Here is a 70773-nt window from a genome sequence, read left to right as displayed (position 1 = left end):
TTTTTAGCTAGGCAAGAAACGTTTCTGGAGCTGAGTTAAAAACAAAAACTTTCCAAGGGGCTCTTTTCCTCGCTATCTGCCTAAAATAATTTCTTAATTAACTTCTCCCACATCATCACCTCCCATAACTTGTCTCCAAGACAGCCCCACACTCCTCTTCCCTTCTGTAGCTCAGGATGTGTACGCCTCAATCACCTGACCCGTCTTTGAGTCTCATGTTTCATGACTCTCCCGTGTGTATACAACTAAATATATTTTTCCTCCTGTTAATCTGTCGTATGCCAATTTGACTTGAAGCCCAGACAAAGAACCCAGGAAGGTGGAGGGAAGCCACTTTTTTCTGCCCTGTACCCCTCACCTCACTCGTGGAGGCTGTGAGGGAACAGGACCCTGCTGAGTGTCACGTGAGAATCTGCCTCCACTTGGAGTTTTGTTAATGCATGACTGACAGGAAGGGCAGCGCAGTCAGTTACTCCGTGGACCTCATCCCCAGTTGATGGCCTGTACTTTGAGGCACTCAGTCATTGGTTATTCACTGTTCATTCGACAAATACTTACTGAACGCTCTGGAAATAAATGAAGACCAACCAAATAAGAAAATCAAAGGCTATTTACCCAGAGTTCCCTATAGTAAAGGAGTCAGCCACCGCCACTTGTACTTCGTCAGAGAAGAGGAAAAGCTTTCAAGTGGGAAAAGAAGCCTCAGGTGTGCTCTGAGGGGAGGCTGTGGCTGTGGGAGTGCTGGAGGTGGGCTAACTAGGAGCAGGTGTCCCATCATGTTACGGTAAGGGAGGAGACCAACCCTCATATCGTCTTATGCCCAATTTCTGCCTCCAAAGAAAGAAGAAGTAAAAACTAAAAGGCAGAAATGAAATCCACAGGCACACAGCCTGGTGCCGCTAAAACTACCTTTAACCACTAAAGATCAACCCCTGACCTAATCAGTTATGTTTTCTATAGATTACAGACATTGTACAGAAATGCACTGTGAAAATCCCTATCCTGTTTTGTTCTGATCTAATTACCGGTGCATGCAGCCCCCAGTCACATACCCTCTGTGTTATGCAGGAATCTAGACCTAACGTGGTGGCGTTACCCAGCATAGCAGGCCTTTTGTTAAAGACTCCCTTCACCCTTGTACACACCCGCAGACTTACATGCGTCAGAGTTCCGGCTGGGCAACCACTCCCCCATGACCTGCAGCTCACCTGCATTCCACAAGTTCGTAAACAGCAGTTTCGGTTGACAGTTTCCAAAGACCCCTTCCTCATGACCCTTACTCAACTCCTGCCCTAGTAGTTTCAATACCCCCCAGGCCCCATTTGCACAACCAGCTTCCCTACCTCTCAGGCTATAAGAAGCCCCTACCCTCCTCCCTCAGCGCGACTTGCTCGGCCCAAACCTTTGGACTGAGGAACCTCACCCGCGAGTCCTAATAAAGGCTATTCTCACTGCCATTTGCCTTGTGTCTTCGTTCCCGGTTTGGCTCCAGCCTCAGTTTACGTTTATACCCTGCTTGCTCAATCAATCACGACCCCCTCACATGCATCCACTTAGAGTTGTGAGCCCTTAAAAGGGACAGGAATTGCCCACTCGGGAGGCTCAGCTCTTGAGACAGGAGTCTTGCTGATGCCCCCGGCGGAATAAACCCCTTCCTTCTTTAACTCAGTGTCCGAGGAGTTTTGTCTGTGGCTCGTCCTGCTACAGTGGGATCTCCGGGGTGTCAATGAGTGATGGGAGCTTTCGCAGCAGTTGTCCTGCATCCAGGAAGAATGAGGTACACAGACAAGTGAAGAAGGAAGAACAGTTGTATTTGGTATTAAAACACCTCAAGAGGAGTGGGTAGCTCCTCACTGTAGGCAGGTCATCCAGCCTTGTGTTCAGCTCTTAGCAGAACGGAGGCCCTGGATAAGGTGGCTCGGAGGAGGCCCTGGATAAGGTGGCTCGGAGGAGGCCCTGGATAAGGTGGCTCGGAGGATGCCCTGGATAAGGTGGCTCGGAGGAGGCCCCGGAGCGGGTGGCTCCTCTGCTCTCCACAGAGAGGGTGCTCCTCGCTGCAACCAGTCCTCATTGTCAGTCCCATCGTGGGTCTGTCTGCCCTTTTCCTCCTCTGGCCGTCCTCTACCCAGCTCTGGATGAGCCCAGGGCTTTTAGAGATCTCAAAGGGGAGGAAGTGTGTGCTGATTGGCCCATGGGCAGCCATGCTGGGCCCAGAAGAGGCACCAGGAGTCCCTACTCTGGTCTGCTGGACTGGCAGCCTGGGCTCCCAGCCTTTGGGTGCTCCCTGGCCTGGAGGTGGGGCCTTACTGGGGACATGCCCCCTTCCACCCAGGATTCTGTCTGCCTCCTGCTGCCATGCATGGCCCCAGTGCTCGGCCCCAACCCGTGCTGAGATCAGAGCAGGCACCAGGAGTGGAGAGAGGCCAGGCAGACACTCCTGAGCCTGCATGGATAGGGGATCCTTCCTGGGGCCCCCAAGGTTACAGGCTGCAGAGACACCCGGCTCCTGCACCTAGGAGGGCGGCTAGAGCCACACCCGACCCGGAAGGCAGATCCTGACTGCTCCCGGCCCTTCCCAAAGCGCTCAGGGAGGCTTGGATCCATAGCTGCAGTGTGGGCGTCTGTAGCCCGCACAGGAGGGTGGGGATCCTGCCTGCTCCATAGAGCATTTTGCAAATATATCCATTTGCAAAAATATCCATATTTGCATATACGCAAAAATCCTCAATAAAATACTAGCAAACCAGGCCAGGTGCAGTGGTTCACGCCTGTATTCTAAGCACTTTGGGAGGCATAGGGAGGAGGATTGCTTGAGGCCAACCTGGGCAACATAGTGAGATCCTGTCTCTACAAAAACATTTAAAAATATAAGCCATATACAGTAGCATACGCCTGTAGTCCCAGCTAGTTGGGAGGCTGAGATGGGAAAATTGCTTGAGCCCAGGAGGTCAAGGCTGCCATGAGACACCTTTGTACCACTGCACTTCAGCCTGAACAACAGAGCAAGATGCTGTCTCAAAAGAAAAAAAAAAACCTGGCAAACCAAATTCAGAAACATATCAAAGATTATACACCACAACCAAGTTAGATCTATCCCTGGAATGCAAGATTAGTTTAACATGTGCAAAATAATCCATGTGATACACCACAGTATAACCACATGATTAATTTAATTGATGCAGAAAAAGCACTGGACAAAATTCAACATCCATTAATGGGTTTTTTTTGTTTGTTTTGTTTTATTTTTTTTTTTAGATGGAATTTTGCTCTTGTTGCCCAGGCTGGAGTGCAATGGCACCAACTTGGCTCACTGCAACCTCCACCTCCCAGGTTCAAGTGATTCTCCTGCCTCAGCCTCCCGAGTAGCTGGGATTACAGGCATGCACCACCACACCCGGCTAATTTTGTATTTTTGTAGAGACAGGGTTTCTCCATGTTGGTCAGGCTGGTCTTGAACTCCCAACCTCAGGTGATCCGCCCACCTCAGCCCCCCAAAGTGCTGGGATTACAGGCGTGAGCCACCGCGCCTGGCCTATTCGTGATTTTTTTTTAAAGGCTTTAAACAAAATAGGTACAGAAGGGAATTTCCTAAACATAAAAAAGTCATTCATGAAAAGCCCACAGCAAATATCATAATCAGTGAAGGAAAACTGAAATCTTTTCCTCTAAGATCTGGTACAAGGCAAGGATGCCCATTATTGCCATTCTATTTAACACAGTACTGAAAGTACTAGCAAAAGCAATCAGAAAAGAAAAAGAAGTAAAAGTCATCCAAATTGGAAAAGAATAATTAAATTATTCCTATTTGCAGAGGACATAATCCTATATGTAGAAAACCTTAAACATGCTACTAAAAAACTGTTAGAACAAATAAACGAATTCAGTAGAGTTGCAAGATACAAAATCAACATACAAAAATTGGTAGCATTTCTTTACACTAACAACAATCTGAGAAAGAAATCAAGAAAAGAATCCCATTTGCAAAACCATCAAAAATAATAAAATACTTAGGAATACGTTTAACCAAGGAAGCAAAAGAACTGTACACTGAAAATTCTCAAACACTGATGAAATAAATTGAAGAAGACACAAATAAATCGAAAGATATGCCACGCTCATGGATTGGAAGAATTAATATTGTAAAAAATGTTTTTTGTTTTGTTGTATACATTTTTTCTTTTTTTATCATCATCTACCCAACTAGATGAGGTAAAAATGTTTATACTACCAAAAGCAATCTACAGATTCAATGCAATTCCTATCAAAATTCCAATGGTGTTTTTCACAGAGGTAGAAAAAACAATTCTAAAATTTGTATGGAACAACAAAAGACCCTGAGTAGCCAAAACAGTCATGAGAAGGAAAAACCAAGTTGGAGGCATCACATTTCCTGATTTTCAATTACATCACAAAACAATAGTGATCAATACAGTATGGTACTGGCATTAAAAAAAAAAAAAAAAAAAGACACATAAACTAATGGAACAGGATAGAGATCCCAGAAATTAACTTAAGCATACATGGTCAACTAATTTTTGACCAGGCCACCAAGAAGACACGGAGAAAAAAGGATAATCTCTTCAATAAATGATGCTGGGAAAACCTAGTATCCACACTCAAAACCATGAAATTGGACCCTTATCTTACACCATACACAAAGTTAACACAAGATGAATTAAACACCTAAACATAAGACTTGAAACCATCAAAATTCTGGAAGAAAATATAGGAGGAGAGCTCTTGGTTATTGCCCTTGTCAAGAACTTTTTGATATCTCACCAAAAGCATAGATGACAAAAACTAACATAAACAAGTTGGACTACACAAAATCACAAAGCTTCTGTACAGCAAAAGAAACCATCAACAACATGAAAAGGCAGTCAGCAGATGGAAATGAAATGCTTAAAAGTCATACATTACATAAGGGGTTGATACGCAAAATATATAAGAAGCTTAAACAACTCAATAGGAAGTAAACAAATAGCTTGATTAAAAATGGGCAGGGACCCATATCGACGTTTCTCTAAAGAAGAAATAAAAATGGCTAAACAGTATATGAAAAGATGCTCAACATTACAAATCATCAGAGAAATGCAAATTAAAACCACAATGAGACATCACTTGGCCTTTTACGAAAAAGTCAAACAAGGGTTGGTAAGGGCGTGGAGAAAAACGGACCTTTGTAGACTGTTGGTGGGGATGTAAATTGGTACAATCGCTGTGAAGAACAGTTTGAAGGCTTTGTCTTTAAAAGATAAAAACAATAATAATAGGATGAGCATTAAAAATCATTTCTAACAAAGAAACATCAATATTGACATCTCATAGACATTTCTATGACTGTTACTGCTTTTATTATACTGCTAAAATTAAAATGCCATTAGCCAATCAAAAAATTAATTAGACTTACACATTAAAATAAAAGAGAATGTCTCTATTATGCAAGGTAGTCTCCAAAATAAAAAGAAGGCATCAGTTCAGACTTCCTGGTAATTTATTTGTGAAAAGTTGACATTCCAAAAACACCTCCCCTGTCTTTAAAATCTTAAAGGATAAATGATGTAATTGTTATTAATAGACTATTCTTTTCCTACTGTGGGTCTCCAAAGTCCAAGCGGTGTTGATTTAGGCTGAGTCAAGGGGAAAAACATTGAATAGAATGTGAAATCCAAGTTTTGATTTTCAATGACCTGGTCTTTAGAATGCACAAATAAGCCTTCATCTTACCCCTCAAAGTGACCAAAAAACTCTTAAATCTCCATGAGATACCATGAAAAGATGGAGAAAGAAGAAGTGGGATATCATATTTAAAAACAGTGTGGTAAGGCCGGGCGCGGTGGCTCACGCCTGTAATCCCAGCACTTTGGGAGGCCGAGGCGGGCGGATCACAAGGTCAGGAGATCGAGACCACGGTGAAACCCCGTCTCTACTAAAAATACAAAAAATTAGCCGGGCGCGGTTGTGGGCGCCTGTAGTCCCAGCTACTCGGGAGGCTGAGGCAGGAGAATGGCGTGAACCCGGGAGGCGGAGCTTGCAGTGAGCCGAGATCACACCACTGCACTCCAGCCTGGGCGACAGAGCGAGACTCCGTCTCAAAAAAAAAAAAAAAAATTAAAAACAGTGTGGTATGGGTTGTTTCCTTGTTCGCACATGATCAAGTTCATCCTGTAAAATACAATGATGTCAGTAGAGGAGCTGTCACAAGGCCATCATGTCTCCAAAGGTACAGATGATAGGTCTGCAGGGGTTCATGGGAGGCTGAGGTCACCATGGATTGAGTTTTGGAAGAAATTTTGAATGGAAAAGATGACTTTAGTCATCTAAAAGACTTGAAGCTTAAAAAATAAAAAAGATGGACTGGACTGGGTGCAGCGGTTCACGCCTGTAATCCCATCACTTTGGGAGGCTGAGGTGGACAGATCACCCACGCCCAGGAGTTCGAGACCAGCCTGGGCAAAATCGTGAAACCCTGTCTCTACCAAAAATACAAAAATTAACCAGATGCGGTGGTGCACGCCTGTGATCTCAGCTACATGGAAAGATGAGGTGGGAGGACAGCTGGGGCCCAGGAGGTCCCGGTGACAGTGAAGCGTGATTGTGCCACTGCACTCCCGCCTGGGCGGCAGAGCAAGACCCTGTCTCAAATACAAAAACAAAAACAGGCCGGGTGGCGTGGATCATGCCTGTAATCCCAGCACGTTGGGAGGAGAAGACGGCCCAATTGCCTGAGCAGGTGGCAGAGTTCCAGGGAACCTTCAATGCATTTGTGTATCCCTGTGCCTGAGGGCGCTGTGGCCCCCTCCCTTCCTGTATTTCCTCACACGACTCCCAGTGGCCCTAGTACTAGTCCTGTTCCTAAGCTCTGTTTCTTTGAGGTTGAAGTCTATGGGGTCCCCTGAGAGCTGAGGTCTGAAGTCAACTCCTCCTTCTCACCCCGTGTCTGTGTTAAGTACCTGTGTGGACATCGGGAGGAGGTTCTGCCAGCACAAGCTCCTTCCCTGAGCCTGTTTCTCCCTCCGAGAGGAGGCTGTGGTCTGTGTGAACCACACTCCCTGAGCCTGAGGGGCCACTGGAGGCCGGGGGTGCGGTGAGCTCCACAGCTTGGCAAGGAGTCAGCAGGGGCTGAGGAAGGAGGTCAGGGCTGGGGCTCCTCCTAACCCCCTGACCCAGTGGGAGCAAACACAGGAGGATGAGTGCATGATTCTGACGCTAGGATCTCCTCCGCAGGCGTCCCTGCTGAGTTTGTTTCCCTGCAGGGGACCCACCCACAGGTGAGTGAGGGTCTTGTCCTGTTCCCTCCTCTCTCTTCCCTGCAGCTTCTGCTCCTGTTGCTGGTTCACGTCCCCATTTCTCTTGTTCATCGGCACTTGCTCTTCCTCCTACTGTCTGCCTCCATCAGGGTGTAATTGTTTGGGTTTTTGGAGGGGCATCCCCCTTCTGGTGTGGGTCTCTCCTCACTCTTTCTTCTCGTCCTCTTCCTTTGACCCACGTCTCTCTCTCCTTGGTGTCTTACTCCCCTTGTCCTGTCCCCCTCCCTCTGTCTGGGTTGGAGACTGGACTCTGGGTTCCCGGGGTGGAGAGTGGTCCACAATAGGAAGACAAGGACAGATGGGTGGGGAGTGCGAAGGTGAAGGGGTAGGAAGGAGGGGGCTGACGTGGGATGGGTTCCTCCCGTCCCAGGGAGAATATTGCAGAGACGCGGTGGCTTCTTCTGTGTTGTGGTTTCTAGGAAGAAAAGTGAAGCCATTAACTAAACACCCAACGGAAAGGTCTGAAGTTAGAGAGCACGAAGATGAGACAGTGAGATGCAGGAATAAATTCTGTTGTATTTCATAGTACATTTTTATTTTTCTGAGACAGGGTCTTGCCGTCTGTGTCCTGAGAGGTGCAAGTGGCTGGTGCCTCTGGACATGGTGGTAGGGCGGGGAGTCCGTTCTTCTCCTGGGGGATCTGGTGTATTTTGCTGGTTGGTGGAGCCTGTGGCTGATATGGCTGAGAGGGTGCTTGGTCGCTGTGGGAACAGATTTGCTCCTGTAGAAATCCCCTCCACATCACACAATGTCATAGCTCTGTCACTCAGCTGGAGGGCAGTGCTGTGATCGTAGCTCACTGCAACCTCCGCCCCCGAGTTCAAGCAATTCTTCTGCCTCAGTCTTCCAGGTAGCTGGAACTACAGGTGCACACCACCATGCCCAGCTAATGTATCATTTTATTTTTATTTTGGAGACAAAGTCTTCCTCTGTCACCCAGGCTGGAGTGCAGTGGCGTGAACACAGATCACTGCCAGCTTGAACTTTCAGGCTCAAACCATCCTTTCACCTCAGCCACCTGAGTAGCTGGGCCTACAGATGTGTGCACGATAGCCTGGCTAATTTTCTCTGTTTTTAAAATACAGATGAGGTCTCGTTTATGTTGCCCAGGCTGGTCTCAAATTCCTACCTCGAGCTATCTTTCTGCCTCAGCCTTTCGAAGTTTTGGGGTTACACGTGTGAGCCAGGGTACCTGGCCAAAATAATTTTTATTCATTCAACAAATATTGACTAGCGCATAACAGGTGTGGCAGGCACTGTTCTAGGAGCCAGGGATCCCGCCACGAGCACCCGTGGCACTGGGGAACATGGGTTCTAGTTGGGAAAGCAGAGAACAGACACCTGCATGAGCAACCTGGGGCCCGCCTTGCCCATTGACCTGCTGTGGGAACCAAGGCGGGGAAGGGAAGCAGAGGAAGAAGGTTTCAACTCTGAACGGGTGCTGAGGGAAGGCCTTGCTGAGAAGGTGAGGAGGAGGAGGTGAGGGAGCAAGGCAGGGCCGGTCTGGGAAGAGCCTTCTGCACGGAGGTGAGAGAAAGTGTCCAGGCCCCGGGGCTGGCCTTGTCCTGCAGCGTGGGAGCAGCTCCAGGAGGCTGGGGAGATGGGCAGGGAGGGAATCCCGGGAGAGTGGAAGGAAAGGCGTGGGTGGTGGTGGAGGGCTGCTGAGGAGTCTTGCATTTCCTTTGGAAGTACTTTGGCTTTATTCTTGTAGAGATGGGTCCACCCCAGGGCTATGTGACAGATAGACCGGGACAGGCTGGGGCGTGCCAGGGTAGACTGGAAGGCAAATGCAGTCGGGATCATTGCCACCCTCCAGGGATGCTCTAGAGGAGGTGGGGCCAGGCGGGAGCTGGCAGGGGTGCGTGCGGGCCGGGGGGGAGCTGGCAGGGGTGCGTGCGGGCCGGGGGGAGCTGGCAGGGGTGCCTGCGGGCCGGGGAGGAGCTGGCAGGGGTGCGTGCGGGCCGGGGGGAGCTGGCAGGGGTGCGTGCGGGCCGGGGAGGAGCTGGCAGGGGTGCGTGCGGGCGGGGGGGAGCTGGCAGGGGTGCATGCTGGCCGGGGGGAGCTGGCAGGGGTGCGTGCGGGCCGGGGGGAGCTGGCAGGGGTGCGTGCAGGCCGGGGAGGAGCTGGCAGGGGTGCGTGCGGCGGGCGGGGGGGGGAGCTGGCAGAGGTGCGTGCGGGCCGGGGGGAGCTGGCAGGGGTGCGTGCGGGCCGGGGGGGAGCTGGCAGGGGTGCGTGCTGGCCGGGGGGGAGCTGGCAGGGGTGCGTGCGGGCCGGGGGGGAGCTGGCAGGGGTGCGTGCAGGCCGGGGGGGAGCTGGCAGGGGTGCGTGCTGGCCGGGGGGGAGCTGGCAGGGGTGCGTGCGGGCCGGGGGTGGTATGTTTTGCAAGAGGAGCCAGCGGGGGTTTCCGATGTCTGGGACGTGTGTGCAGAGGGAAGGACGGGAGTCCTGGATGACGCGAGTCTTGTGACCTGTGAACCTGGACAGATCTGCCACTCACTGAGCTGAGAGGGGAGAACAGGTGCTTCTCTGGGGGAGAAGCCACTTCGGGTGGAACAAGCCCGTGAGGCAGCCGAGGGGAGATGCTGAGTGCACAGCGGGTGTGAGTCTGAGAGCAGGGGAACCACGCAGGAGGGAGGGAGAAATGGCATCAGTCAACCACGCAGTGCTGTAGTTTAAGAGATTTGGGGAGGGGGAGTGGGGAGTGCACGTCCTGGGAGGTGCCTGTGGCTGGTGCCTCTGGACACAGTGGCAGGGCTGGGCATCCCTTCTTCTGCTGGGGGATCTGGGGGGACCTGGTTTGTTTCACTGCTTGGTGGAACCTGTGGCTGATATGGCTGAGATGGTGCTTGGTCGCTGTGGGGACAGATCTGCTCCTGTAGAAATCCCCTCCACATCACTCCAGGGGTCATCCATGGCAAGGACCCCTGGGCACACCCTCCTGGGCACGAACCAGGACGAGCTCCCTTACCTAGGGACACAGATCAAGCAGCCAGCTGCAGGGTCCTGGGCCTGGGCAGGCCCATCCCAGTTTAGGAAATTCCCCGGGGTCTTGGCACAGAGAACGTGGTGTCCCGTGGAGCAGCCGCATTAGCCTTGCAGTGAGGTAAGGTGGACATGGATACACCAGCATGCAGAGGCCTCACAGATAAACGGCCGCCCGTATTTGGAGCAGGTCCTCCTCTTTGTAAGCAGCTGCGGATGTTTCCTCCATTTTCACTCACTGTCCCTGGTAGAAACGATTCAAACAGCAAACTCCTGTGACACTCAGACCAAGGGCAGTGAAGTAGTGGCTTTTCTGCAGAAAACGGAGATTGCAGCCACAGGTCACTCCATCATGTCTTACTTTATTCAGTCACCACGTATGGGTTGAGGTCCTGCTCTGAGCCAGGCACCATTCCGGGGGCTGCCAAGGTCACGGCGAACGGAAACGGTGCCTTCACTCTGGTGGATCTCACAGACGGGCACAGTCCAAATACGGGAGCGTGTGCGTGTCAGATGGCGCCGGTGCCCTGGAGAAACGGCAGCAGGAAGGGGCTTGGGAGAGCGAGATGTTCAGCTTTTTCATCCTGCTTCCACAGAACAGCTCTCTATGAAGACCAGCATTTGAGGAAAGACAGGAAGCAGGGAGGGAGGGAGACCTGGGAAAGGGCATTCCACGGAGGAACACGAGCAAAGCACGGAGGGCGTGGGCACCCAGGCCAGGAGACCCGCCGGAGCTCTGTGAGCAAGGGAGGGGCCACAGGGGACCTCAGAGGGACGTGCGGGGGATGCGTGTTTCCATGTGTCTGTGTGTCTCGGTGTGCAACTGTGTCTATGTGTGCCTGTGTATATGTCTGTATTTGTGTATAACTGTATGTGTGTGTGTCTCTGTGGTTCTGTATATGGATGTATGTGTGCCTATGTGTTTCTATGTGTGTGTCTGTGTGTATATTTCCATATCTGTATGTCTCTGGGTATGTATCTGTGTGTGTGTGTGTCTTTGTTTCTCTGTGTGGCTGTGTGTGTGCCTCCGTGTATCTATGTGTTTCTGCGTGTGTATTTTCATGTGTATGTGTGTCTGTGTGTCTATGTGTGTCTGTGTGTGTATATTTCCCTGTGCCTGTGTGTCTGTATGTCTGTGTCTGTGTCTGTGTATTTGTGTCTGTCTGTATCTCTGTGTCTATGTGTGTGTCTGTGTTTGTATCTGTATGTCTGTGTCTGTCTCTGTGTGTGTGTGTGTGTGTGTGTGTGTGTGTGTGTGTGATGTAGGACTTTACTTTCTACTGTAAGAACTGGGCTTTATTTGGAGTAATTTGGGATGTCATCGACATACTTTCACTAGGAAAGTTGCACAAATGCCTTACAGTTTAGCAGACTCTCTGCAAATGCTGTGACAATAGACTCAAGGGTTCAAGGATAGAAGCTGGGAGACCAGGCAAGAGGTTACAATAACCCATTGGAGAGAGGAGGGTGGCTGGGACTGGGGTGGTTTTGGTGGGGGTGGGAAGAGCGAATTAGATTCTGAGAAACACTGAGGGTACAGCCAAGGGGCTTTCTGATGGTTTGGACCTAGGGAATTAAAGAAATAGAGAAATTTAAAATAGTCCCAGGATTTTTGACCTGAACAAAATAAAGACTAAAGAACATCTCATGTTGCCATGATCTTTCCTTTTTTTTTCGAGATGGAGTTCCGCTCTTTTTGCCCAGGCTGGAGTGCAGTGGCACGATCTCAGCTCACCGCAACCTCTGCCTCCCGGGTTCAAGTGATTCTCCTGCTCAGCCTCCCGAGTAGCTGGGATTACAGGCATGGGCCACCATGCCCAGCTAATTTTGTATTTTTAGTAGAGACGGGGTTTCTCCAGGTTGGTCAGGCTGGTCTTGAACTCCCAACCTCAGGTGATCCACTCACCTCAGCCTCCCAACGTGCTGGGATTACAGGTGTGAGCCACTGCGCCTGGCTTGATCTTTCCTTTTTGTAACACATGTAAATGATCTCTTGGGTGTGAAATAGTCCAAGGCCTGTTAGAGACAGTGGACCAAACCCATGTGGCCCCAGCTATGTGGAAAGCCTGGGCTTTCTGGCTGAAGGAGAATTGTCCAACAGTCCTGGGGCACGTGAAATGATCCCATTTCTACCCTCTGGGTTTGGACGTGCACGAATAACCATGTGGAGTCCAATTCCAGAGCTGGCAGAGGTCCTGTCACCTGTGTCACAGGAAGACGAGAATGTCCTCCTGCATGTCTCGGAGCATATGCTGTTGAACGGAAGAATTTGGAGCACGATAGAGACATGTCCCTCAATCTCATAATTTCTCTGTGTTCTCAGGTGACTGTGAATGACTAAGCCATGGGAAGATGGTGAACCAATCATACACAGATGGCTTCATCCTCGTGGGCATCTTTTCCCACAGCCAGACTGACCTTGTCCTCTTCTCTGCAGTGATGGTGGTCTTCACAGTGGCCCTCTGTGGGAACGTTCTCCTCATCTTCCTCATCTACATTGACCCTCAACTTCACACCCCCATGTACTTCTTCCTCAGCCAGCTCTCCCTCATGGACCTCATGTTGGTCTGTAACATTGTGCCAAAGATGGCAGCCAACTTCCTGTCTGGCAGGAAGTCCATCTCCTTTGTGGGCTGTGGCATACAAATTGGCCTCTTTGTCTCTCTCGTGGGCTCTGAGGGGCTCTTGCTGGGACTCATGGCTTATGACCGCTATGTGGCCATTAGCCACCCACTTCACTATCCCATCCTCATGAATCAGAGAGTCCGTCTCCAGATTACTGGGAGCTCCTGCGCCTTTGGGATAATCGATGGAGTGATTCAGATGGTGGCAGCCATGAGCTTACCTTACTGTGGCTCGAGGAACGTGGATCACTTCTTCTGTGAGGTGCAAGCCTTATTGAAGCTAGCCTGTGTAGACACTTCCCTTTTTGACACCCTCCTCTTTGCTTGCTGTGTCTTCATGCTTCTCCTCCCCTTCTCCATCATCGTGGCCTCCTATTCTTGCATTCTAGGGGCTGTGCTGCAAATGCGCTCTGCTCAGACCTGGAAAAAGGCTCTGGCCACCTGTTCCTCCCACCTGACAGCTGTCACCGTCTTCTATGGCGCAGCCATGTTCATGTATCTGAAGCCTAGGCGCTACCGGCCCCCCAGCCATGACAAGGTGGCCTCTATCTTCTACACGGTCCTTACTCCCATGCTCAACCCCCTCATTTACAGCTTGAGGAACCAGGAGGTGATGGGGGCACTGAGGAAGGTGCTGAACCACTGCAGGATTGGCAGCCAGCACTGAACCCCAGAGTCTGGTGCCTGCTGTGCCACTTCTTGCCTGTGTCACATTGCTAAGTCACTCAACCTTTGTGAGTGTCTGCTGCCATTCACCTGTTGATGGTCACTGGGTGGTTTATAGGTTTTGGCCATTGTAAGAAAAGCCACTATGAACATTCATGTACCAAAAAGAAAAAGAAAAAAGAAAAAAAGAAAAAAATCATGACGCATGCACTCTGAGGGATTTTGTAAAGATCACAATGTGTCAATCTTAAGCTCCATGAAGAAGCAGTGCCTTGCTATTATTGTCATTGTGGATTGTTTATAACCTCCTTGGACTAAATTTACTCTATTTTTTATTTTCTTTATTTTATTTTTTGTGTCTTTCTGCTATTTAATGCTATATTTCTTAATTTTTGGTAATAGCGGTCTTTTATCGGATGCGTGCTAAGTTCTAGGTTCCTGTTCCTTTTCTATTCTTTCTAAATTATTTAATTGATGACTTAGGCTAACAAATGTGGATATCTTAAGTGGAAACTTTCTAAACGGCAGAAATTGAGTCCATATAACTCTTCTTGGACAGTTCTTTGCCTTTTTCTGTGTTCAATTAGAGGCTTTATAAAACCTCCTTTAAGTAATAAAAATAAATCCCTGCAGTTTAGTAGTTATCCTCACAGGGGGAATATCTTGTTTTCTGTGTGTCATGAAAGGAAAATATCTTGGGCCCCCAAAATCACTAGGATAAAGGGAGAACTCAGGCTGGGAACGGCTCAGGGCAAACCTGCTTCCCATTCTATTCAGAGTCACCCTCTGCTCCCTGAGACAGATGTGTCTTCTGATGGCCTCCTTTGGAGACGCTCGTCAGAAACTCGGAGAATGCAAGCACTTGTCTCCCACCTACCTGTGACCTGGAAGCCCCCTCCCTGCTTCGAGTTGTCCCCGCCTTTCTGGACGGAAACAGTGTATTTCTTACATGTATTGATTGATGTCTCATGTCTCCCCAAAATATATAAAACCAAGCTGTGCCCCAACCACCTTGGGCACGTGTCGTCAGGACCTCCTGAGGCTGTGTCATGGGCGCATCCTCCACCTTGGCAAAATAAACTTTCTAGATAAACTGACACTTGTCTCAAATGTTGGGGTTCACAGTGTATTAACAGTACCAGACCCTGTGCCTTATAAATAGCAGTTGCTCAATAAAACATTATTGAATGAATGCAAGAAGAGAGCATCAAGTGAGGTAATATAAATGGAAGCATTTAAAAACTTGACACTGTTCACATGTCAAGTTTGCTGTGGCAGCTGTGATTCATTTTAGTACCTCAAGTTCTTTAACAGTTTAAAACTATCTCTCTCTTGGAGGATGAAGACTGGAAGAGAAATAAGGAGAGAAACTGAGTCATTATTTTGAAACTTGTGTATCAGTCAGGGTCCATTTAGGAACAAAATCACATCAGTTATTTTAACAGAAAGTTTAATGTAAAGAATTGCTGGCCGGGTGCGGTGGCTCACGCCTGTAATCCCAGCACACTGGGAGGCTGAGGCAGGAGGATCATGAGGTCAGGAGATCGAGACCATCCTGGCTAACACAGTGAAACCCTGAGTCTGCTAAAAATACAAAAAATTAGCCGGGCGAGGTGGCGGGCGCCTGTAGTGCCAGCTACTCAGGAGGCTGAGACAGGAGAATGGCGTGAACTCAGGAGGCGGAGCTTGCAATGAGACCAGATCGTGCCACTGCACTCCAGCCTTGGCAACAGAGCGAGACTCCATCAAAAAAAAAAAAAAAAAGGAAGAAGAATTGCTGTCCAGGCACGGTGGCTCACACCTGTAATGCCAGCCCTTTGAGAGGCTGAGGCAGGGGGATTACTTGAGGACAGGAGTGCAAGACCAGCCTGGTCCTAGCTACTGTAGTCCGAGCTACTTGGGAGGCTAAGGAGGGAGGACGGCTTGAGCCCAGGAGTTCAAGGCTACAGTAAGGCAGGGCTGCACCACTGACTGCACTCCAGCCTGGGTGACAGCGAGACCCCATGTCTAAAAAACACAAAAATTAAATAAAATTGCTAACCAGATATTGGAGAAGTGAATGGCCAAAACCAGAACACTAGGGATCCCTGGAGCTCAAACATCCGGGGGCTCGCGGTGACCACGGCGTTCCGAGAACAGCAGAGACCCTGGAGAGGCGTCTCCCGGGCCTTGGAGGGCTGCCTGGCCCTACCCTGTGGTACCTCCGGAGCACGGGGGAGAAGCAGCGGCGTCCAAAGCTGGGCCCAGGCTCCCGAGGAGCAGCTGCTGTGTGGTTGCTCCCGACACTCCAGGTGTTCAGAGGAGGGCCTCAGGTCCCGGCTGCTGAAGTGTGGGGGCCGGTCGGCTGGTGCTTGTTTTCCTAAGGGCAGGATGAGACGAGTACCAGAAGTGTGAAAGCAAAATCTGCAAAGTGGAGCCAGCTTCCAAGATGAAGAAACATTGCTAGGACGATTTGGACAGGAGAACACAGGAAGTCATGAGGACTGGTTTCTTTCCCCTCTTGCTGGCTGACAGCCTCCTTCTAGTGCCCCTCCTGGCAGAGCCTGACGGGGTCCTGACAGCAAAGCAGCCCCAGCGTCACAACTCAGAGGACAGGAGTGTGGGCTGCGGGCTGAGGCAATGGCTTAAAAACGGGTGCAGGACCCTCGCGTGGCCATTCAGTGTCCACACAGCATTTCACTCACATCTGAACTTCCATTAAACAGCAGGGACATTTTGCTTTTCCTAAGAACGTGTTGGTGTCCACACAACGCTGGCCTTCAGCAGCCATGGCACCGCCTGTGGGCACTGTCATCCCTCATGTATAGTCATGATCTTGACTGAATGGCAGCCTCCACCACCAGGGGTATGTAAAATGATCAGAGGACAGAGAGAGGACAAATTAGCTTCCCCACAGGGACATACACACCCCCAACATGGCAATTGATCTTGAAGACATCACTGGAATTTAGAACCTTCTTCTTCATTTTTGATTCCCTGTGTCTTTTGCCCCCATCTTTCCAGGGTCTGGTTTCTGAATTGACACCTGAAAGAATTGGTGTCATAATGAGAACACCTGCTTCTGGGCAACGGAATAACACAGGACCTGTCAGCTCCACAGACACCAGCCCGTCACTGCCCTTCTCCTGCTAGAAAAGAAGTTGCTTGATCAGAAGCGATGCTATGCAGAATCCTCGGGGTATCTGAGGCGTTCTGCGCACAGACGGCGGTGCTGTCAGATGTGCGTGGGCAGGGAAGGCAAATTCAAATCTAGAAAAGGTGTCCATTGCAGTGAGGTCAAATTGCCACGCCGTTCATGACAAAAGGGATCCGATCTAAAAACCTGCTTCTAGGAGGCTGGTAGCAAAAGGAAAGTTGCCATGTTGGAGCCCAGAATGAGTTTCTGCTGATGGAAGATTGGCCACTCAGTGGTGGTGGTAACCAGGTCAGCTTGGTGAGGGTACAACCGTGTTGGTGCACCTACGCATAACCTCTATGCCTACAACCGTGACCACGTTGTCCACAGTCCATCGAGCAAGCATCCGAGCTGTTGCACAAAACACGATGTTCTGTGGCATGTGAAGTTGGTTAAGATCTCTGTAGATTATATTATGCAGGAGGAGAAATGACGGAGTCCTGAGGCAAGATTGTTGAGATGCACTGTTGTGGCCCTGGAATGTACACAGCCGCTTTTTGTGGTCCTTGCAACTTGTTACAGAGAAAAAAACACTTTTTCCTATCAATAAGTGCATATTAGGGCCAGGCGTGGTGGCTCACACCTGTAATCCCAGTACTTTGGAAAGGCCAAAGCAGGTGAATCACTTAAGGTCAGGAGTTCGAGACCAGCCTGGCCAATATGGTGCAACCCTATCTCTACTAAAAATACAAAAATTAGCCAGGCATGGTGGTGGCGGGTGCCTGTAATCCCAGCTACTCCGGAGGCTGAGGCAGGTGAATTGCTTGAACCTGGAAGGCGGAGGTTGCAGTGAGCAGAGAGTGCACCATTGCACTCCAGCCTGGGCAACAGAGAGAGACTCTATCTCAAAACAAACAAACAAACAAACAAACAAAAACCTGAATATTATGTATAAAAGGCTATGCCGATTTGTTACACTAAGGATGAGCACGTCTGTAACAGCCACTGTGGTTCGAGTCACCATCTGATTAACTGCACAATAATGCACAATAATTTTCCATCTGGGTCATGGGTGACAATTAATTTTAGAATTATCTTTAAATGAATATATACGTCAGTCTTCTCAACCTTCACCCAGATGCACCTGTGATCATCTACTAGAGCGACCATGCATAGGAGAAGAAAAAATATTCAAAGCTTTTAGGAATTAAAATTATTCTCTATTGACTTTTTCAAAAAAAAGACCACCTGGAGAACCTGCTGATCGAACAAGGCCAAGTTTATTCCTTTGCAGTAAAGGTAAACACCACCATGACCACATTTTAGCAGGATTTCAGCAGTGGAAGATCGAGGGTAGATGTGTAGGAGTGTTAGAATCTGGATTTGAGAAGCTGGAAGTGGCTTGGTGGGCATGAGACGTGAGGAGTCTTAATGAGGAAACAGTTGCCTGATAAGCAGTATTCTGGTTTTGTGCCACCACACTCCAGCCTGGGTAACAAAGCGTGACCCTGTCTCAAAAACAGACAAACAAATTACAGGATTACAGGTGTGAGCCATCCTCCCCAGCTGAAACTTAAAATATTTTAATTTTTACAGATTGGGTCTCCGTCTGTTGCCCAGGCTGGAATGCAGTGGTGCAGTTATAGCTCTCTGCAGCATCAGACTCCTGGGCTCCAGCGATCCTCTCACCTCCACCTTCCAAGTAGCTGGGATTACAGGCATGAGCCACCATGCCTAGCTTAAAGCAATTTTTCATATTCGCACAGGCAGGAAACATTGACCTACCTGATTGGAATGAAGATTTGTCACACGTATGACGCAAAATCTCCCCGTAAGTTGAATGAACAACTTGATGGGAGGAGATTTGGTAAGGAAGTTGGGGGGGGGGGGGGGAAGAAACTGGCCTGTGCGTATTTTAAACCATTATTATAGAAAATTTCAAGCACACACAAAAGGGAAGCAAGTATCACAAAGTCCCATGTCGCCTCACACGCAAAAGGTTCCCGGTTCAAAACCAGGCAGAAACGGCTCCTTCCACTTTTTCCTTCATTACTTCGAATTTATGACATTAGGGACTAGAACATCCCACCGCTATCTCCACCTGGTTACAGAGGCGCAAGGAGAAAAAGTCATCTACACCATCGCCTTCCCACATCAAGCATTAGCACCTTTGAAGAACTGAACCCACCTCACTTGCTGTGGACACTGCACAGATGACCTGGGCCCAGAGCCCGTCCACTCCACAGCTGCAGGCTGCCAGATGGAATCCCGGACCTGCTCTGCGACTGCAGGTGAGCAGGGATCTTAGAGATCATCTCATTCACCCTCTCATTTTGTTGACATGAAACAGGTTCAGAGATGGGAGTGGCTGGCCTGTGGTCACAGAGCAGGTCCCTAAACTGTGCCCAGGACCCAGTTGGCACAGCCTCCAGGCCCAGGCAACAGTGGAACTGAATCCAAATGGATTTCCAAAGGGCAGAGGCAGAGCTAACCTGGTTGCTTCTCCTGGATTCATTGGAACAACCAGCTAAGCAGCCCCAGAAGATCACTTCCTTCCACCTTCTGCCTAAAATGGCACAAGATGGTCCCACTTGTGAAAGCCTCCAGAGCCTCCCTTTGCCTTCTGGACTCTGCCTCGCTGCTCAGCTGGAGTCCTGAGGCCTGAAAGACCTTGCTAGTGCTGAACTGTGTCCCCCTGAAAATTCATATCTCAGAGCTCCAACCCCTAGGACCTCGAAATGAGACTGTATTTGGAGATAGGGTCTTTAAAGAGGTGATTACACCACATGAGGTCACTAGGGTGGGCCCAAATCCAATTTGACTGGTGTCCTTATGAGAGGAAATTTGGACAGAGCCACTCCACAAGAGGAACCAGGACTTCCAGGGGTTGTGAAACTCAAACCCTGAGAGCCAGCAGAGGAGCTGACCAGCCCCGGCGGCCCCTGCAGAGGGCCCGGACACTCAACACCACAACCCTCCTGCAGCCCCACGTGCTCATCAACAGAAGCTTTTCTCCCCTTAGATTATAAAAGACAGCTGTAGAAAATAAAAGCCAGTGCTCCATCTCCTCAAACACCAGGACTTTCCACATCACACAACACAGCAGCACACACTGAGGCCTCCTGCAGACACAGAGTTGGGGGGATGTGTCCATGTTGACCATAAACTGGATCTTATGGTGGGTCCTCATTTCGTTTCTGTAAAACACACTTTTTGTTTTTTTAAACCCATCTATTGGCGAGGTCTCCATTCCAGCAGTTTTGGGGTGAATGACTTCCATCACGCCCCTCCCAGCTTCAGTCTTGTGGTGGCTGCTCACCTCCTTCATTTATTTGGCATCTCCTTAAATTTACTCATATCTGTATTAGTTATATAACTACTTAACTTAATTACAAGAAACACTAGCAAGAACTTCAAGTTTCAAGGTACAAGTTACCTGCCCTCCAAGGCTGCAGTAAAGCATTACCCAAACATTAAGTATGTTCTGGTCACAGGGATCACTTTGCACAATGCAGCTGTCACCTGAGCTGCTCCCTGGGAAACACTGACTGCCTCGTTGCTGTGTTTGGGGGTTTGTTTTTATGTTTTAGCATTCCATAACTGCTTTATTGGGGCACAATTTAATACCAGAAAAAATCTACTCATTGTAAGTCTACAGCTCAGTGATTTCTAGTCACTGTATACAGTTCTGCAACCAGCACAAAAATCCACTGTTAAAACAGTTCCTTTGTCAGAAAAATGTCCTGCATGCCCATGTGCAGCCAACCCTGGCTCTCAGCCTCCAACCTAGACAACCTGCTTTCTGTCTGTACTGATCTACCTTTTCTGTAAATTTCATATAAATTCCACTCATAGAAACCATGTGAGTGGAATTGCTATGTTGTAAGTTTCACTTTGCTACACCAAAAGGTTAAACATAGGGTTACTATACAACCCAAGACCTCCACTCCTCAGTATATACGCAAGAGAACTGAAAACGTGTTTATGTGAAGAATTGTACTCAAAATGTTTACAGTATCATTGTTCATGATAGCCAAAAAGTGGAAACAACATAAACGTCCATCAGTCGGTGAATGGATAAACCAAATGTGCATTGAAGAGGCCTCGTTGTCTGGGGTAATACTTGAGGTCCGTTGTCTCATGGTCATGAAGATCAAGGAAGTGAACACACACAGAGTGAGATGAAAAGCAGAAGTTTTGTTTTGTTTTGTTTCTGAGATGGAGTCTCACTCTGTCGCCCAGGCTGGAATGCAGTGGTATGATCTCAGCTCACTGCAACCTCTGCCTCCCGGGATTGAGCAATTCTCCTGCCTCAGCCTCCCAAGTAACTGGGATTACAGGCATGTGCCACCACGCCTGGCCAGTTTTTGTATTTTTAATCGAGATGGGTTTCACCATGTTGGCCGGGCTGGTCTCGAACTCCTGACCTCCTGCCCGTCTCGGCCTCCCAAAGTGCTGGGATTACAAGTGTGAGCCACCGTGCCTAGCCAAGAGCAGAAGTTTAATAGGAGAAAGAAAGATAACTCTCTGCTACAGAGAGGGGTCTCAGAAAAACGGGTCGTGGCTCCACAGTGAAATGCAGGGGAGTTACTGAGGAGCTGGTGAGCAGGTGGTGTCTGATCTACATCGGGCAAGAAAAACTGATTGGACCAGGCATGCCATTTGCATAGGCCACGAATCTCAGGTAGTCCCCACCCTAATCTTTTACTATGCAGATGGGTTCTCTGCCTGAGCTGTGCCATGTTGCCCATTTCTTTTTTTCTTTTCTCTTTTTTTTTTTTTTTTTTGCTAGTTTGTAATAATTTTACTGCATAAGAAATTACAGAGATTGTGTAAATCATTAGGTCAACAGCGCACAGAGAAGAACAAAACAAAAATACAGTTTGGATCAAATAAAAAAACAGCAGGAACAACTCAATTCTTAAAAATATCACAAATTCCCCGAATGAGGCTCCATTTGAGAGAAAATTTTGCATTTTCTGGATAGAATAATGTCTATAGTTTCATTAAGCAAAATGGAAAATGGCTTTTCAGTTTAAAACACTAAAAAGCAACTTACACAGATGTGTTGCCCTCTTCACCTGGGATGTAACAAAAATAAAGCTGTGAGGCTGCCTGCCCTTGCCTAAAGCATGGCTTGAACTTTCTATTGATAGTAATCGTTTATGTAAAATATTACATTACATAACCTCCTACGTATTGAAATTGCCCAAGTCAGAGCATTCAAAAACTACTGCAAGAGTCAATTTCTTCCTATGGGGAAAAGCAAATAGATGTGCTACATGTTAAAATTTCCATTCCTCATTCGATTATTTGTCCCATTCCAAACATAAAAATACGAATAAATATTTCCTTACAAACGAAGTTCACAGTATATTGTTTTTTTAAAAAAAAGAGATAAAAAAACAAGAATCTTCATTTGCTTTGTCATTAGATAAAAATGCTAACATATAGACACGTTCAATATTTATACAAAGTGTAGGAGTCAGTCTATCCTTTCTTGGTCATAATTGAAGTTTAATAGTGCTAGTTCATACCTGACAAGGCTCAGATCCCAAATGTACGTTCAATTCTACTAAAAGTTGCTCAAGATAATTTTTTCTCTTTTTCTGTTTAATTAAAAAAGACAATTTTGGAATTTTAGAATTACACTTGAGTTGTCTGAAAAAATACAATTTCAATGAAAAATCATATCAAGCATTCAAGAGTATATTGCTAGTGCCATAATCTTTTTGCATGTCTTTGTTTTCATAGAAAAAAATCAATAAAATAACTTGTCTAAGACTTTTAAATGGTTAAATGTAACCACATACTATTAACGATATGCCTCATGCACACACACACTCAAACTCAAAACATGAAGGAAAAAGGATCAGACGTCTTTCTTCTGCCTTTGTTCTAGCTTTCTTCTTAGCAGACCGTAGTTCTCCTTAGTTCCTAATGTCCTGGGGTCAAGCTGCAATGAGATTTCACAGTGTTTCTTGGCCAAGTCTAGGTGTCCCCAGCGTGATAAGGCACAGCCACGTTTCCACGGTAACCTGCAGAATCTGGATTTGCTTTCATTGCCTCGAGGAACAAAGCTTCAGATTCCTTGTATTTCTGGGATTTCCCCAGCACCTTTGCCAACGAGAACATGACAGAGGGATCATTAGCTGTTCATTCCAGTGCCTGTCTTCCAACTGCTTCAGCTTGAGCTAAATTACCTGTATTTTCGAGCAGTGTCATCACGTGCTCCAGGCCAGGCTGTGCTCTGGTGTCAGCTCCTCTCTCCTCGCATTCAAGGCATCCACGTGGTGACTGAGATCAGCGTACAGAGCCCGAGGCTGTGGTAACAATCTGGGTGTTTCCTTCTGTGTTTAATCGCCCTCCGGTAACTTCGCTCAGGCTGTTCTGCAGGATGCCTGGATCCGTCCACGCAGCGGCAAAGTCTGGCAGTGTTTGAACAGCCAAAGACGGCAGCTCCTCAGCTTCCTGTAGCTCGTGCCTTTCTTTTAAGCTATTTCCAAGATTATTCACGGCACGAACATACTTGGGAATTCATCTTACCGCTTCCTGGTGGCACCTGCTGGCTGCTGTCTGGTTGCCTTTCTCAGCCAGGTTGTTGCCAGTGTTGTGGGGAACTGAGGACGCAGACCGGGCCTCTGCACAGCCGCTCCCCCTCCGCCCCTGGCCCCTGCACCCCAGCGCCTCGCTCAGATTCCCAGCGCCTCGCTCAGATTCCCAGCACCTCGCTCAGATTCCCAGCACCTCGCTCAGATTCCCAGCACCTCGCCCAGATTCCCAGCACCTCGCCCAGATTCCCAGCACCTCGCTCAGATTCCCAGCACCTCGCCCAGATTCCCAGCACCTCGCTCAGATTCCCAGCACCTCGCCCAGATTCCCAGCACCTCGCTCAGATTCCCAGCACCTCGCCCAGATTCCCAGCACCTCGCCCAGATTCCCAGCACCTCGCCCAGATTCCCAGCACGTCGCCCAGGTTCCCAGCACGTCGCTCAGGTTCCCAGCACGTCGCCCAGATTCCCAGCACCCCGCCGAGATTCCCAGCACCTCGCTCAGATTCCCAGCACCTCGCCCAGATTCCCAACACCTCGCTCAGATTCCCAGCACCTCGCTCAGATTCCCAGCACGTCGCCCAGGTTCCCAGCACGTCGCTCAGATTCCCAGCACGTCGCCCAGATTCCCAGCACCCCGCCCAGATTCCCAGCACCTCGCCCAGATTCCCAGCACCTCGCTCAGATTCCCAGCACCTCGCCCAGATTCCCAGCACCTCGCTCAGATCCCCAGCACCTCGCCCAGATTCCCAGCACCTCGCTCAGATCCCCAGCACCTCGCTCAGATTCCCAGCACCTCGCTCAGATTCCCAGCACCTCGCCCAGATTCCCAGCACCTCGCCCAGATTCCCAGCACCTCGCCCAGATTCCCAGCACCTCGCCCAGATTCCCAGCACCTCGCCCAGATTCCCAGCACCTCGCTCAGATTCCCAGCACCTCGCTCAGATTCCCAACACGTCGCCCAGGTTCCCAGCACGTCGCTCAGATTCCCAGCACGTCGCCCAGATTCCCAGCACCCCGCCCAGATTCCCAGCACCTCGCCCAGATTCCCAACACCTCGCCCAGATTCCCAGCACCTCGCCCAGATTCCCAACACCTCGCTCAGATTCCCAGCACCTCGCTCAGATTCCCAGCACGTCGCCCAGGTTCCCAGCACGTCGCTCAGATTCCCAGCACGTCGCCCAGATTCCCAGCACGTCGCCCAGATTCCCAGCACCCCGCCCAGATTCCCAGCACCTCGCCCAGATTCCCAACACCTCGCTCAGATTCCCAGCACCTCGCCCAGATTCCCAGCACCTCGCTCAGATTCCCAGCACCTCGCCCAGATTCCCAGCACCTCGCCCAGATTCCCAGCACCTCGCCCTGATTCCCAGCACGTCGCTCAGATCCCCAGCACCTCGCCCAGATCCCCAGCACCTCGCTCAGATTCCCAGCACCTCGCTCAGATTCCCAGCACCTCGCCCAGATCCCCAGCACCTCGCCCAGATTCCCAGCACCTCGCCCAGATTCCCAGCACCTCGCTCAGATTCCCAGCACCTCGCCCAGATTCCCAGCACCGCAGCATCCGTGAGTCTCTTCCTCGGTGCATTTGCTCAGGGCTCCGAATCCCAACGTCAGCAGCACGCGGCGCCCGGCGCTGGGGAGGGACAGGACTCGCTCCGTGACCAAACCACGAAGCCCACTCGGAAGAGCAGGTTCCTTGCGGAGAGAAACGGGATGACGAGAAATCCCAGGCCCAGAGTGAGGATCCTTCGCTTGTGGCCGCGTTCAGAGCCCAGGGCGAGGCATGTTAGGCCGACGAGGCAGAGCCAGAGGGCTGGTTCCGTAGCAGGTGCAATTACCCTCCAGTCGCTGAGGACTTGGTGAGGGGGAGGCAGCCCACGGACCCATCAAAACACAGTCGCCAGGGACACAGCCTGCCGGGCGTTCAGTGAACGGCAGTAATTGTAGTTTACGGCCCCCCCCGCAGGCTGTCAGCAAAGGAGGCCGCGTTGTCCACCTCGGGGAAGGCCGGCGGCCGTGCCTATGATCCTCCCGGGCACGTAGAGCATCCCAGCCCCTCGGCAGGTGAGCAAGGGTCACTCTGAAGAGGAGGCCCCGTTCCTGAGCTCCGAGTTCTCTAATGACTTGTCCCTTCTGGACAATTTCCAGAACACTGAATTCGCCCACCACCAAGATGTCAAATCCCGCGTTCAAACCCAGCACGGTGATCCCTCGCTCTTTGCAGGGCAGGGCCACTGCTCCCGGAAAGATAGCAGCCCCCGGAAGGTGGAAGAACGTGCTCCCTCCCTGTGACTTTCTCTAAATGCTTTACAGTAGCCAAGGAAAGATAACAAGAACAGTATGTTGCCCATTTCTTTATTACTGTACGTGTGGTAACGAAAAAAGGGAAGATGGAGCCTCCGTGTGGGACACGTCTGGCCCTTTTCTATTGGCAGGGCTGCCAGCGTTCCCCGGTGCAAGCTTCCGGCTGGCTTCTCTCGGTTTCAAGCTCCGTTTTTCAGGCTGCTCTTTGTCAGAAAAGAAATGATTTTGGAGGCTGCTTTTTGTTGGAAGGGAAATTCTGCCGAGAACTCTTTTGCCCTTACTATCTGCCTAAATAATTTCTTTCTACGTTTTATACCAGTATATTCACACAATGCAACTTTTTTTTTGAGAGAAGGCCCCACTCTGTTGCCCAGGCTGGAATTCAGGGGTGGACTCACAGTTCACTGCAACCTTAAACTCGTGGGCTCAATGTTCTTCCCACCTCAGCCTCCCGAGTAGCTGGGACCACAGGTGGGAGGCACCACACATGGCTGTTTTTTAAATTTGTTCATAGATGCAGTGTCCTCCACCTTGCCCTGCCCAGCAGGCTTAGTGACAGGAGCCTCTCCAGTTCCCACCCATGAAGGGGTCCAAAATCAAGGGAACAATCCCGTCTAATCGGCAGGTCTGAGTTTTTTCCCCGATTCCAAATTAGATCAGCCCCTTTGTGGGTGAGGCTACTGGTGAGGCTACTGGTTTTCAAGGCCGGCCCAGCCTAGGACATCAAGGCGGGGTGTCAGAATGGCAGCAGCTCCAGGCAAGAAGGCTGCAAAGTCCTGCTGTTCTAACTAGAGTTCTGGCAGCTTTTTATTATGAGTATATGAGCGTATATTATGAATATATACTCACATTATTATGAGTATATATTATGAGCTATCATCCATTTGATGATTTGCTTTTGGTCAATTTTGAGAGCTCTGAAATGACTGCTCTTGACAATTGTGTCCTATTTTATACTTTTGGGTGTGGGAACAGATTTGCCAGCTTCTGCCCTCTGCCAGGCCTAGAGGCCCACACTTCACTATTTTTGAGTGTATAAAGTGGATGGACCATGTGCTGTGTAACCACACTCCTAGTGATCACATCTGATTGTTTCCTTCTAGGTTTTCTACAGTACAGTGATGTAAGGAACAACCACACATTTCTTGGAGTATATATATAGATGTTTCTGCCATGAAAGCATAATCTTTGAAACATTAACAACACATATACAAACCATGTATCTCATCAATATGTCATGTACATGTACAACAAACACATCAAAAGCATATAGCTGATTGATGAGGGAATTGTCAGGATGGTGAGTCTGAGTCACAGGGAGTTGGAGAAGTGGGGTTACGCACTCAGGGAGGAAGAAGGATGGATATAACTGCTAAGTTTGATACAAAACAGGTTAATAAATCCCAAGGCAATAAACCTGTAGCTTCTGGGCTATCTTTTATACACAACGAGAATCATTTGGATCTCCACCACACAAGGCTACACCTTATCATCCAATGTCTCAGTGAATTTTAATAAGTAGTAAACAGCAAGTCACAGAAAGCTACCTTCCCCTGTGGCTGAGGTTCTGCATGCAGCAGCAGCAGCATCTCCTGGGAACTTGTTAGAAATGAAAATCCCTGGACCCCAGCCCAGACCCAGCAAACAGACTCTGAGGATGGACCCCAGAGATAGGTGTTTTTTATTTATTTATTTTTTTTTTTTTTGAGACAGGTTCTTCTCTGTCGCTCAGGCTGGAGTGCAGTGTCACGATCATAGCTCACTGCAGCTGTGGCTAAGGTTTTTTTTTTTACTTTACTTTTTGTAGAGTACTAGGGTTTCCCCTTGTTTCCCTTGAACTCCTGGCCTCGAGGGATCCTCTGGCCTGGACCTTCCAAATTGCTGGGATTACAGGCATGAGCCATCGCACCTGGCCTGAGATTTTAAGTATCTTAACACACTCTCAGCCAGGTGTGTGAGTCATGCCTGTAATCCCAGCACTTTGGGAGACTGAGGCAAGTGGATCACTTGAGCCCAGGAGTTCAAGACCCACCTGGGCAACATGGGGAGACACCCGTCTCTACAAAAAATACAAAAATTATCCAAGTGTGGTGGCAAGCACCTGTGGTCTCAGCTACTGGGGAGGCTGAGGCAGCAGCACTGTTCTATCGCATAGCAGTCCAAACTGGAAACTTCCCCAATGTCCATCTGTGGGGAATGGATACATAAGGTGTGATGCTGACAATAGTAAACGTCCACCTGAGCCTTGAGCTCCTGGGAAACGGCGACTGTTAAGAAATCCTCCACCCTCTAAAGCAGTTTGGAAATTTTTCAAGGAACTTAGAACTACCCTTTGACCCAGTAATCTCATTACTGGGTTTACATCCAAAAGAAATAATTGTTTTACCAAAAAGACACATGGCACTTGTGTTTTCATCGCAGTGCTATTCACGATAGCAAAGCCATGGTGCTCATCCATGGTGGATTGCATAAAGAAAGTGTGGCACATATACACCATGGAATACGACACAACATAGAAAAGAACAAAATCACGTCCTTTGCAGCAACATGGGTATAGCTGGAGGCCATCATTCTAAGTGAGTTAATGAAGGAACAGAAAATCAAATACTGCATGTTCTCACTTGTAGGTGGGAGCTAAACACTGGGTAGTCATGCACATAAAGATGGCAACAAGGGCTGCTGGGGACTACTAGGTGGGAGGGAGGAAGGGAGAGGGGAGGGTTGTGTAACTAAACGGGGTGCTATGCTCAGTACCTGGGTGAGGGAGTACCAAGCCTCAGCACCACACGGTATACCCAGGTGACAAATCTGCACATATACCCCTTGAATCTGAAATAAAAGTTGAAATTATTAAAAATAGAAGAAATGCCCCACCTTCCTGTAGGCCTTTGCCCTGCCACGTGGATAAGGCTCATGGTGAACCCCTGTTGACCAACGATGAGGCCAGATCCAGACCCTCCAAATTCCTGATCCTCAACTCATGAGTGACTAGCTGAACTGTTTGTCCATACTGAACAATCTGGATAACCTGTTGAACCTGTTGTTCAATACTGAACAACCTGTTGACTTGTCCGTACTTTAGTCAGGCTTCCTGGTTCCCCACAGGCTGTGACCTTGGCCCACCTTGAGCAGCACAGAAATCCCCCTAACAGCCCCTCCTCAGAATCTCAATTTCAGGAGAGAACACTCCCCCATCCACTGTCCCATCTGTCACTGCTCATCCCACCCCACCTGCCCCAGTCTTTCTAGCTGTGCTGACTCCTCCCTGCAAATGTGAAGGCCTCTCTGTAGCCTGGGATAGAGGTTCTTGCTGTCAGAGGAGTGGGCCTCCTACTGCAACAGCCCCCTCCCTACTGCAGTGGGCTGTCCTGAGGCTGGAGTGCAGTGGTGCGATCTCCGCTCACCACAGCCTTGACCTCCTGGGCTCAAGCAATTCTCCTGCCTCAGCCTCCCCAGTAGCTGAGACCACAGGTGCTTGCCACCACACTTGGATAATTTTTGTATTTTTTTGTAGAGACCGGGGTCTCCCCATGTTGCCCAGGTGGGTCTTGAACTCCTGGGCTCAAGTGATCCACTTGCCTCAGCCTCCCAAAGTGCTGGGGTTACAGGCATGACTCACGCACCTGGCTGAGAGTGTGTTAAGACACTTAAAATCTCAGGCCAGGCGCGGTAGCTCATGCCTGTAATCCCAGCAATTTGGAAGGTCCAGGCCAGAGGATCCCTTGAGGCCAGGGGTTCAAGACCCACCCGGGAAACAAGGGGGAAGGTCCTTGTGCGGGTCTTTGGTGACCATAGCAGGGTGGGTGCTGTGGTGCCCCGTGCAGATCCCTCCACCCAGACCAGATGCACCCCTGGATCCATCGATCGGGAGCACAGCCTGCACTGAGCCCCTCAGTAGCCACTGCCCTGAGGAAGGGAAATGCCTCACCCAGGGCCACGCCTCCTCCCTGGAAGCAGCCAGAACCCAAAGACTGATTGGAACGGGGCACAGAGGCCAGGCCCTCCCACCTCAGCCTCACGTTCCTGCAGGCTCCTCCCAGAGCCCCTGGGGTGGGCTGAGGCCTCAGTGGTAACCGTCTGGCCGCTCAGCTCCTCCCTCTGCCCAGTCACACCTCCCTCCCTCCCTCGAGGATGTGATCCCAAGAGCACTCCCCCAAAAACTTCCTGCATAAAGCTCTGCTTCCAGGCCGGCGCGATGGCTCACGCCTGTAATCCCACAACTTTGGAGGGCCAAGGCAGGTGGATCGCTTGAGCCCAGGAGTTCAAGACCAGCCTGCGCAACATGACAAAACCCCTTATTTACGAAACAACAACAACAGGAAAAAAAAAAACACACACACAGAAAAAAATTAGCATGGCGTGGTGGTGTGCACCTATAGCCTCAGCTACTGGGAAGGCTGAGGTGGGAGGATTGCTTGAGTCTAGGAGGAGAAGGCTGCAGTGAGCTGTGATCGAGCCACTGCATTCCAATGTGGATGACAGAGCAACATGCTTCCAAAAAACACAAACAAACAAAACGAAAAAACCAAGTCTCCACTTCAGAGGCATCTGCTGGGAGCCCAGCGAGCCCAACCTGAGAGTCGGCGTGAGCTTCCAGGGGGCGTCACGCAAGTCATGGCGCTGGGGCGTTGTCTGCGTGAGGTTCCCATTGTGTCAGAGCCAGACCTGAGCATGCGTCCGGGTCAGCCCCAGCACACCCTAGGAGCCTCGGTGTCTTCACCAGGAAACAGACAACAGAACCTACCATGCAATGACCATGAAGAGTCTAGGAGTTAGCACCTGCCGGCCCAGGGAACAGTCATTCAGGACAGCTGGGGTTAAGTAGGGACACTGTCCCGCAGAGACAGGTGGCCGTGGCCACAAGGGGTGCGTGGGGGTGAGGGGCACTAGTACCTGAGTGTCTGTCTGGTGGGACCCTCCCACTTCGTACCCTGCCTGGTTTCCTCATCTGCAAATGAGCTGATCTAGAATCTTCTTTCTAGGTCTAGATTGAGGGCCAAGCACATGGAGACTGGGAAGGAGTGTGCGGAACTGGGTGGGCTACTGAGCGCTTGGGAAAGGGCGGCTTCCTCCAGGGCAAGCCTGTCTCCCAGGGTCTGGAGGGCCTCAGGGCTACAAACCGCCCCTCAAATCAGCCTCCTCCTATGGGCTCAGGAGACACCCAGTGCTCCACCCAGATCGGGCCTTCTGGGAGAGGGATGACCCCATCTGGCAGTTGAGAAACTTGCAAAATGTCAGCCTACAATGAAGTCTTTGGGTCTCAAATCAGAAGAGATCATGTAGCTGGTGGAAGGCAGTTGAGTTTTGGCGTCAGGACACCTGCACTTGAATCCCACATGGATTTGAGTCACCTCTTGGCTGTGTGACTGAGGGCAAGTTAAATGCCTCTATCGTGGGCACAAGGATAATGAAGCCTGCCGCCTGGGGTTTTAGTTAAGATTAGAGTTTGGAAGTTCACTGTGAATGCCTGGCATATAGCAGGTGCTTAAATAAGGAGCAGCTAGCATTAACAAGCACCAGGATTTTTTTCTGTAGGATGTAAATTTTCAGATCCAAATGCCAGCACATTCATTCTGGCCAATGGAACAAAAGGAAAACATTTTACATTGAGGCTGTACTAGGAAAGCCAGGACACAAGGTCACAGGGATCCACCAGGGGCCACAACAACTTCTGAAAAAAATAAGCTTTTTTTTTTTTTTTTTGAGACGGAGTCTCGCTCTGTCGCCCAGGCTGGAGTGCAATGGCCAGATCTCAGCTCACTGCAAGCTCCGCCTTCTGGGTTTACGCCACTTTCCTGCCTCAGTCTCCCAAGTAGCTGGGACTACAGGCGCCCGCCACCACGCCCGGCTAGTTTTTTGTATTTTTTAGTAGAGACAGGGTTTCACCGTGTTAGCCAGGATGGTCTCAATCTCCTGACCTCGTGATCCGCCCGTCTCGGCCTCCCAAAGTGCTGGGATTACAGGCGTGAGCCACCGCGCCCGACCCAAAAATAAGTTTTTAAAGAGCAGCCCTGACATTGGGAAGCTGGCGTGGCACTCACAGCCACACCATACTGTTCTCCTGCTGGACATAAGCAGCCCCACAGAACGCCAGCCCCAAACAGAGCTACTTGGAGACAAAGATGAAAGGAGACCAAGCCAGGCCACTTCATCACTTCGTCTAAGCACAGATGTGAGAAGTTCACTGCACCACCCACAAAGCACCAAACACTCCCAGCCAAAACCAGTGGCTGTTTCTTCTTTGTCAGTTACAGCTTATTCTTCCCTCTAGTCTTCCCTTCTCATAGATTAGGTATCTTTTATCAAGACACCCAGTCATGGAACCACCCTCACTTTCTAACAGCATCCAGTTTAAAGCAAACTCAGACATTGCCCTCAAATCCCCAGCTAAAGACCAAATCCTATTAATACCTTCTAAGACCCCGTTCCCGGGAGACACCCACAATTCCCTGAAGTGTGTGTTCTCCTGCACTGCAATAAGCAATAATCCCAACTTGACCAACTGCCTGTGCGTCCTTGGTGGTCTTTGGCTGGAGGGCATCGATGGTTCCTAAGCTTCTGGAAGTATTCTATGTTCCTGCTTTTGTCATCCCTTATCTGTTACTCATTAATGATCAGTTGTTCAAAATGAAGTGCAAACAAGCCAGTGGGGTGGGGTGGCACGTTCCTGTACTCCCAGCTATTGCTTGAGCCCAGGAGTTAGGGTACAGCATGGGCAATGCAGCAAGACCTCATCTCTAATAATAAACCCCAACCCCACCTTACTCAATGAGGTCCCATAGACTTGTCCAGAGCACTGAAGAGGCTGTGTCCTCTCAGAAGGGTGGGCTGCAGCTTCAGAAACAGACAGAAAGGAGGTGGAGCTCCTACAGACACCCATGGAGGCAGGCACAGCAGTGATGCCCCAGAACCAACACCCCAGGAATCCTAAGGAAGGAATGAAGGATCTGCTGCCCCTGCCGGGTTCCCTGCATGGTCTTGTCCATCACTTGACATTCCTGTGGAATTGCACCAAGTGGCCCATCTAAACCTTGGTCACAGACTGTGGCTTTTGTGGCAGCCACGAGGAAGGACAGACAGGCTCTCGGGGTGCAGTGGTGAGCAGACAGGTGAGCAGCAGGTCATAAGCTTACAGCCAAGGGCAGAAGACAGTGACAAACCAGGTGTTACAGTTTAACTTTATCACTGTTAAAAATTAAGGGATGTCCAGGCGCAGTGGCTCACACCTGTAATCCCAGCACTTTGGGAGGCCAAGGTGGGCAGATCACCTGAGGTCAGGAGTTCAAGACCAGACAGCGAATATGGCGAAACCTGTCTCTACTAAAAATACAAAAATTAGCTGGGCGTGGTGGTGGGCACCTGTAGTCCCAGCTACTCAGGAGGCTGAGGCAGGAGAATCTCTTGAACCTGGGAGACAGAGGTTGCAGTGAGCACAGATCACACCAGTGCACTCCAGCCTGGGCGACAGAGCGAGACCCTATCTCAAAAAAAAATTAAGGGACAACCTCAGTGAAAATATTTGCAACACATATAATGATTAGGAGATAATATACACATTACATATAAAATATAACAAATGTCTGGAATAAGTAAATATTTATATTTACATATTAAATACAGGTAAAGAACTCCTAAAAATTGGTTAAACCATTAAAACCTGCATGGGGGAAAATAGCAAAAGATATGAACAGGCGATTCACAGAACAAAGTAAGTGGATGTATAAGAAACATACTCAATTAAAACAATAGTAAGACATTTCTTGCTTAGCCAATTGCCAACGTTGCAATGATTTATAGAACCCACCAAGGGCAAGAAACTGGGGGCCTAGCACCCTGCTTGTGGGAGCACAAGGGGTTCACCTTCTAGAGGGCAGTTTGGGAGGAACCAGAGAGGAAAGAAACCTTTCTTTTAAACCAGCCTTCCAGGGCTAGGAAAGTCTTCTGAAAATCCCGGTACAAAGAAATCTGCACAAAGACTTTGGTTCTGGGGCAGGAAGAACCACGAAGATCAATGGAGTGGAACTGAATCCACAGAACCCACAAAGAGACCCAAATGTGTTTGGGAACTGAGAGAACAGTGACCTATGTAATAGAAAACCAAGTCAAAAGTGAGAAAAATTAATGGTGGGGATAATGGTGTGGTTACAACAAAAAAAAAGGAAAGTGGGACTGCATGGGACTGGAGGGAGAGGTGGGTTGGAGCAAGTTTGGTTTTTTCCCCTTTCCCTTGGTCAGCAAACTACCCTCCAGCCAAATCCAGCTTACAAGCTATTTTTCTACTGCCCAGTGAGCTAAGAACATTTTTTACACTTTTTACCGCTTAAAAAGATTAAAAGAATAATATTTCATGACATGTGAAAATTAGATGAAATTCAAATGTTGGCGTCTGTGAGTGAAGTTCCGTCGGCACACAGCCTCTCCCTCTCGTTATGTGTCACCTTTGCCGGCTTTGGCACTAAAAGGGCAGATGTGGGTCCTTCCGACAAAACCGAAAAGTTTCTGTATGTGGCCCTTGCAGAGAAAGCCTGCAGACCCAAGCCTTAGAGAGAGGAGGTATGAGATTTTAGGCTTTGGTGTGGGTGGCTGGGGAGGTCCCTTGGTTCAGGAAATGGTGATTCCAAAGGCTGTTGCTGTCTGAGCGCCGGTGCTGTCCTCCTCCTCTGTCCACCCCATATCTAATGCATTCTGAGCACTCGCTGGGCAGTCAGTGCAGGGCGGGACAGTAGTCACGTGTGGCTTCCCAAGGCATACAGTCACGGGCCCCTTAACAAGGATGCAGTCCGAGTCCGAGAAATGGTCGTTAGGTGGTTCCTGGCGTGAACATCCCAGAGTGCCCTCACACCAGCCTAGACGGTGTACTTCCTGCACCCCTAGGCTGGGTGGCATAGCCCATCACTCCAAGTGACGTCTGTTCTACGACAGTACGGCTATGACATCACGAGGCCATAGGAGTTGTTCAGCTCCGTCATGATCATGGACCACTGTCTCGCATGTGTCCCTCCTTGCCTGGAAGGTCGCTGTGCAGTGCATGATGGCACTCCCATGTCAGGGGGCGCCTCGCTGGACCATCTCGTGCCACTGCCCACTGTCTGCCACTTTCCAACAGCTCCCTGCCCTAAAGCCATCCTGTTACTGCTTTTCCACCATTTCTTCCTCTGTGCATGTTACCCCAAACTCTGCAGGGACTACCGCTCGCCCAACATGCATTCTGGAACCTTCTGCAATCCTGTCCCACTGCCCCTGAGCAGAAGCGGCAAGCAAGGGTCACCGCAGCCCAGGCGCTGCCTCTGTCCTGACCCTCTGTCCAGGTCCACAGGCATCTTCCCCTCCCCGGGGTGGAGTGCAGGCTCCAGATCAGTGTCTGTCTCCCCTGTCTTGGTCCAGGTTGCTATAACACGATACCATGCGCTGGGCGGCTGAAACAATGAACACTGATTTCTCACAGTTTTTCAGGCTGGAAGTCTAGATCGGGGTGCAGCACAGTGGAGTTCTTGGTAGGGATCCTCTTCCTGATTTATGGCCAGCTGCCGTCTCACTGTGTCCTCACGAGAGAGGGAGAGGAACCAGCTCTCAGTCTCAGTTCTGTCTCCCCATGAATCCGAGAGTGCGCTGAGGCCAGGAATCTTTGTCCCCAGGCACAGCTACTCCAGAGGCTGAGGTGGGAGGATTGCTTAAGTCCAGGAGGTTGGTGCTGCACTGAGCTGTGATTGCATGACTGCACTCCAGCCTGTGAGACAGAGTAAGACCCTGTCTCAAAGGAAAAGAAAGAAAGAGAAAAAAGAAAAGGAAGTTTTCATGCCCAATGTGGTAGCATAAGGGGGCATGGGAGACCTGACGAGAGGGTGTGGCAGACAGAGGAGACGGCGGCAGCGGAACTGTCTGGGGTTTATGGTGGGCATGGGGGTTGAACAGCAGGGATGCGCTGGCACCATTTCTGAGGGAGGGGACATTTGGGGGAAGCTGCTTGAGGAATGGGAGGCCATGAGTTCGGGCATGGAGCTGGAGCTTCAGGGCCTGGAGAAATTGGAGTGGAGATGACAGAGGAAGTATCCATATCATATCCTCGGTTTGCCGAGGATATGATGTCTGTGCCGCCGTGTTGACTGCAGCACTATTCACAATAGCCCAGATAGGCGAGCAAAGCAAGCAGCCATCAGAGAAGGAGTGGGTGGAGACAATGTAGGGGATGTGCACAACAGAGCACCACCCAGCCTTAAAAAGAAGATAGTCCTGTCACTAGTGACAACATGGACGAGCCTGGGGGACGTGTTAAGTGACATACCGCATGACCTCACTCTTATGTGGAGACTAAAAAGTGTAACTCACAGAAGCAGAGAATAGAATGGTGGTTGCCAGAGGCTGGGTGGTGGGGAGGGGTGGATAAAGGAAGATGGTCAGGATACAGAATTTCAGTTAGACAGGAAGAAAAGATTCAAGAGAGATCTGTTGTGCAACATGGTGAGTATAATAAAAATACTGTATTCTTGAAAATTGCTAAGAGAGTAGATTTTAAGTGTTCTCACCACACATACAGACAAATAATATGTGAGGGAAAGGAAGAAATAAAGAAGGAAGGTAGGGAGGGAGGAAGGGAGGGAGGAGGTCAAGTGAGAGACGGGAGCTAGGGATAACAGGGAGAGCCACGGATAGTCTTTGCAGCCATGGTGGTGGACGATGCCGCCCACGGAGAGAGCGCACATGAGAACAGAGGTCAGGCCCGTGTCTGTGGAATTCCAACATTTAAGAAAGGTAGGCCACGTGCGATGGCTCATGCCTGTAATCCCAGCACTTTGGGAGGCCAAGGTGGGCGGATCATGACGTCAGGAGATGGAGACCATCCTGGCTAACACGGTGAAACCCCGTCTCTACTAAAAATACAAAAAAATTAGCTGGGCGTGGTGGCAGGTGCCTGTAGTCCCAGCTACTCGGGAGGCTGAGGCAGGAGAATGGCATAAACCCAGGAGGCAGAGCTTGCAGTGAGCCCAGATGGCACCACTGCACTCCAGCCTGGGCAACAGAGTGAGACTCTGTCTCAATAAATAAATAAATAAAATAAACAAAAGAAAGGTAGAGGAGGAGGAGAGTCAGACTGAGGCTCAGGAGGCGGGAGGGAACTGGAGGAGGTGTCATAGTTCAGGTCCACTCTGTTGAGGCTTCAGGGAACTGACAAAGGTGGGAACTGCAAACGCTCATGGCTTTAGAAGCACGGAGGCCACCTGCGACTGTGGCGAGCGCTGCGCTGCGTCCTGTCCCTCTGTCCCTCCGGAGTCACTCATCAGCTGATAAAGGCGTTGCCCCGGCTCTGCCTGGAGCTGGCACTGAGCAGCACTCTCGCCAGCATTCCAGGGGCACAGCGGGACCAAATCAAGCAAGCTCCCTGCCCTCCACCCCAGGGGAGACGCAGGCACCGAAAAAAGAAACAAACACATGACGTACGTGATCTCAGTTACTGATCAAGGTCAGTCCAACATTTGAAAAACCTATCAATGACATTCACTATATTAACAAACTAAGAAAAGCCATAGGATCATCCCAGTAGTCGCAAAGCAGCATTTGACAAAATCGAATATCCATCCGTGATAAAAGCTCCCAGGTAACAAGAAAGAGCAGTGAACTTTCTCAACCCAATAAGGGGCGTTAATGAAAATCCTACAGCTAACATCACACTCAATGGTGAAACACAGGGCGCTTTTCCCCAAGATCAGGAGCCAGCCAGGGATGCTGACTCTCGCCACTTCCAGTCAACATAGCACTAGAGGTTCTAGCCGGTGCGATAAGTGAGAAAAAGAAATTAAAGGCATCTAGGTTAGAAAGAAGTAAAACTGTCATTATTCACAAGGACATGATATCTATGGAGAAAATCCAATGGAATCTATGAAGAGCTACTAGAACTAATAATACTAGAGCTAACAGATTCCAATGGAATCTACAAAGAGCTACTAGAGCGCATATTATGTGTGTGTGTGGTGACTTTAGCAAGGTTGCAAGGTACAAGATCAATATGCTAAACTAATTTGTATTTCTGAATACTCCCTGTGCTAGGCTGTTCTTGCATTGCTATAAAGAAATACCTGAGGCTGGGTAATTGATAAGAAAAGAGGCTTCATTGGCTCATGGCTCTGCAGCCTGTGCAGGAAGCATTCCGCCAGCATCTGCTTCTGGCGAGGATTCAGGAAGTTTCCAATCACGGCAAAAGACAAAGAGGGAGCAGGCACATCACATGGTGAAAGTGGGAGCAAGAGAGAGCAAGAGGGGAGGTGCCACACACTTTTAAAAACCATATCGGGGAGAACTCATAATTGGGAGGACAGCACCAAGGCCATGGTGCTAAACCATCCATCAGAAATCCATCCTCATGATCCAATAACCTCCCACCAGGCCCCACCTCCAATATTGGGAATTACATTTCAACATGCATTTTGATGAGGACATAAATACAAACTATATTACCACCCTTAAACAACTGGAAATTGCGTTGTGTTTGAGAAATAAAAGAAACTGCTGAATTCTGTCTGTAGCTTTGGTTGTACACTTGAGCGAAAATCAAAAGGTTATGTTAATTTGTGAATAATTATAATGATAAAAAATGGTGCAGACACAACCTTCACTTTGCAAGCACTGCAGAGTTAAGTATTTTTGGGGAAATTATAAACAATTAAATCGTTTCCCAATGAGCTCAACCAGCCCATTCTGGGCAGTCCCCAGACATAAACTTGTGACAAACTCTAGCCAAGCAACTTACCCACAGGAGAAAAAAGACTCCCTGTTTCAAGATGGGCTGTGGTGCTTCTCTCCTTTCTCCTCTTTTTCTTTTATAAACCCTACATTCGCCTGTATTCAAGAAAATCAGCCAACTAATTGGTTTCTATGTGTTTGTGTTCAAGTGAACGTCCACGTTCACTTAGCTATGCTGTGTCTCTGAGCTACTCTCTGACTCTGCAACTCTCTCCTTTCCAGTGGTTGCACTGTACTCTGTATTCTTTGGACTGGCTGTGTGTGGGTAAAGGCAAAAAGTGCAGGTTAAAAAATCAATTGGAGTGGTTATTTTGTAACATATGATAATTGAAATGTGGCCGTGTAGGAAAAGGTATCTTCTTCTTCTTCTTCTTCTTCTTCTTATTATTATTATTATTATTATTATTATTATTTTTGAGATGGAGTCTCACTCTGTCCCCAGGCTGGAGTACAGTGGCATGATCTCAGCTCACTGCAACCTCTACCTCCCAGGTTTAAGTGATCCTCCTGTCTCAGCCTCCCAAGTAGCTGGGATTCCAGCGTGTGCCACCACTCGTGGCTAACTTTTGTATTTTTAGTAGAGACAGGGTTTCACCACATTGGCCAGGCTGGTCTACAACTCCTGACCTCAAGTGATCCGCCCACCTCAGCCTTCCAAAGTGCTGGGATTACAGGTGTAAGCCAAGGCACCCTGCCTATATCATTTTTAAAGATGCTATACTGAAATATTTAGGGATGAAATTATATAATGATTATATTTATTTTTAAACATTTCAGCAAAAAATATACATGTAAAGCTAAATTCACAAGATTTTACTGATTGTGAAATATTGGTGGTTTATATTTGCTCATTATACTAACATCCATGTGACTGGTATATTAAAAATCTTTTTAAACATTTATTTATTTATTTATTTATTTATTTATTTATTTTTGGAGACATGGCCTCACTCTGTCACCCAGGTTGCAGGGCAGTGGTGCGATTATAGCTCACTGCAGCCTTAGACTCCTGGGCTTAAGCAATCCTTCTGCCTCTGCCTCCCAACTAGCTGGGACTACAAGCATGTATCAGCATGCCCAGCTAACTTTTTTTCCTTTTCTTGTAGAGATGGGGTCTTGCTATGTTGCCCAGGCTGGTCTCCAACTCCTGGCCTCAAGTGATTCTCCAGCCTCAGCCTACCAAAGCACTGGGATTTCACAGGGCGGCCACTATGCCTGGCCTATTTGAATTTTTTTTAAGGGATAAATAACTTTTATTTAATTTCTAATTTAAGCTATGGTATTTGAGGTCTCTTTGTTACGGCGGTTTATTTTATTTTTATATTTTGTTTGTTTGTTTGTTTTTTTGTGACAGGGTCTCACTCTGTCACCCAGGCTGGAGTGCAGTGGTACCATCTTGGCTCACTGCAATCTCCGCCTCCCAGTCTCAAGTGATCCTCCCACATCAGCCTCCCAGGTAACCCGAGTATCTGGGACCACAGGTGCACACTACCATGCCCATCCAATTTTTTATGTTTTGTAGAGATGGGTTTTGCTATACTGCCCAGGCTGGTCTTCAACTTGTGAGCTCAAGTGATCTGCCTGCTTTGGGCACCCAAAGTGTTGGGATCACAAGAGTGAGCCACCATGTCTGGCCTATTTGAAATTTTTAATTGAAAAGCAAAAATGAACAAAAACATAATTTGGGCCCACAAATACACAGTTATTTGATTTTCACCAAAGGCACCAAAACAATTCAACATGGAAAGGAAAGTCTTTGCAACAAATGGTTCAGAAACAACCATAGGGGAAAGAAATTAACATTAATCCCGACCTCACACCAAAACAAAAAAGTTATATAAATATGTATTCTTTGGACTGGCTGTGTGTGGGTAAAGGCAAAAAGTGCAGGTTGAAAAATCAATTGGAGTGGTTATTTTGTAACATATGACAATTGAAATGTGGCTATATATATAACAAAAAAGTTACATAAAATAGAATTTACACTTAAACATAGAAGCTAAAATTTAAAAGTTTCAGGAAAAAAAAACACACAGAAGAGTGTCTTTTTTTTTTTTTTTTTTTTTTTGATGATGGAGTTCCGCCCTGTCACCCAGGCTGGAGTACGATCTCGGCTCACTGTAACCTCTGCCTTCCAGATTCAAGCGATTCTCCTGCCTCAGCCTCCCAAGTAGCAGGGATTACAGGCCCAGGCCATCACGCTCAGCTAATTTTTTATTTTTATTTTTTTTTTTTTTTTTTTTTTTTTTTTTTTTTTTTTTTTTTGAGACGGAGTCTCACGCTGTTGCCCAGGCTGGAGTGCAGTGGCGCGATCTCGGCTCACTGCAAGCTCCGCCTCCCGGGTTCACGCCATTCTCCTGCCTCAGCCTCCTGAGTAGCTGGGACTACAGGCGCCTGCCACCGCGCCCGGCTAATTTTTTGTATTTTTAGTAGAGACGAGACGGGGTTTCACTGTGGTCTCGATCTCCTGACCTTGTGATCCGCCCGCCTCGGCCTCCCAAAGTGCTGGGATTACAGGCTTGAGCCACCGCGCCCGGCCCAATTTTTTATTTTTATTTTTTGTACAGATGGGGTCTCATAGAACTCCTGAGTTCCAGGGATCCTCCCTGCCTCAGCTTCCCAAAGTGTTGAAATTATACAGTTTAAACCACTCAGTTCTGTGTGTGTGTGTGTGTGTGTGTCTGTGTGTGTGTGTGTGTGACAGGGTCTCACTGTGTCACCCAGGCTGGAGTGCAGTGGTGCAAATTTGGCCCAATGAAACCTCCGCCTCCCAGGCTCAAGCGATCCTCCCACCTCAACCTCCCCAGTAGGGTAACTGGGATTACAGGGGGACTACCAGGTTTTGCCATGTCGCCCACGCTGGTCTCAAACTCCTGAGCTCAGGGGATCAGCCCGCCTCAGCCTCCCAAAGTGTTGGGATTACAAGCTGAGCCACTATCCAGGCCAGTTCTTTTACTGGCGGTGGAGGGGGTGGGGGGGATTGTTTGTTTAATGGACAAAATATTTGAAGAGATACTTCACAAAGGAAGATAAACAAATGGTCCATAAACACATGAAAACGTGCACATCGTTATCCCTCATCAGCTAAATGCAAATGTAAACCATAGGAAAATGCTACATACCCACAAGAACATCTAGAAGTTAAAAAAAATAACCAGAATGCTTGGACATTGTTGATGGAGGAAAATAGTACAACCTAGTACAACCACTTTGTGGCAAAAGTTTTTTGTTTTTTTTTTTTTTTTTTTTTTTTTTATTGAGACAAAGTCTGGTTCTGTCGCCCAGGCTGGGAGCGCAGTGGCGAGATCTCGGCTCACTGCAACCTCCGCCTCCCGGGTTCACACCATTCTCCTGCCTCAGCCTCCCGAATAGCTGCGACCCTGTAGTCCGCCACCACGCCCGGCTAATTTTTTTGTATTTTTAGTAGAGACGGGGTTTCCTCGTGTAAGCCAGGATGGTCTCGATCTCCTGACCTTGTGATCCGCCCCCCTCGGCCTCCCAAAGTGCTGGGATTACAGGCGTGAGCCACGGCGCTCGGCCAAAAGTTTTTTTTTTTTTTTCCAACTAAACATACACATCTTCTGCGACCAGAAGTCCTACTCCTAGGCATTTACCAAAAGCATATATCCATGAAGACTTGTGCACACATGTTCGTAGCAGCATTATCCATAATTGCAAAAGAAAAAAACTGGAGCAAGCCCAAATATCTATCAACAAGAAATGCAGCCTGGGGCCTGGGAAACATGGTGAAACTCCATCTCTTAAAAAGAGACAGACAGAGAGAGAGAGAGAGAAAGCGCGAGCGGTGGGCACTCACCTGTAGTTTCAGCTCATCAGGAAGCTGAGGTGGGAAGACAGATCCTCGAGCCCGGGAGGTCAACGCTGCAGGGAGCCTTGGTCCTGGGCCCTGCACTCCGGCCTGCGTGACAGGGTGAGAACTGATCTCAGAACAAAAGAAAGAGAGAGAGAGAGACAGAAAGAGAAAGAAAAGATAAGAAAAGAAAAATAAAAGAAGGAGGGAAGGAAAGAAGGAAGGACGGAAGGAAGGGAGGGAAGGAGGGAGGGAGGAAGGGAAGGAATTGTGGGATACTATTCCCAACTAAAAGGAGCAAACTTAATCCCGGCTACTCGGGAGGCTGAAGCAGGTGAATCGATTGAACCTGGGAGACAGAGATTGCAGTGAGCAGAGATTGCGCCACTGCCGCTCCAGCCTGCACGACAGAGTGAGACTCCGTCTCAAAAAAAAAAAGAAAAAAAAAGAAAAAAAAAAAAAAAAAGGCGGTGGGGGCGCGGACAAGCTGCCGGTAAAGTCAACAACGTAGAGGAATCTCAAAAACATGCTGAGTGAATGAAGCCTTACTCCAGAGTAAGTGGGAAGATAAATCACTATAAACTGGTAATACCTTTCTGTAGAGTAATTTGCTGTAATTTGCTGATGTGTATCTTTAAAAGTTACAGGAATTTGACCCATTAATTCCACTAGATATTTCTCCTAAGGAAATCATTATGATGTTATACAGAGATTGAGCCACAAGGATAATCTTGCAATATTATTTACAATTGGGAAAAAAAAGAAAGAAAAAAAAAAACCTGGTAACAATCCAAATGTCCCACAAGTGGCTGCTTATATAGGTCAGAGTTCTTCCAAACAATAGAACAATGAAAATGGTGTTGTAGCATATTTCCTTTTGCATTTCCACTCCATTTGCTCCAGGCCCGCAAGCTCCAGCTCCACACCCGAACTCATGGCCTCCCATTCCCCAGGCAGCTTCTTCTGAACGTCCCCTCTCTCAGAAAGTGGTGCCAGCGCATCCCGGCTGTTCCACCCCCATGCCCACAGTCAACGCCAGACCGTTCCGCTGCCACTGTCACGTCTCTCCGAGGTCCCTCTACACCCTCTCTCGGGACTCCCATGCCCACTTATACCCACTTATACTACCGCATCCAGCGTGAACACTTCTTTTCTTGTTTCTTTCCTTTCTCGTTTTGGAGACAGGGTCTTGCTCTGTCTGTCTCCCAGGCTGGAATCCAGGGCTGCCATCATAGCTCAGCGCAGTCTCCACCTACTGGGCTCCAGCCATTCTCACGCCTCAGCCTTCCAAGTGCTGAAACGTCCTTTACCAAGATCAAAGGGACCCACGGAAGAAGCTCAGAATTATCATGAGAAATAAAATACAGCCGTGTGTGCTGACTAATTACGATAGCAAAGACGAAGCGAGCCGGTTTCCGTAGTGTAGTGGTTATCACGTTCGCCTCACACGCGAAAGGTCCCCGGTTCGAAACCGGGCGGAAACACTTCCTTCTACTTTTCACCTCATCGCTTCAAATTTATTACACTGAAGACTAGAACACCCCACCGCTATCTCCACCTGGATAAGGAGAAAAGGCTATCAAGGGTATTTAAACCATTGCCTTTCTGCCTCAATCATTGATTGGCACCTGGGAACAACTGAACCCACCTCGCTTGCTGTGGGCACCAGCGCGACGAACTCCCCACAAAGCCCGTCCCATGGGTAGATGCACCCTGCTAAACGGAATTCCCGATGACGAAGAAGCGTGCCCGAGAGAGTTTCCCGGGCCCGAGAAAGCTGGGGCCCAAGGGGAGTTCCTTCTTTTGTAACCCATGAAGGGGCAAAAATGGAGAAACCACAACAAACTGGCAGCGGTGGGACTCGAACCCACGCCTCCGAAGAGACTGGAGCCTTAATCCAGCGCCTTAGACCGCTCGGCCACGCTACCTCCGTTCTAGGGTCCGTCTACACCTTTTCCTTCGTTACACAACACCCCCAGGGTCCCTGGGCCAACAAGGCGTTGGGGCGAATCCACTGGGCATCTCAGAACCACCGCCTTCCAGCAGGATTCGCTGGGCCAGAGGCACCGACTGGGAAACGGCTCGACCAGCGCCCTGGCAGAGAAGATTCGCGAAGCGCAGGCCTCGGGATATGCTTTGGGGGCCACTCAGAAAGTCACCCACATTGGCCCTCTTCGGGGAGCCGGGGTGAGAGGAGGGGAAGCCTCCTACATTCTCACTTTAAAGAAAGATAAAAATAAACAAACCAAGGCAGATCCCGTCAGTTTGGCGGCCGCGTATTCCTGCAGCTGCGGCGCCGCACTCCACAGGCAGCAGCGCAGCGGACGCGCCTCGGGGTAGAGCCACCGCCGGTCCGTCCTCCCGCCCGCCGTCCAGTCCGCCCCGGGGACCCCGATCAGCCTCGCCGCGCACGGCCCCGCCGGGCTCAGTTCTGGACTCGCGCTTCCACCGCCCCCGCCCGGCTCCCAGTTTCTTTCCGGCTTCCGCGGAACCCACCTAGTCCGAGCGAATCTCCGCCAGCTCTTCTCCCCCTCCTGCCACGCCCCGTGCTGTGCTCTCCCACTTCTCGCCTCGCCCGCGGCTTGGGGAGGGGACTGAAGGGGACGGGAGAGGAGGGGACCCCAGGGCCGAAGCGCCCCGGGGGACGGAGGTCGACCCGGTTTTCCAGCCGCTGCCCCGGCGGGAGTTCCGCGGGTCCCACGCGGCCACCTCCAGCCCCGCGCCGTCAGCGCCGACTTCACGAGCAACCTGAGCCCGCTGGAGGACAGCGAGGGCTTCCGCGATCGCCGGGACGCCGCCCCGGGGGCTGTGCGGGGACCTCCAGGGCCCGAGGCGGGCGGCCTTCTCTCCTCGCCGCCGCAGCACCCACACGGGACCCCGCCACGGCCGGGCCGCTCGCGGGGCAGCAGCGCAGGAGCAGCTCGTCCCATCGCAACGCGGGGCGCGACCTGTCCCACGCCGACCTCAGCACCAGGCAGTCCAGAGCTCGGCGGAGAAGCGGCTCGCGCTGTCGCAGATCTGCGAGTGGATGGTCAAGAGCGTGCCCTGCTTCACGGATGAGGGCGACAGCAACAGCTCTGCGGGCCGGAGGAATTCACGTCCTCATCTTCTGTTCCTACACAGCAAGTTGACTGGCGCGCAGAACGAAGGAACTGGAAAAAGTGCTCGGTGGATGCTCGATCCAGAGGGCGGCAAGGGTGGGAGATCTCTTAGGACAAGAGCTGCTTCCACGGACAGCAACAGCAAATGCGCTCAGAGCCTAAGCCGAGCTGCCACGAACAAAGCACCCCTGCAGTCTAGCCAGGGGAATGCCGGAGAAAGCCCTGGACCCCAGTTTTCCAAATGGCTTGCAAGCCCTGGCTCTCACAGCAATGATGACTTTGATAGCTGGAGTACATTTCGCCCTCGAACTAGCTCAATTGCTAGTACTATTACTGGGAGACTGTCACCCATTATAGCCTAAGGAGACGATCTTGGAGACGGGGACGTGCATCCTGCAGGGTACCCGCCATCTGCGGCAAAGATGCCCCTACTTCACCCAGTCTGAGACAAGCAATCCTGAAACATGGAAAACTTTTTGGGTGATCTCAATCTTATCTCGTCACCAACATCATTAACTGTGTCGACCCAGTCGGCACCTGGCACCATGATGCAGCAGACGCCGTGCTACTCATTTGTGCCACCAAACACCAGTCTGAATTCAACCAGCCAGACTACAAAAAATAGACATAGGTCCGGTCCTCCATGAGCCCTTTGCCCCAGATGCCTATGCAAACGCTCCAGGACCACAAATCAAGTTAGGGAGCTGTGAGTCCGTGTAACTGTGCAGCAGGACTCCTGGAGGAGTTGCTGACTTCTGACTCTCCTCCCCATGACATTGTGACACCAGCGGATCCTGGGGTAGCCCAACCCAACAGCCGGGTTCTGAGCCAGAATATCATGATGGGCCTTAATTCAGCCATGTCAGCCTATGGCAGCCAAGCATCTGGATACAAAATGAGGCATGCCAGCTCCCATACCCACCCTGGACACACTCAGCAGACGTCTGCAGTTTACGGCCGTGCCCTGCCTCACATGGGAAACACCACGCCCCACACCTCAGGTGCGAACCACCTGACCCCAGTAAAGACACCTTTACCAGGGCCTCCGCCCCACCTGGGCGCTACTCCCGCAGTGAGCCGAGATCGTGCCACCGCACTCCAGCCTGGGCGACAGAGCGAGACTCCGTCTCAAAGCAAAAAAAGCATAGCCTGCTCACTAATTCTCAGCCTGACACACCCAGCTATGTGGCCTCCTCTGGACACTGTGGGGGGCGCTTTGGTTGGGCAACACATTGTGAAGGTTAAAATTCAGTGTGTCTCCATCCATGAAGTTATTCCAAATGAAAATTTGGATTCCATGTCACAATCCCAGTGCTCAGTGAGCATGCCGTCCAAGTCACTTGGGAGCCTCCCCTGGTAGAGAAGGCTAGGCTCATTCTGCCATAGCCACTGCAGAATTAGAACCATGACCACATTAATGCCCATCATGATGTTCTGGCTGAGAACCCGGCTGTTGGGTTGGGCTACCCCAGGATCCGCTGGTGTCACAATGTCATGGGAAGGAGAGTCAGAAGTCAGCAGCTCCTCTGTGAGTCCCGCTGCATAGTTTCACTCACAGCTCCGTAACTTGATTTGTGGTCCTGGAGCGTTTGCATAGGCATCTGGGGCAAAGTGCTCATGGAGGACCGGCCCTACGTCTATTTTTTGTAGTTTGCCTGGGTGAATTCAGACTGGTGTTTGGTGGCACAAATGAGTAGCATGGCGTCTGCTGCATCATGGAGCCAGGTGCCGAATGGGTCGACACAGTTAATGATGTTGGTGACGAGATAAGATTGAGATCACCCAAAAAGTTTTCCATGTTTCAGGATTGCTTGTCTCAGACTGGGTGAAGTAGGGGCATCTCTGCCGCAAATGGCGGGTACCCCGCAGAATGTACGTCCCTAACTCCAAGATCGTCTCCTTTGCCTATAATGGGTGACAGTCTCCCAGTAATAGTACTAGCAATTGAGCTAGCTCCAGGGCGAAATGTACTCCAGCTACCGAAGTCATCATTGGTGTGAGAGCCAGGACTTGCAGGCCATTTGGAAAATTGGGGTCCAGGGCTGTCCCCGGCACCCCCACGGCTAGACTGCAGGGGTGCTTTTATTCGTGGCAGCTCGGCTTGGGCTCTGAGCACATCTGCTGTTGTCCATGGATGCAGCTCTTGTCCCACTGTTTCCACCCTCTGGATCCAGCATCCACCAAGCACTTTTTCCAGTTCCTTTATTCGGAGCGCGAGGCAACTTGCTGTGTAAGGACAGATCATGAATGAAGTGAATTCCTCCGGCCCGCAGAGCTGTTGCTGTCGCCCTTATGCTTGAAGCAGGGCACGCTCTTGACCATCCACTCGCAGATCTGCGACAGCGCGAGCCGCTTCTCCGCCGAGCTCTGGACTGCCTGGTGCTGAGGTCGGCGTGGGACAGGTCGCGCCCCGCGTTGCGATGGGACCAGCTGCTCCTGCGCTGCTGCCCCGGCGCAGGGGTCCCGTGTGGATGCTGCAGCAGCGAGGAGTGCAGGCCGCCCGCCTCGGGCCCTGGAGGTCCCCGCGCAGCCCCCGGGGGCGTCCCGGCAATCGCGGAAGTCCTCGTTGTCCTCCAGCGGGCTCAGGTTGCTCATGAAGTCGGCGCTGACGGCGCGGGGCTGGAGGTGGCTGCGTGGGACCCGCGGAACTCCCGCCCGCGCAGCGACTGGAAGTTCAGGTCGACCTCCGCCCCTCCCGGGTGCTGCGGCCCTAGGGTCCCCTCCCTTCCCCTCCCCTCCCCTCCCCTCCCCTCTCGTCCCCTTCCCTCCCCTCTCGTCCCCTTCCCTCCCCTCCCCTCCCCTTTCCCTCCCCTCCCTCCCCTTCCCTCCCCTCTCCTCCCCTTCCCTCCCCTCCCTCCCCCCTCCCCTTTCCCCTCCCCTCCCCTCCCCCCTCCCTCCCCTCCCCTCCCCTCCCCTTCCCTCCCCTCCCCTCCCCTCCACTCTCCTCCCCTCCCCTCCACTCTCCTCCCCTCCCCTCCCTCCCCTCCACTCCCCTCCCCTCCCCTCCCCCCCTTCCCTGCCCTCCCCTCCCCCTCCCCTCCCGTCCCGTCCTGTCCCGTCGCCTCCCCTCCCCTCCCTTCGTCTAGCCTCCCTCAGCTGCGGGCGGGCGGAGAACGGGGAGAGCAAAGCACTGGGCGGAGCTGGAGGGGGCGCGAAGAGGAGGCGGAGATTCGGGGGAACCAGGTCGGTGCCGCGGGCGGACAAAGAAACTGGGAGCCAGGCGGGGACAGTGGAAGCGCGAGCCCAGAACTGAGCCCGGCGGGGCCGTGCACGGCGAGGCTGCCTGGGGTCCGCTGCGCGGACTGGACGGCTGGTCCGAACCCCCGGGCCGGGGCGGATCCGGGCAGAGCGGGCGCCGCGCTCCAGCGGACCGGGCTGTGGACAGAAGGACGGACGGACCCCGAGGGCCGTGGCTCTCCCCGGAGGCGCGCCCTCTGCGCTGCTGCCTGTGGAGTGCGGCGCGGCGGCTGCAGGACTACGCGGCCGCCCGACTGACGGGTCTATCCTGGTTTATTTGTTTTTATTTTCCTTTAAAGTGAGAGTGTAGGAGGCTTCCCCTCCTCTCACGCCGGCTCCCCGAAGAGGGCCGTCCCGGGTGACTTTCTGAGTGGCCCCCAAAGCAAATCCCGAGGCCTGCGCTTCGCGAATCTTCTCTGCCAGGGCGCTGGTGGAGCCGTTTCCCAGCCGGTGCCTCTGGCCCAGCGAATCCTGCTGGAAGGCGGTGGTTCTGCGATGCCCTGCGGATTCGCCCCAAGGCTTTGTTGGCTGAGGGACCCCTAGGGATGTTGTATAACGAAGGAAAACGTATAAATACCTTCCAGGAGAAAGGTAGTGTGGCCGAGCGGTCTAAGGCGCTGGATTAAGGCTCCAGTCTCTTCGGAGGCGTGGGTTTGAATCCCACCGCTGCCAGCTTGATGTGACTTCTTCATTTTGTCCCCTCATGGCTTACAAAAGGTGGATTCGTTGGAACTCGCCTTGGGCCACACCGTGGGTCGGGGATTCCATTTGGCAGCCGTCCAGTGGACGGGCTTTGTGCGGACTTGGCCGGCTCCCTTGTCCACAGCAAGTGAGGTACCTTCAGTTCTTCCTAGGTGCCAATGGTTGAGGTGGAAAGGCAACGGAATAGATACCCTCTTTCCCCTTAACAAGGTGGAGATAGCGATGGGGTGTTCTAGACTAGCTTTCAGTGTAATAAATTTGAAGCAATAAGGTGAAAAGTAGAAGAAATTGTTTCCGCCCGGTTTCGAACCGGGGACCTTTCGCGTGTGAGGCGAACGTGATAACCACTACACTACGGAAACCTGCTCCGGTCCCTTGTGCCACCAGTTCTGCACTTCTTCCATGGGTTCCTTTGAGCCTGATTAATGGGCATTAGCACATAAGAAAAGGACGTTTCAGCACTTAGAAGGCTGAGACAGGAGGACGGCTGGAGCCCAGTAGGTAGGTAGAGGCTACACTGAGGTGTGATTGCACCACTGCACTCCAGTCTGGAAGACAGAGCAAGACCCTGTCTCGAAAGAAAGGAAAGACAGAAAAGATAAAAAGAGAAACAAGAAAAGGAAGTTTTCATGCCCAGTGTGGTGGCCTAAGTGGGCATGGGAGTCCTGAGAGAGGATGTGGTGGTGACTGCATAGACAGGTGATGTAGCAGCAGAAAAAATCCCAAGTGTAGTGGCTCACGCCTGTAATCCCAGCAATTTGTGAGGCTGAGACGGGTGGATCACTTGAGTTCAGGAGTTCAAGACAAGCCTGGTCAACATGGTGAAACCCCATCTCTATTAAAAATACAAAAACTAGTTGGTCGTGGTGGCACCGGCCTGTGGTCTCAGCTACTTGGGAGGCTGAGGCAGGAGAATTGCTTGAACCAGAGAGATGGAGGTTGCAGTGAGCCGAGATTGTTCCACTGCACCCCAGCAGGGCGACAGAGTGAGACTCTGTTTAAAAAAAAAAAAAAAAAAAAAAAAAAAAAAAAGACACTCTCCTACATTTATCTTTGAAAACTTTTAAATTTTAACTTGTATGTTTAAGTGTAAATTCTATTTCATACTAATTTTTTGTTATGGTGTGAGGATTGGATTAAGGTTAATTTCTTTCTCCTATGGATGCCCAGTTGTTCCTGAACCACTTGGTGCAAAGACTTTCCTTTCCACATTGAATTGCTTTGGCGCCTTTGGTAGAACCAAATAACTGTCTTTGTGGGCCCAAATTTTTTGTTCATTTTTGCTTTTCAATTAAAGATTTCAATAGGCCAGGCATGGTGGCTCACCCGTGTAATCCCAGCACTTTCATAGGCTGAGGCAGGAGGATTGCTTGAGGCCAGGAGTTGGAGACCAGCCTGGGCAACATAGCAAGTCCACATCTCTACGAACACATTTTTAAAAGTTAGCATGATAGTGTATGCTTGTAGTCCCACCTACTCAGGAGGCTGAGGCAGGAGGATTGCTTGGACCCAGGAGGCTAAGGCTGCAGTGAACTGTAATCACACCAGTGCACTGCAACTTGGGGGACAGAGTGAATCCCTGTGTCCAAATAAATAGATAAATAAATAAGTAAAATTTTGCACCATGTGAATATACCGTGTTTTGTTTATCCATTCATCAATGGATGAATGTTTATGTTGTTTCCACTTTTAATTTATTTATTTTGAGGCAGATTCTCACTCTCTTGCCCAGGCAGGAGTACAGTGGTGTCATCGTAGCTCACTGCAACCTCTGCCTTCTGAGTTCAAGTTACCTTCCCACCTCATCTTTGCAAGTAGCTGGAACCATAGGCACATACTGCCATGCCTGGCTAATTTTTGTATTTTTTGTAGAGATGGGTTTGTTATGTTGCCCAGGCTGGTCTGGAACTCTTGGCCTCAAGCAATCCACCCACTGTAGACTCCCCGAGTGCTGGGATTACAGGTGTGAGCCACCTTGCCTAGCCTTTGTTTCCACTTTTTCTTTTGCTATGATGAATAATGATACCGTATGCATTTTGTGCACAATTTTTTACATGAACACATGTTTTCCATTATCTTGTCTGTACACCTAGGAGTGGAATTGATGAATTGTATAGTAACCCTGTGTTTAACTTTTTGGCATAGCAAAGTGAAATTTGCAACCTAGCAATTCTGCAGAAAAGGCACATCAGTACGGACAGAAAGCAGATCGCTGGTTCTCTAGGCCTGAGGACAACAGCCAGGATTGGCTGCAGACAGGCAGGCAGGACACTCAGGCATGCAGAACTCTATGCAGTGACTAAAAAATCGTTGATCTGTATACTTCCCATGAGTGGATTTCTTTGTATTGAATTGTACCCCAATAAAGCTGGGGTACTAAATGCTAAAACATAAAACCAAAGCCCCATACACAACAATGAGATAGTGTTTCCCAGGGAACAGCTCAGGTGGCAGTTGCATTGTGCAATACTTAATGCTCTAACGCAGCCCGAGAAGGGGCTGGAATGCAGGCAACTGAAGCTGGGAGGGGGTGATGGAAGTCATCCAATCTAAAACTGCCAGAATGGAGACCTTGCCAATAGATGCGTTTAAAAAACGAAAAGTAGTGCATGTTACAGAAACGGAACGAAGGTCGGTCATATGATCCAGTTTATGGTCAATACGGGTGCGTCCACCCAATAGTGTATGTCTGCAGTAGCGCCAATGAGTGCTGCTGTGTTTTGTGTGTGATGTGCAAAGCACTGGTCCTTGCGGAGACAGCGCACTCACTTTCATTTTCCACAACTGTCTTTTAAAATCTAAGGCGAGAGGCCAGGCGCGGGGAGACCATCCTGGCTAACATGGTGAAACCCCGTCTCTACTAAAAATACAAAAACTAAGGCGAGCCTAGTGGCGGGCGACTGTAGTCCCAGCTACTCGGCAGGCTGAGGCAGGAGAATGGCATGAACCCGGGAGGCGGAGCAGTGAGCCGAGATAGCGCCACTGCACTCCACCTGGGCGACAGAGCAAGACTCTGTCTCAAAAAAAAAAAAAAAAAAAAAAAATGTCTAAGGCGAGAAAAGCTTCTGTTGACGAGCGCTCGAGGCTTCAGGAGGGTCGTGGTGTTGAATGTGCTGGCTGTTTGCAGGGGCCGCCCGGGCGGGTCAGCTCCTCCGCTGGCTGTCAGGGTGCGAGTTACACAACCCCCGGAGGTGGCAGTTCCTCGTCTGTGGAATGCGGTGAGAACAGCGCCTTTCTTACAGGTGGATGACGAGGGTTAGAGCAATTAACACAAGCACTAGCACTAGGTAAGACTGAAGAAACACTCGCTGAATTTACAGCTGTGCCAAGGCAGCTCAGTTCCAGGCCCAGGGGACACAGCATGAAGGAAACAAAACGGACGGATCCTTCTCCCCAGAGGGGAAGGGTGGGGGTGAGGTACAAGGGAAGACCGAGGCCGCACAGGCGGACAACAGTGGACGGCACTGCGCGATGGAGAGGGGCCTCCGCCCAGGGAGATGTGAAGAGGCGGCGCTGGGCGCACGGAGCTGCAAGGGAAAGGCGGGTGCGGGGGCCGCAGGGGCCGAGCAGGAGGCTGGGCGAGGACCGTGCGTACCCCCAGCAGCGGCAGGAAGGAGACAAGCCTGGATAGTGGACCTGTTTTCCGCAGCCTCAGCTTCTGGTTTGTGTTCGGGAAGAGCCCGGGTTCAGCCCCATCTCAGCGACTCCCACAAGCCAGCGCAGGCCGCGCTGCACCCGCTCCTCGTCCTCGGCTCCCGCCTTGGGAGCAGCGGCCTCTCCGCGCTTCCCCGAACTGCGCCTCCCTCCAGGGCTTGTTAACGGGAAAGTTTCTATCAGGGGTTCAAGGAACCGCCTCTGGGCTGCCGCGGAGCGGGGACATCCCTTGGGAAACGCAGCGCGTCCCCTGGTCGCGCCCAGGAACTTCTCCAGCCTGCGAGTCCGCTCGCGGGAGTCCCCCAGGCCGACGCCGCCCCAGCTCGCTCGCAGCTCGCGCGCCCGGGGAGAGGACCTGGAGCCTCCGCGGCTGGCCCGAAGCCGGGGTCCCTGCGCCTTCCCGCAACGGCTCCAGGGAGACCGGCCCGGCGCGCCTGAGCGCAGGGCGGCGCCGCTGTCCCCTCGCAGGAGCGGGAACTGCCTCTTTCTTCTGGACCTCTCCTCTGCCAAGGCTGGGGGTGGTACTGTCGCCCTGGTAGCCCCTACACAGCCCTAGAGGCCGCCTCCCCGGATGGGCCGGCTATTGGGGAAACCCACGGGGCCACCCCCTCTCAGGACTGGTCTGAGCACAGAGACAGCCCGCGTGCTCCTTGGTTTCCCAAACCCTCCCGTATGTTACACTGTGTCCTGGATGGGGTGAGGCTGGAGCTCAGAGAGGGACAGCGGTGTGAAGAGCTGCGGTGGTGGCATCTTCCCGCGGGCTTTCTGGAGAAGGCGCCTCTGAGCGGATGGGGCTTCAGACCCGGCTCCCTGTGAGCTGTGAGCCTGTGTGGGCAGCAGCCAGCCAGGCAGCCCTTTACCTGTGACTGGGAGGTCGCGCTGGGCTTGGGTTCCTGGAGGTTTCACCCTGGGCATGGGCCTGGGAGTGCCAGGGCCGTCTGTGAAGACGTCTGGAGGAGTTTCCTAGGGCTGCCAGAACAAAATAGCCCGGCCTGGGGCTTCAACTACAGATGGTCGTTTTCTCTCAGGTCTGAGGCTGCGAGTCCGAGATCAGGGCACCAGGAGGATTGTTTCTGCGGAGACTTCTCTTTTTTGGGCTGCAGGTGGGCGCCTTCTCTCTGTGTCCACACGTGGTGTTTTGTCTGTGCACCTGCACCCATGATGGCCCCGTGTGTCCACATTTCCTCTTCTTCTAAGCAGATTGGATTGGGGTCCACCATAGTGACCTCATTTTAGTGTAATCACCTCTTTCCAGGCTCTATCTCCATACACAGTGACATTTTGGTGTACTGAGGGTTGGAGTTCTGTGATATGAATTTTCAGGGGAGACAGTTCCGCCCTAGCTAGGTCTCAAGGCAGAGTCAACACTGCCAAGGGAGGCTCTGGCGGCTTTCACGAGTGGGCCCATCCTGTGTCGCCTCAGGCTAGAGGAAGGGAGTGATCTTCTGGGACTACTTGACTGGTTGTTCTGATGCACCCAGGAGGAGAAATCAGGTTAGCTCTGTCTTTGCCGGCTTGGAAATCCATTTGGACTCAGTTGCACTGTTGCACAGACCTGGAGGTTGTCCCAACCTGGGCCCTGGACAGTTTGGGGACCTGCTCTGTGACTACAGGCCAGCCACTCCCATCTCTGAACCTGTTTTCACATCGACAAAATGAGAGGGTGAATGAGATGATCTCAAAGGTCCCTGCTAACTCTAAACTCCCAGCTTTCCTGTCCCTGAGATTTGGCAGGTTTCTTTTGCTTTTTCTCTCTCTTTCCTTTTTTCTTTCTTTCTTCCTTTCTTTTTTCTTTCTTTCTTTTCTTCCTTTTTTTTTTTTTTTTTTTTTTTTTTTTTGATAGATTCTCACTCTGTCACCCAGGGTGGGGTGCAGTGCTGCAATCTCAGGTCACTGCAACCTCCGCCTCTCTGGGTCAATCAATTCCCATGCCACAACCACCAGAGTAGCTGGGATTACAGCCTTGCACCTCCATGCACGGCTAATTTTTATTAGGTTGGTGCAAAAGTAATTGCAGCTTTGACCATTACTTTAAATTAATAGTAGAGATGGGGTTTCGCCATGTTGGTCCTGAACTCCTGGCCTCGTGTAATCTACCCGACTTGGCCTCCCAAAGTCCTGGGATTACAGGAGTGAGCCATCGCACCCGGCCTCAGATTCATCCTGTTTCTAAGATCTCTGCTGAATATCCCGCCCTTCAGCAGGGTGAGTGAAGCCAAGATAAAGAGCCCATTTTCTGGGCTGCCCTTCAGTACAGGTGGAGAAGGTGGCCCATGTGACAGGAGATGGGGCACTCACCACCAAACGCCCCTCAGCACCCCCTGGCATGGCTCTTCTTCCTGCTTCTTCGACCCCCTAGAGCCCTGGACCTGGGCTGCACCTGAGGGTGGCACCTCACCCTCCACAGATGGCAGAGTGAAATGACAGCACCCTGGCCATGGCAGCACATGCTCACAGTCCCACCAGGACAGAACTGCTGGGAGCAGGGAGCGGTTGGAGTGGACCCAGGCTTTGGCCTACGGCAGGCCCTGAGCTCAGACGGGTGAAGGAGTTCATAGTTGTCTGTCATTAGAGTCGTTCTGCCTCTGGCTCAGCTGCTCAGGGCTGGGCAAAGCTGGCCACTGTCTCAGAAGGACCCACAGGTTGTCCCAGAAGACAGGGAGGGCCCTGGGTAGACTGGGCCCTGCTTACTCCTCTCAGGACAGAGTCTGGGTAAGTTGGCCAGAAAAGCCATTGTCATAATTTGAGCTGGCCCACAAAGACAAGAGCTCAAGGAGCAAAAGTGCAGATTGGTATAAATTGTCACAGTGTCCTGGAGGGGGCCTCTGAGGTCACTTGGTCAAATGCCCACAGCGTCTTCTGGGGAAACCAGGAGTTGAAGGTTGTGCTGCCTGTGGGCCTCCCCCTCTGCTCTAGTCTCTTGGGGAGTGGGGTGGGGTGAGGAGGTTCCTAATCTGGGTCCTGTCTGGAACCTCTTTCCTCCTGATCACTGGACTCTAGGCCCTGAGTTTGACAGTTTTCCCGTCCAGGCAGAGGCTAACAAGACTCCTGCATTCATTTCCACCCAGGATTGGCCTGCACAAGGCTCTTCTTTGGTCTTTAAACTTATCCATGTCATTAAGCTCATTTATCTGTTCTCTGCTATGCACACACTCAGTCATGCCACCACCACCCCCGCCATGTCTGCCATGTTAGCAGGGCTGTGCGTGCCAGGGCACCTGGGTCTGTGAGGGTGCGGGCACCTCTAGACCTTCAAACTCAGCCGCATCTCCCTTTTCCCCACTGGGCTCATACACGTGGCTGCCCACCCCCAATGACAATGCACGCCCTGGCCCCACCCCCAACGACGATGCACGTCCTGGCTCCCCACCCCTGGGGGTTTCTTGGGGACATCCTAGGTGTGATCTCACTGGGTCTGGGCTGCCCCCTCCTCACTGCTTCCTAGGAAGCCCCAGTCCCTGCTCACTTTTCAGTCATCAGGCTCCGGCTGTGACTCCCACACATTTGGAGCCAGCCTCTCCCCTCATCCGCCCGGGGCCCTTCCTCCTCCTTCTGAAACAGTCTCTCCGGCCCTGCACCTAGCGTGGGTTTGGACAAAGCCCCTGTATCCTTCTGAGCTCAGGGCCCGCCCCAGGCCAAAGCCTTGGCCACCCCCGAGGCTGCCCCCTGCGCCCTGCAGTTCTGTGCTGATGGGGCTGCGAGCGTGCTGCCATGGCCAGGGTGCTACCATTTCACTCGGACGTGTGGAGGGTGGGGTGTCATCCTCAGGTGTCAGCTCAGGACCACACAGGCCCTGGGACAGCTCCAGGAAGGCCCTGCCTGCCCAGGTCACCCTCATGCAGGTCCCACAATGCGGACATCTGACAGTGACCACAGTGGATCTTGAGGAGACAGGTCGACCTCCCAGCACCCCAGAAACTCGGGCCTGGGAGTGGCTGTGGGTTAGAGGGGAGGGCGTTGCCCACGGGAACATCAGGCCTTGGACACTTTCCCACTGCAGCGCTCCCTGGAGGGCACCTGGGTGTGGCTTTTGAGGTCCCCAGAATCGCACCCACCCTCTGCCTGCAGGTGTTTCCCACCACCCTCCCACGAGCCCCTTCCCCGCATCTCCCCCAGGCTGTCCTCAGCGGGGCCCCTGCTAATCCTCTCCGCAGTCAGTGGGAGCTCCCACGGGGTCCTCCTGGGCCGGCCTGCGCTGCCGCCACGCACCTCACTCTCTTTACTGTCACCAGCCCCCTGCAGTCCATGCTGTTATTACCCCACGTGACAGATGCGGACACCGAGGCACAGAGAGGCTGGCAGCCTTGCCAAGGGCAGCAGGAGGGAGGCTGGAGTAGCCTGGACCCCACTCCGCTGTCTCCTTCACCGGCACCAGATCTGTCTCTATGGCCACATCCCGGGTTATTCAGACCAATACGACGGCACAGGTCACTTAAATAAGAAAACAAACAAATGTAAACACCTGCGCCCGTCCCAGGCTGCCCGTGCGCGCCTCTGATTGGGATCGTGGCTCTCTGCTGCCCTCCTGTGGCTGTTGCTTGTCCTGGGTGGGGACGGGCGCTGACCTCGGACAGCAGCGGATACTGATTCCTCCAGGGTCAGACTTGGGCGCGCAACGTGATCAGGACAGAGCTGAGCCCCGCGGTTATGGAGAGGCCAGCTTAGCTTTCATACATGTCACAAACACATACACAGTCTTTCCAAATGGAGGTGTAGAGCAATTTTTAAATTTAAAATTCATGTTTTATTTTTATTTGTTCTAGAGATGGGGTTTCGCCATGTTGCCCAGGCTGGTCTCAAACTCGTGGGCTCAAGTGATCCTCCTGCCTCGGCCTCCCAAAGTGCTGGGATTGCAGACATGAGAAACCCTGCCCGGCTGAAATGGAACATTTCTAAGTTGTAGAGACAGGCTCTGTCTGAGCTGCCCTGGCTGGCGCACAGTGACACTGCAATGTCTGACTCCCGGGCTCAAGGGATCCTCCCGCCTCAACCTCCCATCTTCTGCTGGGATTATAGGAATGAGCCGCCACGCCTGGCTTCAAGCAATTTTTATATTCACACACACAGAACATGGACCTAACTGATTGCCATGAAGATTTTTCACGTCTATGCCCCCAAACCACCCAATACAACCAACGGACAACTAGATGGGAAAGGATTTGGTAAGGTACTTGGCCAAAAACCTGGCCTTGAGCATATTAAACTATTAATTATTAAAAATGTCAGGCATACACGAAAGTGAAGTAAGTAACAAAAACTCCCACGACCCCTGGCGAGATTCTTGCTTCTTCTACTCTCCTGTGCTTTCACATGTATTTTCTTTTTACTTTTTGTTTATTTTATTTTATTTTTTTGAGACAGGCTCCTGCTCTGTCTCCCAGGCTGGAGTGCAGTGGCACGATCACGGATGTGTGCCACCACACCAGGCTGATTTTTGTATTTTTCGTAGAGATGGAGTTTTACCATGTTGCTCAGGCTGGTCTCCAACTGCTGGGCTCAAGCAATCCTCCCACCTTGGCCTCCCAAAGTGGTGGGATTACAGGTGTGAGCTACGGCATCGGGCCACCTTTCACACATATTTTCTCTGTGTATATTATTTCCTTACAAATCTCTAACAATTCCAAATCTCTAAGTTTGCAGTTGCTCACACTGAGACTAGTTGTGCAACTCTTGTTTCATAAGGAGCATTGATAGTGAACTGAATTGTGTGCCTGGACATAAGAGGACCTTGTGGAACCTTTTTGTCATCTGGAACTTGCCACATTTCTGGGTGCTGGTCGGTGTTCAGTAGATATTTTTCAACTGAATGCCTGGTCCTTGTGCAGGAAGTGAATTAAGGACACAAAATCAATGCCAATGAAATGCAAGAAAATGAAATAGGAATTACCCCACCACGGTTGAGGCAAAGGCTGGTAAAACTTTTGCTTTGGCAATTGTGGTCCAAAATCCTGTGTCCATGAAAGAGGGCTAGACTAAGTTTGCTATAAATTTTCTTCCAGTCTAGAGGTTCAGTGGTTATAGATAAACAGTTCTGGTTGAAATGCTCAAGATACTTATGGTTTGAGGGGTGCAAAATCCTAGAGAAATCTGAGTGGGCATGAGGTTAATCAGGGATGCTTCCTAGAAGAGGAGAATTTGGGGCAAATTGAAATTTGTACAAGGCAAAAATATATGATGAGAATGAGAATACACAGAAAGAGATTTAAAATTATAGAGCTTATGGCCGGGCATAGTGGCTCATGCCTGTACTCCCAGCACTTTGGGAGGCCGAGGAAGGCAGATCACCTGAGGTCAGGAATTAAAGACCAGCCTGGCCAACATGGTGAAAACCTGTCTCTACTAAAAATACAAAAATTAGCCGGGTGTGGTGGTGAGCACCTGTAATCCCATCTACTTGGGAAGCTGAGGCAGGAGAATCACTTGAACCCCAGAGCCAAAATCATGCCACTGCACTCCAGCCAGGCAACAAGAGTGAAACTCTGTCTCAAAAAAATACATACAGAGAGCTTAAATTAATTTGGTAGATGGGGCATTACGTAAGTGATATCAGCAAGTGGTCACAGAATACACTAAGATGCATCTACACAATGGAAAATCTTGCAGCCCCGTGACTAAGGAAAGTTACTTCGATTTTCACCAGTCCTTGGAGACACCTCCTCTGGCAGTTAAACCCCCAAGGGAAGGAGCCTCCTGCGAAGTTGTTTGCTCATCTCAGCTGCACTGACAAACCAGTGTCTCCCCTGGGGAGGTGAAGAGGAAAACCGGACGATGAGGCAGGGACTTACTGATCTGAGCCGCAGCTTCCTCTCCTGTAAAATGGGCATCATATTTTCACCACAGAATGTTTTCTGTGAGAATTAAGCTGAGTGGACAATCTAAAGTCATCTCCCACAGTAGGCCCTGGGTGCCACCTCCCTCCGCTTATCTAATGTCCAGCAAACATCTCCCTGGGGTTTGGTCTAATCCTGAGGCCCAGTTCTGGCCTCTTTTCTCTCTGCCTTCAATGGAGATAATTTTTTCCATGAAAAGAGGACTCTACTGCAAATATATGAAAGGACAGGTACACAGCTTGGAAGGATGGATACAAGTCCTGCAAATAGTTCAAATCGAAATACTGAAAATCAGTTTTCAAACAGCAGATGAAATTCTGCCACCATGCTCCAGTCTTCATTCCCCAAAGGGATTACAAGCCTGTGCCACCACACCTGGCTAATTTTTATATTTTTAGTGGAGATGGGTTTTGCCACGTTGGTGAGGCTGGTGTCAAACTCCTCGCTTCAAGTGATCTGCCCCCTCCGCCTCCCAAAGTGCTGGAATTATAGGCGTGAGCCACCGCGCCGGTCACACTCAGTCAATACATGTTGAATGAATAATAATTGTGTTGGCTGGGTACTGTGGTTCATGCCTGTAATCCCAGCAGTTTCGGAGGCCGAGGCAGAAGGACCGCTTGAGGTCAAGCGTTTGAGACCAACCTGAGCAACATCGCAAGCCCCTATAGAAACAGTTATCCGGGCCTGGTGATTCACACCTGTGGTCCCAGCTACTCGGGAGGCTGAGGCAGGAGGATCACTTGATCCCAGAAGTTCGAGGCTACACTGAGCAGTGATCATGCCGCTGCACTCCAGCCTGGCTAGAAAAGCAATATCATGTCTCAAAACAAAAAGAAAATGTACTATGAAATACAACAGAATTTATTCTTCCATCTCACTGGCTCACTTTCCTGCTCTCTAACTTCAGACCTTTCCGTTGGGTGTTTAGTTAATGGCTTCACTTTTCTTCCTAGAAACCACAACACAGAAGAAGCCACCGCGTCTCTGCAATATTCTCCCTGGGACGGGAGGACCCCATCCCACGTCAGCCCCCTCCTTCCTACCCCTTCACCTTCGCACTCCCCACACATCTGTCCTTGTCTTCCTATTGTGGACCACTCTCCACCCAGGGAACCCAGAGTCCAGTCTCCAACCCAGACAGAGGGAGGGGGACAGGACAAGGGGAGTAAGACACCAAGGAGAGAGAGAGACGTGGGTCAAAGGAAGAGGACGAGAAGAAAGAGTGAGGAGAGACCCACACCAGAAGGGGATGCCCCTCCAAAAACCCAAACAATTACACCCTGATGGAGGCAGACAGTAGGAGGAAGAGCAAGTGCTGATGAACAAGAGAAATGGGGACGTGAACCAGCAACAGGAGCAGGAGCTGCAGGGAAGAGAGAGGAGGCAACAGGACAAGACCCTCACTCACCTGTGGGTGGGTCCCCTGCAGGGAAACAAACTCAGCAGGGACGCCTGCGGAGGAGATCCTAGCGTCAGAATCATGCACTCATCCTCCTGTGTTTGCTCCCACTGGGTCAGGAGACAGGAGGAGCCGCAGCCCCGACCTCCTTCCTCAGCCCCGGCCAACTCCTCCTCAGGCTGCGGAGCCCACGGCACCCCCGACCTCTGGTGGCCCCTCAGGCTCAGAGAGTGTGGTTCACACAGACCACAGCCTCCTCTCAGAGGGAGAAACAGGCTCAGGGAAGGAGCTGGTGCTGGGCAGGAGGGCGGAACCAGTAGCAGTGCCCCGAGCCCACCCAGGATGCCCACCTCCCTGCAGGACACCCTGGCTCTGGCCCAGGTGGCAGAACCGCCTCCCACTGCCCACACAGGTACTGAACCCAGACACGGGGTGAGGAGGGGAAGCTGACTTCAGACCTCAGCTCCCAGGGGACCCCACAGACTCCAGCCCTGGAAGAGGCGCTCCCAAGATTACAATTAAAAAGACCCACAGAGGGGCCTGGGGACAGGAACAGGAACAGGGTCAGTGAGGACAGTGTGAAGAAACCCAGCTGGGGGGAGGAATGCAGGGCACAGGAATACAGGAATGCAGAGGACATTCTTGGTGCTCCACATTGCCCCACAGACACACATGTCCACTTCCCAGTGACCTCCAGCACCCTCCCCTGGGGTTTCCATGTCACAGCTGTCCCTTGGGCCCTTGCTGCACCCCACAGCCCACATCTGTCCTTCACCTGCCCCCATTAAGTCAGCCTACATCTCCCGTGACGTGCAGAGCACTGGGTCGGGGGCTCTGGACACAGTCCTTGCTCAAGGGGTTCACAACCTCGTGGGAGGGAAAGAACAGTCCCCCCTTCACGAGAGTCAGGTGGAGCGTGGGGGCCTGGCTGGGGTCATCATAACCCTGACAGGCGTTTCTGCAGGGTCTGTCCTCGTGGGCTGCTGGGGATGGGGCTGAAATCCACGGTTCTGATGCTGCCACGTATGCAGGCATGGGGAGCACTGCCTTCTACTCTCAAGAGCATTTCACATTGGAGGATGCATTTTGTGGTCACTCTGTGGCTTTATGTCCCACGGAAGCAGGTCATTTTCTCAGGGGCCAATGTGCTTGAAATCCCCTTGCCACACGGCTCAGACACCAGAGGCGTTTGTTCTGAATCTCGAGGTCCCCGGTGTCTTTCCCACCACACTTCTGGTGTGTGCCGTCTCCCTGATCCAGCTTCCAGCTACGGCAGGAGTCTGAGGAACATGCAGGCGAGGAGGCCACGAGGGAGACGCAGGAAGACCAGGGACAGACGGAGGTAGACTAGGGAGGAAGGGAATGGCCACCTCGCAGCTGGTGTTGTGCAGGCTGGCTTTTGAGGACTGGACCTGGAGCATCTCCTACTCCTCTCCCATCCTGGCCTTCTCCTCTATCCTCCTATGCACCCAATGCTTTCCACGCTCACTTTTTCTCCAGCCACTTCTCCCCATCAGCATTTCCTCTCTCTACTTCCTCTGTTACTCTTCAGCCTTATCTAATTCCCCAAGGCCCAGCTCAAGCCCACCTCCAGCCAGAATTCCTCCAGAACTCAATCCACCACGACCTCCACCTGCTGCGGCTTCCTGTCCGTTCCTCTGGCAGCGTATGTCCATGGCCTGCTGACAGCTCCTGTGTTGCCTTTTATCGTATTATTCAGGGAGAACTTTTGATCACGTGCAAACTAGGAAACACTTTTATTTTTGTACAGCCACTGCTTTTAAATAAGACATCACAATTCATTCTCCACATCTTCATGACATCTCATGCAGATCAAGAGTTTTCTGGTGACTTTGGGTGGAAAGACAAAGGCTCATTTATATATTCTAAAATCCAGTCCATTGAAAATCAAAATTTGAATCTCACATTCAATTCGGTGTTGGTCCCCTTGACACAGCCTAAATCAAGACTAACCTGGAGCTTGGAGACCCACAGTAGAGAAGGGAGAAGAGTCTGCTAACAGCAATCATAGTATGTATCCTTTCAGATTTTAAGGGAGGTGGGGATACTCTTTGAAATGTCAGTTTTTCTCAAATAAATTACTAGGATGTCTGAACCAATTTCTTTTATTTGGAGAACTACTTTGCATAAATAGAGGCACTCTCTTTTATATGACTAGCTTAATTTTAAAATGTTTAATCTGGCGTGGTGGTGTATGCCTATGGTCCCAGCTACTCCAGAGGCTGAGGTGGGAGGATCACTTAAGCCCAGGAGGTCAAGGCTGCAGTGAACTGAGATCACACCCCTGCACTCCAGCCTGGGCAACAGAGCCAGACCCCGTCTCAAAAAAAAAAAAAAAAAATATATATATATATATACACACACACATATATATATAGTCTAGGACCTTCAAATTGTCAAACTCCCCTAATTTTTGTACTAAAATGAAAGCAGCAGCTGTCACATAAATATCCAGGAGATGCCATTATTGATGTTTCTTTGTTAAGAATTCTTCTTGGCCGGGCGCAGTGGCTCAAGCCTGTAATCCCAGCACTTTGGGAGGCCGAGACAGGCGGATCACGAGGTCAGGAGATCGAGACCATCTGGCTAACATGGTGAAACCCCGTCTCTACTAAAAAAAAAAAATACAAAAAACTAGTCAGGCGAGGTGGTGGTGCCTCTAGTCCCAGCTACTCGGGAGGCTGAGGCAGGAGAATGGCGTAAACCCGGGAGGCAGAGCTTGCAGTGAGCTGGGATCTGGCCACTGCACTCCAGCCTGGGCGACAGAGCGAGACTCCATCTCAAAAAAAAAAAAAAAAGGATAATTGCAAACTAATAAATACGGTTCCACGTTGGAGGAGGGAAGAAATGTGTGTACAAGATAGAGACAGAAACTAGCTTTTTTTTTTTTAAGAGACAGGGTCTTCCTCTGTGGCCCAGGCTGGAGCGCAGCAGTACCATCATGGCTCACTGCAGCCTCCAACTCCTGAGGTAAGGGAACTCTCCTGAGCTCCAGACCCTCCTGCCTTAGCCCCTGAGTAGCTAGGACCACAGGAGCCACCACACCTGGGTGATTCTTTAATTTTTTGTAGAGATGAGTCGTGCTATGTTGCCCAGGCTGGTCTCAAACTTCTGGCTTCAAGCAATCATCCCCCCCTCAGCCTCCCAAAGTGCTGGGATTACAGGCAAGAGCCGCCACTCTGGGCTAAAACTACACATCTTTAAGTGTGCTCTATTTTATAGTTGGACTTCAGTACATGTTTCATACAATTAAAAATCAAAATTAAATCAAAAAGTAAAAAAATTTCAGCCACTGTGAACTAGTTTGTATGAGAACAACTTTCATGATAAGAACAATTGGAGAAGTTGGATAAAATCTAAAAATGAAATATTTTATAAGAGATTATAAAGATGCCAAAACAGCCACAACTCAAGGGTCTGAGACCCGGGGAAACGTTTTCGGGTGAGCTGGACATTGCGTGGTGCTTTTCCTCTCGAGGCATTTGCTGACTCATCCCTGGCACAGGGCCCAGAGGCTGGGAAGCTGAGCGAAGCCTCTTGTCATCTCACAGATCTGGGAGGGAAAGATTGGGTTTAGAGACCTCAAAAAACACCCAGACATCCGGCTAGGACCCCAGGAACACTACACACTAAGAGTAATTATTAATCAGACAGTTCTCACAAAGACTGAACCCAGCTCCATGCGGATCAGCCACAGGTTCACACACATCAGCCACAGGTTCACACGGATCAGCCACAGGTTCACACGGATCACCCACAGGTTCACGCGGATCAGCCACAGGTTCACGCGCATCAGCCACAGGTCCACGCGCATCAGCCACAGGTCCACGCGGATCAGCCACAGGTTCAGGTGGATCAGCCACAGGTCCACGCGGATCAGCCACAGGTTCAGGTGGATCAGCCACAGGTTCACACGCATCAGCCACAGGTTCACACACATCAGCCACAGTTTCATGCACATCAGCCACAGGTCCACGCGCATCATCCACAGGTCCACGCGGATCAGCCACAGGTCCACGCGCATCAGCCGCAGGTCCACGCGCATCAGCCGCAGGTTCACACGGATCAGCCTCAGGTTCATGTGGATCAGCCACAGGTTCACATGGATCAGCCACAGGTTCACACAGATCAGCCACAGGTTCACGTGGGTCAGCCACAGGTCCACGCACATCAGCCACATGTTCACACGGATCAGCCACAGGTTCACGTGCATCAGCCACAGGTTCACGTGGATCAGCCACAGGTTCACGTGGGTCAGCCACAGGTCCACGCGCATCAGCCACAGGTCCACGCGGATCAGCCACAGGTCCACACGCATCAGCCACAGGTCCACGCGCATCAGCCACAGGTTCACATGGATCAGCCATGGGCTGCTCATCTAGCTGCCCCCCATAAGCAAAGGTAAATCTTCTCTAGAAGAAAAGGGTATTACCCACAGCTTCAGATTATTTGTGTCATTTGTCTGCCATTCAAGAAAAAATTACCAGGCATTCTAGGGACAGGATAAAAGGACCAAATTCAAAAGGAAAAAAAGAAACAAACCTAAAGGAGATCCAGATTGGCATTGCCATTCATGAGCTTTAAATTAACTGTTATCACAATGTTTGAGAGAAAAACACCAAGATGGATCATTTCACCAGACACCCGTAACCTTTGAAAAGAATAAAGTGAAACTCTAGAACTGAAAGTATCAAAAGCTAAATCAACAACTCAACAGATGAATTTGGCAGTAGTTTAGACACAGATAGTTAGTGAACTGAGTATGAGGTCAGCAGACAAAACCAAGGCTGAAATACAGAGAAAAAAGAACGTGAACCATGGAAGGGAGGGTGAGAAACACACAGGCATAGCAAGGTCTCACTTCTATGTTGCTGGAGTCCCAAAAGTAGAGGGGCAGGAAAGAATAGGATGCAAACAATATTTTTTTAAAATATAGATGGAAGCCGAGGAGTGGTAAAAGCCAGGTCTCATGGCTCATGCCTGTAATCTCAGCACTTTGGGAGGCCAAGGCATGAGGATCACTTGAGTCCAGGAGTTGGAGACCAGCCTGAGCAAAATAGAGAGACCCCATCTCTACAAAACATTTTAAAATTAGCCAGGTGCGGTGGTGGGCACCTGTGGACCCAGCTACTTGGGAGACTGAGGCAGGAGGATCACTTAAGCACAGGAGGTTGAGGCTGCAGTGAGCCAAGATTGTGTCACTGCACTCCAGCCTGGGCAAAAGAGTGAGACCCTGTCTCAATTTAAAAAAAAAAAAAAAAAAAAAAGAAAAAATATATATATGGGTGGAGCAATTTTTTTGAAGTGATGAAAGACATCAAGTCACAGATTAAGAAACTCTATTAACCAATAGCAAGATGAATACAAAGAAGTCCAAGCTAGGCTCACAATAGCATTACAGCTGATAATCAAAACAAAAAGAAAAGTTTTAGCAGTATCCAGAAGAAAAAACAAATTACATTAAAAAGTGCAACAAGAAAACTAACAGCAGGCTTTTCAACACACACACACACACACACAACAATGATGAAAGCTAAAATGGCACCTTTAAAGTCTTGGATTAAAATTACTGCCCATGTAGAATTATAGTTCCAACAGAAATATTATTTTAAAATGAAGGCAAATAAAGATGAATTCATGCAAAGAAAAACTTTAGAGTATTTTCTTTCAGAAGATTTGCATCAAAATAAAACAAAACCACAAAAATGAAAAAAGGAACTGAAACAAAAAGCAAAATACAAAACCCTAAAAGGAATTCTACAAGCAGAAGCAGAAGGAAAATGATCCCAGAGGATGGGCATGCAAAGAGGCCTGAAGAACAATAGAAAGGGCAAATGTGTGAGTGAATCCACCTGCATATTGACAATATCAAATCAGGTTAGGCTGTGTGGGGTTTAAGGTATGTGTAGAATCTAACTGCATAAAAACAATGACAAAGAAGGCAGAGCAGTGGGGGAAATAATGTGTTCTAAGGTCCTCATGAAAGCCAGGAAGTAGCAAAAATACATCTTTATATGAGACACTAGTAAGTGAGGTATGTGGGTTGTAATTCCCAGGTCGCCACCTAAAGAATAAAGAAAATAACTAAGTTATTAGAGAAAGAAGAAATAAATGGTAAATACCACTTTTTTTCTTTGAGACAGAGTCTCGCTCTGTCACCCAGGCTGCAGTGAGTGCAGTGGTACAATCTCTGCTCACTGCAACCTCCACCTCCTGGACTCAAGCAATTCTCCTGCCTCAGCTTCCTGAGTAGCTGGGATTATAGGCCTGCACCACCACCCAGCTAATTTTTGTATTTTTAGTAGAGAGGGTGTTTCACCATGTTAGCCAGGCTGATCTCAAGCTCCTAGCCTCAAGTCATCCTCCTGCTTTGACCTCCCAAAGTGCTGAGATTACAGGCACGAGCCACCGGCACCTGGCCAAATACCACTTTCTTAGTTCCTCTCCTAAGTGCCCCCAAAAAAGGCAGGGAGAAAAAGATAAGCCAAGTAGGACACGTAAAAATCAAATAGTAAGATTATGGATTCAAACCTAAATATATCAGATATTGGTATGAGCTTAATTGTATCCCTCAAAATTTATATGTTGAAGCCCTAATCCTCAGTACCTCCAAATGTGACTATATTTGGTGACGGGTGTAATGGAGGTGATTAAATTAAAATGAGGCTCTTAGGGTGGGCCCTAATCCAAACTGACTTGTTTCCTTGTGAAAAAATAAATTTCTATTATTTAAGCCACTTCGTCTGTGGTGCTATGAAAAGTTAGCCCTAGCAAACTGATCCAAAATTATATATACATTAAATGTAAATGGACTAAACACGTCAAATAAGAGATGAAGATATCAGGCTCAATTGTTTTAAAAAGCATAAACTGCATACAAAAATTTCTCTTAAAATTAAGGATATTAACAGGTATAAAACAAAAGAATGGACTAATACACACCCTGCCAATAATAACAACAAATGTGATGAAGTAAATGTTAAATTCAGGCAAAGCAGACATAAAAGCATTAGGCTAAACTGGAAAAAAAGGTTTTTCACAAAAGGATCAACCCACCAAGAAGATATAGCAAAAATATATATATACACACGTACATATATAATCTCAAATATACAAAGGGAAACTTGACAGAACTAAAAGTGGAAATAGGCCAGGCACTGGGGCTCACGCCTGTAATCCCAGCACCGAGGCGGGCAGATCACTTGAGGTCGGGAGTTTGAGACCAGCCTGGCCAACATGGTGAAACCTCATCTCTACTAAAAATACAAAAATAAACCAGGTGTGGTGGTGTAATTCCAGCTACTCGGGAGGCTGAGGCAGAAGAATTGCTTTAACCTGGGAGGTGGAAGTTGCAGTGAGCCAAGATCACACCACTTCACTCCAGCCTGTGCGACAGAACAAAACTCCATCTCAAAAGAAAAAAAAAAGGGCTGGGCACGGTGGCTCTCGCCTGTAATCCCAGCACTTTGGGAGGCCGAGGCAGGCGGATCTCGAGGTCAGGAGATTGGGACCATCCTGGCTAACACGGTGAAACCCCGTCTCTACTAAAAATACAAAAAAATTAGCCAGGCGAGATGGCGGGGCCTGTAGTCCCAGCTACTCGGGAGGCTGAGGCTGAGAATGGGGTGAACTCAGGAGGTGGAGCTTGCAGTGAGCGGAGATCGCACCACCACACTCCAGCCTGGGGGACAGAGCGAGACTCCGTCTCAAAAAAAAAAACAAAACAAAAAAGTAGAAATAGACAAGTTCACAATAATAATGTGAGATTTTGGCCCACGTGTCTTTGACACACTGGGGCCTTGCTGACCCTGGAAGGACTGCCCCTCCCAGGCTGGCTCATTCTTAGACACAGTCACAGATGCTCGCGAGCTCCCCTTTCCTCTGCAGACCAACCAACCCAGAGTCCAGGCCCCAGCCGCCTCCTTACTGGGCTCTCACACTCTGGACCCTGTCCACCTGCCCTACTCACCCCAGGGCAGGTACCAACAGCAAGGAATTGCCCCTATGTCCCAGAGCCCACAGAAATTACTGACTGGCAGGTCCTAACCCTTCTTGCCCTGCCTTGCCCATTCCTCCCCACAGAAACCACAATACAGGCTCAGTCCACGTTTCCCAGCTCCCTCTGCCTCCTAGAGGACCCTACTACATCCCCATGTGGCCATTCATGGGGTGCCTTACTCCCGTTTCTGGGGAATCTGTGAGCGTGCAAACATCTTCCCCCATGACAGGCACTTATGTGTGTGTGCGTCTAACCACACCTGATTCTCATAAATCCTGGGTATGCTTATAACATTTACACGGGTTGGTTTTTTAATGTTAAACCATCATAACATTCATGGAATTAATACAACTTTTGTTGTGTAATATTCTTTTTATATATCACTGTAGTCGATTAGCTAATATTTTGCTGCTTAAGATTTTTGTATCTTTATTCATGAGAGAGAATGGCCTGTAACTTTCCCTTCTTGTAACATCCTTGTCATGTGCTGGGTTAAAAGTTATGCTGTCCTCATAGAAAGAGTGGGAAGAGTCTCCACTCCCTTTTTAAAACATTCCTGGAAGGTTGTTATTGTTTCTTCCCTAAATTTATGGTAGAATGTATCACTGAAGCCACTTGGTCTTGGACTTTCTTTTGTGAGGATATTTTAAAATTATTCATACCGGCCGGGCGCGGTGGCTCAAGCCTGTCATCCCAGCACTTTGGGAGGCCGAGATGGGCGGATCACGAGGTCAGGAGATCCAGACCATCCTGGCTAATACGGTGAAACCCCGTCTCTACTAAAAATACAAAAAATTCGCCGGGCGAGGTGGCGGACGCCTGTAGTCCCAGCTACTGGGGAGGCTGAGGCAGGAGAATGGCATAAACCCGGGAGGCGGAGCTTGCAGTGAGCCGAGATCTGGCCACTGCACTCCAGCCTGGGCGACAGAGCGAGACTCCGTCTCAAAAAAAAAAAATTATTCATACCAGACTGAACTGGGTCCTGGTACACTAAGGCCAACATCCACAGCTAATGATGAGAACATTAGGAATCTACTTTCTTAGCAATTTCAAAGAATACAATACATATATTATATATAATACAATATATTATACATAATATAGTGATTATTAACTATAGTCACCATGCTGTGCAATCGATCTCAAAAATGTATTCCTCCTAACTGAAACTTTATACTCTTTGACCAAAACCTCCCCAGTCCCCCAGCCCCAGCCTGTGATCCACCTTTGTATGCTCTGCCTCCATGAGCGTGTTTTAGATTGTGGATACGAGTGAGAGGTGTGGAATGTATCCTCCTGGGCCTGGCTTATTTCACTGAGCGTAGAGTCCTCCAGGCTCATCTATGTTGTCATGGAGGAGCTCACAGCAGAGGAGGGGGCTGTGGATGGAGTCTTGGGAAGGTTGGAAGAGTAAAGGGGAATTTTAGACGTTTCCCTATAGAGTGGTTAAGTTTCAGTAGGAGGAGACAGAGAAGCAAAGTAAGTTCCCAGGAGAGAAGAGCTTGATGGAAAGTGTGGAGGGGAAACACCAGGCCCCTGCACAGACCCAGGGCAGAGCAGCTGGCTGTGCAGGGATAGCCCAGAGGGAGGCCGGGACAGAGGGAGGCTGGGACAGAGGGAGGCTGGGACAGAGGGAGGCTGGGACAGAGGGAGGCTGGCACTGTAGGGAGATTCTGTAAAGCCTACTTTGCTATCCCTGGAACCAGCATGACCAGGGCCTGTTTTCCTC

At 50.2% G+C, this 70773-nt stretch overlaps 1 protein-coding gene, 4 non-coding genes and 3 pseudogenes across 5 annotated transcripts; 4 read left to right on the top strand and 4 right to left on the bottom strand.

Moving 5' to 3' along the window:
* Positions 1-7225: 7225 nt before the first annotated feature.
* Positions 7226-14819, top strand: LOC126956630 (olfactory receptor 2V1). Its single transcript, XM_050793711.1, has 3 exons — positions 7226-7271; positions 7861-7916; positions 12616-14819. Exon 3 carries the CDS (start codon positions 12645-12647, stop codon positions 13581-13583), a length of 939 nt encoding a protein of 312 aa, XP_050649668.1. The 5' UTR covers positions 7226-7271; positions 7861-7916; positions 12616-12644; the 3' UTR covers positions 13584-14819.
* Positions 14820-22569: 7750 nt separating this feature from the next.
* Positions 22570-30228, bottom strand: LOC126957044 (protein O-mannosyl-transferase TMTC4-like; annotated as a pseudogene).
* A 6001-nt stretch (positions 30229-36229) lies between these two features.
* LOC126957043 (forkhead box protein O1-like) lies at positions 36230-46440 on the top strand (annotated as a pseudogene).
* On the top strand, positions 43513-43585 carry TRNAV-CAC (transfer RNA valine (anticodon CAC)). The gene has a single exon. It is a non-coding gene; the product is annotated as a tRNA-Val (tRNA).
* On the bottom strand, positions 43948-44029 carry TRNAL-AAG (transfer RNA leucine (anticodon AAG)). Its single transcript has one exon. It is a non-coding gene; the product is annotated as a tRNA-Leu (tRNA).
* Positions 46441-46450: 10 nt separating the features above from the next.
* Positions 46451-50947, bottom strand: LOC126957041 (forkhead box protein O1-like; annotated as a pseudogene).
* Positions 49030-49111, top strand: TRNAL-AAG (transfer RNA leucine (anticodon AAG)). Its single transcript has one exon. It is a non-coding gene; the product is annotated as a tRNA-Leu (tRNA).
* TRNAV-CAC (transfer RNA valine (anticodon CAC)) lies at positions 49431-49503 on the bottom strand. The gene has a single exon. It is a non-coding gene; the product is annotated as a tRNA-Val (tRNA).
* Positions 50948-70773: the final 19826 nt, after the last annotated feature.

The sequence above is a fragment of the Macaca thibetana genome, chromosome 6 (assembly GCF_024542745.1).
Source record: "Macaca thibetana thibetana isolate TM-01 chromosome 6, ASM2454274v1, whole genome shotgun sequence".
In the NCBI taxonomy this organism is placed as follows: Eukaryota; Metazoa; Chordata; class Mammalia; order Primates; family Cercopithecidae; genus Macaca; species Macaca thibetana.
The sequence above is the reverse complement of the archived record's forward strand: the minus strand, read 5'-3'. Positions and strand labels throughout refer to the sequence as shown.

Bases quoted from the DNA above. Each gene is read 5' to 3' on its own strand.
- LOC126956630 (XM_050793711.1), top strand. From the start codon at position 12,645: ATGGTGAACCAATCATACACAGATGGCTTCATCCTCGTGGGCATCTTT.